General features: G+C 47.8%; 2 protein-coding genes and 1 pseudogene across 5 annotated transcripts; 2 read left to right on the forward strand and 1 right to left on the reverse strand.

Annotated features, from left to right (window-relative positions):
• Window positions 1-28217: 28217 nt before the first annotated feature.
• On the reverse strand, window positions 28218-34799 carry LOC138930762 (heat shock transcription factor, X-linked member 3-like; annotated as a pseudogene).
• Window positions 34800-37492: 2693 nt separating this feature from the next.
• Window positions 37493-39801, forward strand: LOC138929965 (melanoma-associated antigen 10-like). Of its 3 annotated transcripts, XM_070289614.1 has the most exons (4): window positions 37493-37540; window positions 38314-38406; window positions 38496-38627; window positions 38760-39801. In XM_070289614.1, the coding sequence occupies exon 4, from the start codon at window positions 38780-38782 to the stop codon at window positions 39572-39574; it is 795 nt and encodes a 264-aa protein (XP_070145715.1). In that variant the 5' UTR covers window positions 37493-37540; window positions 38314-38406; window positions 38496-38627; window positions 38760-38779; the 3' UTR covers window positions 39575-39801. The 3 variants fall into 3 exon arrangements, 2 of the variants coding, with proteins under 2 accessions (XP_070145715.1, XP_070145714.1); XR_011446074.1 differs by lacking the exon at window positions 38760-39801 and having other exon boundaries at window positions 38496-38730; XM_070289613.1 differs by lacking the exon at window positions 38496-38627 and having other exon boundaries at window positions 37499-37540.
• A 25321-nt stretch (window positions 39802-65122) lies between these two features.
• LOC138929966 (melanoma-associated antigen 10-like) lies at window positions 65123-68659 on the forward strand. Of its 2 annotated transcripts, XM_070289616.1 has the most exons (4): window positions 65149-65178; window positions 65940-66032; window positions 66122-66253; window positions 66386-67315. In XM_070289616.1, exon 4 carries the CDS (start codon window positions 66406-66408, stop codon window positions 67198-67200), a length of 795 nt encoding a protein of 264 aa, XP_070145717.1. In that variant the 5' UTR covers window positions 65149-65178; window positions 65940-66032; window positions 66122-66253; window positions 66386-66405; the 3' UTR covers window positions 67201-67315. The 2 variants fall into 2 exon arrangements, with proteins under 2 accessions (XP_070145716.1, XP_070145717.1); XM_070289615.1 differs by lacking the exon at window positions 66122-66253 and having other exon boundaries at window positions 65123-65178; window positions 66386-68659.
• The last annotated feature ends 3430 nt before the right edge of the window (window positions 68660-72089 follow it).

A 72089-nucleotide genomic window follows, 5' to 3' on the forward strand; every position in this document is an offset into this window, starting at 1 on the left:
TCCGACATAAATCACAGGAGGATCCTCTATGACCCACCTCCCAGAATATAGGAAATAAAAGCAAAAACTAACAAATGGGACCTAATTAAACTTAAAACCTTCTGCACAACAAAGGAAACTATAAGCAAGGTGAAAAGACAGCCTTCAGAATGGGAGAAAATAATAGCAAATGAAGCAACTGACAAAGAATTAATCTCAAAACTATACAAGCAACTCCTGCAACTCAAAATAACCCAATCAAAAAATGGGCCAAAGATCTAAACAGAAATTTCTCCAAACAAGACAGACAGATGGCTAACAAACACATGAAAAGATGCTTAACATCACTCATTATCAGAGAAATGCAAATCAAAACCACAATGAGTTACCATTTCATGCCAGTCAGAATGGCTGTGATCCAAAAGTCTGCAAGCAATAAATGCTGGAGAGGGTGTAGAGAAAAGGGAACCCTCTTAGACTGTTGGTGGGAATGCAAACTAGTACAGCCACTATGGAGAACAGTGTGGAGATTTCTTAAAAATCTGTAAATAGATCTGCCTTATGACCCAGCAATCCCACTGCTGGGCATACACACTGAGGAAATCAGAATTGAAAGAGACACATGTACCCCAATGTTCACTGCAGCACTGTTTATAATAGCCAGGACATGGAAGCAACCTAGATGTCCTTCAGCAGATGAATGGATAAGAAAGCTGTGGGATATATACATAATGGAGTATTACTCAACCATTAAAAAGAATACATTTGAATCAGTTCTAATGAGGTGGATGAAACTGGAGCCGATAATACAGAGTGAAGTAAGCCAGAAAGAAAAACACCAATACAGTATATCAACACATATATATGGAATTTAGAAAGATGGTAATGATAACCTTGTATGAGAGCAAAAGAAACACAGACGTATAGAAGTCTTTTGGACTCTGTGGGAGAGAGCGAAGTTGGGATGATTTGGGAGAATGGCATTGAAACATATGTAATATATGTAAAATGAATCGCCAGTCCAGGTTCGATGCATGATACAGGATGCTCGAGGCTCGTGCACTGGGATGACCCAGAGGGATGGTATGTGAAGGGAGGTGGGAGGGGGGTTCAGGATGGGGAACACGTGTACACCAGTGGTGGATTCATATGGGTGTATGGCAAAACCAATACAATATTGTAAAGTAATTAGACTCCAATTAAAATAAATAAATTTATATTAAAAAAATAAATAAAAACCCAAGGTTGAATTACATCATAGGTCCTTGGGCACACATTTGAAAAAATTAAGGAAAATAAATAAGAGGGGGTATATGTATACATATACCTGATTCATTTTGCTGTACAGTAGAAACTAATACAACATCCTAAAGCAACTATATGTCAATAATTTTTTTAATAAAAGTACCTGCCTTTAAAAAATAAAATAAAAACTGACCATGCACTTATGATGTGTTTAGATGTTGCAAGGAGCACTAACACAGTATTAGAACCAAAGAAGGGCTAATAAAGTATATCTTATTTGAAGTAACTACATTTGGAATACTTAATTAGAGTAAATATGTATTTTGGCATGGTACACCACATCATCCCAGGCAAGGGGAAACACAAGTCTCTATGCAGATGAACACTCCAGATCTCTTTACACAGAAACCCTGGGCAATCCTACTCACAGACTGCCTCACGGTATCAGTATTCTGTGCACTGAAAAAGTAACTGCCAAGCATAACAGGAACACAATTTGACCTACTTTCCCCTCGACTCCTGGAAAGTCTCTAACTCTGATTTTTTTTTTTAGCTATCATAACTCTGTTTATTTAGCTGTCATCACATTTTGTGGATACATTTCCTCACTTTCTTTGCAGGCAAGCCTGTACTCCACATGGTAAGGTCATTTGCAGGTAATTCCTAAACTCCCCTGGTCATCTGACCTAAAGATGTCCTATTACTGCTCAGCTACACGACTGAGCGACTGGACTGAACTGAACTGAATCCTCAAAAATCCTTCTGAGGTCGATCATGTACAGTCATCTCTATGTGGGAAGAATTCTCAGGGAAGGAGGAACACAGTCTAGAAAGGCCAAAGACTCAATGTCAGTTCAGACCCTTTCCTGCCCAAAGGAAGCCATACCAAACCCAGTGTTTCTCCCTAACTCTCGTTTCACAAACCTATCTTTCAAGAGCTGAGAGTCCCCCAGCAAGATCTTTTAAGGCAGACAACTAAGACTTCTTTTTTTAAATTACAGACCAAAATATCTACCTGGTGGTACCTTCTCAGTAAAGTCTCGTTAATGATGCAAGATTTTTAAAAACCAAATAAAACTCCCCAAAGGTGCACAAGGCCCTGGTGAGCAGGGACACCCAAAAAGTCAGCAGGGCCTGTTGAGTAACTTATGAGACATCCCAGGCCATCCCGCTTTTCTTCACCACAACACATGTCTGACCGCTTGGGCCATCAGAAGTACTTAGAACCCAATGAGGGACACTCCTCCACCAGGAAATCCCAAAAAACACACCAGCAGGAAGTCAAAATTTAAGATTCTGGGGGCGTCACCAAGAACTAAGTGCTGGAGGCCAGGAGGTAGAGGTGGTCCAGACCTTCTGACTCCAGCGTCTGCTCCTTGGCCATGGTGGTGGCCAGAGCCAGTGTTGCTGCCAAAGCTTAGTTCTCAGCAGCGCCCCCAGAATCTTAAATATTGACTTCTTACTGGTGTTTTACATAGGATTTCCTGGTGAAGGAGTGTCCCTAGTTGGGTTCTAAGCTAGTGTTGGTGCAGCATTGCACACGTCTCCTGCCTCCTGCAAACTGAAGTCCCGCGCCTGGGGCCTTGGGCTTGCTGTCCGGACAGGGACAGCCTTTAGGCACCGGACACCTGCATATCTCCCTCTCCGAACGGGCAAACGGCCCTTCTTTGGGCGATGGTCAGGGTCCTCAGGCATGCCTAGGCTAAGTCAGGTGCTCTAGTTCAGTTCAGTCACTCAGTTGTGTCCGAATCTTTGCGACCCCATGAATTGCAGCATGCCAGGCCTCCCTGTCCATCACTAACTCCCGGAGTTCACTCAAACTCACGTCCATTGAGTTGGTGATACCATCCAGCCATCTCATCCTCTGTCGTCCCCTTCTCCTCCTGCCCCCAATCCCTCCCAGCATCAGAATCACAGGTGCTCTAGGGGAGAGGAAAACCGACGCTCCCCGGGGGGCACCCCACGACCCCGCCTTCCCAGGCCCCTCTTGTGCCTAGGCCTACACAAAAGCTCCACTCCTGGCACCTCCCCAACTTTCAGATTCCCCCCTTGGCCGCCCTGGAGGGTGGACGCGGGCTCCACGTGCGCCTCCCACGCCCACTCGGGCCGCGCAGGATCCGGCCACTCACCTGGCCCTAGTGGCTCCGCCGTTCCTCCGTAGGGTGAGACCGCTCCGCAGCAGCGCCAGCAAGTTCCACAGCTGCAGCCGCGGAGGCACCGGCAGCTGCTCGCAAGCCGGCTCACGCGCGCTTGGGCTGCAGCGCAGGAAGCCCTCCGCCGCCGCGGCTGTACCTTGACGGAGCCCACGGCCGTCCTCAAACCCTGACGGCGACTGTGGTGCTGGCGGCTCTTCCTGCACTCGCCTCCGCGTCCGTCCGCGCCTTAGCCACGCAGCAAGAGGCGCAACAACGGATCAGGAGCGGGGCGCGCTCCCACCTACTGCCCATTGGCGCGCGCCTTTCCCCCGCCCCGCCCCAGTGCGCCCGGCCCCGCCCCCGCCACGCACCGGCCCCCTGGCCCCACACCATCTGGCCCCGCCACACCCAGGCTGGCTCCCCCTACTGGCCCCGCCCTCGCAGAGGCACACCTCTGCCTGTGAACTGAGCCCATCCACCTACTCCCTTTAGGCTAAAAAGTCCCAATCCACCCCTTTTTCCTGTATGCCAGGCTTAACTGGAACTTTGACTAAGTGAGATAGGAAGTGGGGAACATCACCCCGCCAGGGAGCACAGGGTGGGTAGTTTTGTTTTGTTTTCTTCCCTTCACAGCCTGGCCCCAAATCATAATCACTATTCCCAGAAGTGGTTTTCGCTGAAGAACTTCAAAATAGGCTCTATATTCTGCTACAAGTCAAACATCACTGAACTAGAATTCCCCCCATGCTGCCCTCTCTTTAGCACATTCATTATTAAAGTCTAAAACTTTTGTTCCTTATAATAGGTGCTGGGCACATAGATGCAAATCTGGTGACCTGGAGGTGATTCTCTGTAAAGTTGAAATCTGATCTTCCCTGAAAGCCTGATGCATGTGATGAATGTGGTTGGTAAAGTGTAAAGGCCTACCGTGGTCATTGTTCACACCATTCCGGGAGGCAGGAATGGTGGAGCCCTGGCAACAAGATTCTTCCAACAGGGCCTTAACATGCAGATGGCTGTGACCCTTCACCTCCCAGATCGATCTGTCTTCAGCAAGGGGCAGCCAGTGATTTTACTCCTTATCAATAGGACGCAGGCCCCCTATCTTTGCCTAAGACCTGCAAAAACTGAATAAGCTTATTCACAATAGGAAAAATAAAGTAGATAACCAAGGATTACAGTGGATCAGGGACCTTTGTTGGTTTACCACTGTACCCTCAGCTCTCATATGGCAGATGCTTGGCAAATATATGTGGAAATATGGCCATGCAAGGAAAAAAGAAGAATGACCTGTGACCTCTGCCTTCAAGGATCTTAAGACCTGTGGTGGTTGTTCAGTCGCTAAGTCATACCTGACTCTGTGACCCCATGGATGGCATCACACCAGGCTTCCCTGTCCTTCACTATCTCCCAGAGTTTGTTCAAACTTAAGATTTGACCCAGGATTAGATACACATAGAAAAAAGCGAAGATATTGTGTTGCAATCTTGATAATTGCCAAGTGAGTGTGAATAATGAGCACTATAGCTCGCAGGAACAGGGATATGCTTCTGGCCTGAGACAGGCAAAGAAAAGTCAATGAAGGGAGTTTGAGCTGCGTCCTTGAGCTGAGTGCAGAAGAGTCAATCAGGCAGAAATAAGGATATGGGTCCTTCAAGTAAGAAGGAAAAACATGAGAAAACCACCAGGGTGGTAGGACACAGGACCTACTGGGCCCTGAATGTGTCCTATTGGTGGGAGAGGGGGATCACGTGATGGAGGAGGAGAAGAAAAGAACAGAATAGATGCTGGTGACATATTGGACGCCTTACATCATGTCACCAAAAGTTGTGCGTGTTTACTGGAAAGAGCCCTGCATTAAACTCTATCAGACATTACAGTTTCCAAATATCTATTACATATATTTATTCAAGGCAGAAATTCCACTTGTACAGAACATATAAGAGTATATCAGCTTATATAATGTTCAAATGCTTCTTCTCCCACTGGTAATTAGGCATTGTCTTGAGCCCCAGTGTCATGGTAATCTCTTCTAGCTCAGTCGGTAAAGAATCTGCCTACAGCGCAGGAGATCTGGGTTCAAATCCTGGGTCAAGAAGATCCTCTGGAGAAGAAAATGGAAACCCACTCCAGTATTCTTGCCTGGAGAATCCCATGGACAAAGGAGCCTGGCAGATTACAGTCTATGGGGTCGCAAGAGTCAGACACGACGTAGTGACTAAAAAAAACAAAAGTCATACTCCATACTCCAGATTTCCTCCTGAAATACCAACTAAATGTCCACTAGACGTTTGGTCCTGGTCCAGTAAAGGCACTCCAGGACACTTGTGACCAACAGTTTCTCTGATAAGTGGATGTTTGTGCCATGTCACCCCTGAGAACACCCTATGAATCACACTATGAACCTACTCTGCTATAAAACAGAACACACATGTTCTGACTCCTGGTACACATCCTTGGACTTAATGCTCTTTCACAGAGTTTCTCAATGCAAGTCCAGGGAGTTTGGGACTTGACCCCATAGATTCTATGTCATTGATCAAAGTTCTAAAGCTTAATATCAACAAAGGCCTTTGTAAAGTTGGCTTGGGGTAAGGTGCTAAATGCCAACTGCCTATAGCTATGGTATGAGACAGACAGTAGGGCATAGCAGGTATGTGTGAGCAGAAGAGCAGTACCACTGTCTAGTTCATATCAAGAAATGTCCCACCCACCCCAGGACCTTTGCACTTGCTGTCCCCCCTTCATGAAATACCCCACCTCAGAAATGCTGTCTAGTAGAACTCTCTGTAATGGTGGAAGTGTTCTATATCTGCTTTGTAGCCACTAGTCATAGGTGACTCATGAGCACTGAAAATGTGGCTACTGTGCTTGAAAAACTGAATTTTAAATTTTATTTACTTTTAATTAATACAAATTCAGATAGCCACATATGGTTGTGGGCTACTATACTAGAAAGCAAAGTTCTAGAATTCCATGTTACCCTTCCTCTACTCCTTAAGTTTTTTTTTTTAACTGAAATGTCTCCATTTCAGTGAGGTCATCTATGACCATGTGATTTGAAATTGTAGCCCTTCCCATCTGCCCCCTGCCCTGTCTGCTTTCTAGCCCTCCAGTGTTGCAATCCATCAGTCTATCTATGTTACTTATCCATTTTCCCTATTGTTCATTAAATCCCACAAGAGCCTAAATGCCTTTTTCCTTTTGTTCAGTATCTAAAACATATTAGTCAAAGAATCCAATTCTGGATCTCCTGATTTTGCAATGTTGAAAGTTCTTTTTTTTTTAACATCACTGAATGTTTATTAGATGCAAGGCACTTTGTCAATATATGTATTAATTCAGTCATCACAGTAGTTATTTTTCCCAGTCCTATTGAGATATAATCAACATACAACATTGTATAAATTTAAGGTATACAAGGGAAAGATTCAACATATGCATATATTACAAAAGGATTACCACAATAAATTAGTTAGCACATCCATCATCTCACAGAGTTATCTTGTTTGTATGTGTGTTGGAAACTTTCAGGATCTATTCTGTTAGCAACTTTCAAGTATACAATACAGTCCTGTTAACTACAGTCACCATGCTGTGTATTAGACCCCCCAGAACTTAGTCCTCTTGTAATTGGAAGTTTTTACTCTTTGACCACAGGCTTCCCAGGTATCTCAGTGGCAAAGGATCCATCTGAGAATGCAGAAGATGCAAGAGACACGTGTTTGATCCCTGAGTCATGAAGAGTCCCTGTAGGAGGAAATGACAACCCACTCCAGCACCCTTGCCTGGAGAATTCCTTAGGCCGAGGAACCCGGCAGTCTATAGTCCATGGGGTCGCAAGGAGCTGGGCACGACCAAGCACATATGCCATGTCTATGCCATAATTGATATCATGTGTCTTTTTTGGATTTATTTCAGTTAGCATAATGTTCTTAAGTTTCATCCATGTTGTTGCAAATGGTAGGATTTCTTTCTTTTTATGGCTAAATAATGTTGTATTGTGTTCCCTTTTCTCCACATCCTTGCCAGCACTTGTTATTTCTTGTCTTTTTAATAATATACATTCTGATAGATATCAGGTGATCTCATTGATGTTTTGATTTGCATTTCCCTGATGATTAAAGTCATCGCAATAATTATGAGCATGCTAAGTCACTTCAGTCGTGTCTGACTCTCCACAACCCCATGGACTGTAGTCCACCAGGCCTCTCTGTCCATGGGATTCTCCAGGCAATAACAGCAGATTAGGTCGCCATACCCTCCCCCAGGGGATCTTCCCGACCCAGATGTAGAACCCAGGTCTCTTATGTTTCCTGCATTGGAAACATAAGGTCTCTTATGCTCCCCACCACTAGCACCACCTGGGAAAAGGGTTGTGCACTAATTCCAGTTTACAGATCAGGAAGCTGAGATTTAGAGAGCTTAGTAACCTGTCCAAGTGTATGTAACAAGCATGTGGCAGAGAAAGAACCTAAACAGATCTGGTTATAAAGTCCAAGATATAGTCCATTACTTAATGGCTTCACCATTGTTCGGGGCCCAGGAGGAGGGATGAAGTCTGTCTTTGAGGATATAAATTATCAAAGGCTTCAAGGAAAAGGAGGAAACAATTAGAACCAAACAAGCAAAGCAAACTGTTACCAGTTTCCTTGCTTCCTACTGAAACTATGGAATCCTGGGTTTGAAAGGCATAGCAATCATCTCATGTCATGTGCTCAGTTGCTCAGTGGTGTCTGACTCTTTGTGGCCCCGTGGACTGGAGCCTGCTGGGATCCGCTATCTATGGAAGTATCCAGGCAAGACTACTTGAGTGGGTTACCATCACCCACACAAGGGGATCTTCCTGACCCAGGGATGGAACCTGAGTCTCTTATATCTCTGGCATTGGCAAGCGGGTTCTTTAGCACTAACGGCACCTAGGCATTCATCTAGTCTAGTCCAACCCTTTATTTATTTATTTATTTTCTGAAGGACATAAAGCTCAGAGTGGCAGTGACATTCATTTAATGCTAGCAAAAAATAAAGGCAAATTGGAAATAGCTGACCTTAACCAGAGAGATTCAATAACCCTCCACAGACCACCCCCCCCCCCGCCAGAAGTGAGTGGTAGAGCCAGTATCTGAATCAAGACAGGGTGACCGCAGAACCTGTTCTCTTAACCACTGTGCTATATGGGGTTCTGATTCCTAGCCCTGTTCCCCACCTACTGCCTCAGCCTGCCTCCCCACAATATACTGAAAAGTCAGCACATTCAGAGAGATTAGAGTGGTCACTGTCAGCTGGAGGTGGAGAGGTAGAGAGGGAGAGTGGCATGCTTGCCATTTCCAATAAGCCCAGATCCAAATGCAGACAAGTTGGGCAGATGACTGAGAATCGCTGATTAAAGTCGACTTTGAGCAGAAATAAAGCAACATTGGGAAACCACCTAACTTAAACCAACAAATGGGACTTATCACGAACTTGGTGGCTTAAAACAACAGAAATTCATCACCTCTTAGTTATGGAGACCATAATTCCATACTGTAAGTTTAAAACTTCCATCTTACAAAGACCCACTTGGATTATCCTGATAATCTCCTTATTATGAGATACTTAATTTAGTCACATGTGTTTAGTCGTGTCTGACCCTGCAACTCCATGGACTGTCGCCCACCAGGCTCCTCTCCCATGGAATTTCCCAGGCAAGAATACTAAAGTGGGTTGTCATTCCTTCTTCAGGGGATCTTCCTGACCCAGAGATTGAACCTACATCTCCTGTGTCTCTGGAATTTCAGGCAGATTCTTAAGCCACTGAGCTCCTGGAGAAGCCCAATTTAGTCATCTTACTATATAAAATAGTATTCACTACTTTTCCAAATAAAGTAATACTTACAAGTTCCAGAGATTCGAGTTTGATCTCTTTGGGTGGGCATTGTTCGGTCTACTCATTTTCAAGCCCTAGAACTAGAGAAACCTATATACAGGTCAGGAAGCAACAGTTAAAACTGGACATGGAAAAACAGACTGTTTCCAAATAGGAAAAGGAGTACATCAAGGCTGTATACTGTCACCCTGCTTATTTAACTTATATGCAGAGTACATCATGAGAAACGCTGGGCTGGAAGAAGCACAAGCTGGAACCAAAATTGCCGGAAGAAATATCAATAACCTCAGATATGCAGATGACACCACCCTTATGGCAGAAAGTGAAGAGGAACTAAAAGGCCTCTTGATGAAAGTGAAAGAGGAGAGTGAAAAAGTTGGCTTAAAGCTCAACATTCAGAAAACGGAGATCATGGCATCTGGTCCCATCATTTCATGGCAGATAGATGGGGAAAAAGTGGCAACAGTGTCAGAGTTTATTTTTGGGGGCTCCAAAATCACTGCAGATGGTGATTGCAGCCATGAAATTAAAAGATGCTTACTCCTTGGAAGGAAAGTTATGACCAACCTAGATAGCATATTGAAAAGCAGAGTTATTACTTTGCCAACAAAGGTCTGTCTAGTCAAGGCTATGGTTTTTCCAGTAGTCATATATGGATGTGAGAGTTGGATGGTGAAGAAAGCTGAGCGCAGAAGAATTGATGCTTTTGCACTGGGGTGTTGGAGAAGACTCTTGAGAGTCCCTTGGACTGCAAGGAGATCCAACCAGTTCATCCTAAAGGAGATCAGTCCTGGGTGTTCATTGGAAGGACTGATGCTGAAGCTGAAACTCCAATACACTGGCCACCTCATGCGAAAAGTTGACTCATTGGAAAAGACCCTGATGCTGGGAGGGATTGGGGGCAGGAGGAAAAGGGGACGACAGAGGATGAGATGGCTGGATGACATCACTGACTAGATGAATGTGAATTTGAGCGAACTCCGGGAGTTGGTGATGGACAGGGAGGCCTGGCGTGCTGTGATTCATTGGGTCACAAGGAGTCAGACATGACTGTGTGACTGAACTGACTGACTGAACAGAGAACTAGAGAAAGATAGATTTAAAAATAAAAAACCCTCTATAATGACTCACTAAAAATATCACCACTATCAAGAAGAATTCCTCTCTTAAACTCTGTTCAATCTGGCTTTTTTCCTCACCATCCTCTGAAAATACCCTTATTTAGGCTACCAGATCCAGCAATGATGTCTCAGTTCTTTATGTTATTGCAGTAGCACTTGACACAGTCGAACAATTCCTCCTGGAAACTATACTCCTTCATTTCCTCCTGCTCTACTGGCTACTTCTTTTCAGTCTTCTCTCCTGTATCATCAGCTTCATACACCTCCTGAGCATCAGAGTGCCCGAGGCTCAATCCTTGAACCTCTCTCTGTCTGTATCTATTCTTATTCCCTGAATGATATAATCCAGTCCTCCAGCTTTAAAGCCTCTGATGCACTGATAATTCCCAAGCTTAAATCTCCAGTGTAGTCTCCCCTCTAAACATCCAACGTTAGAATAGAATAGCTACTTAAATGTCTAACAGGGATCTCAGTCCTATCACACCCCAAACTGAACTCTATTCTGCTCCCCTCCCCAAACCAGCAGTTCCCCCAAATTTTCCAAATCCCAGTAGAATATACTACCCATTCACTCAGTCTGAAAAACTCAGGGTCATCCTTGACCTCTCTTTTCTCATATCCTACAGCCAATCTACCAGCAAATGTTCCTGTTTCTACAGTTTAAAATATTCTGACTCTTATTCTGTCCACCTTGACCACCATTCATCTCATCTAAGCCACCATTACTTCTTGCCTGGACTGTTACAATTGGTCTCCCTGCTTCTCTCTTCCTCTACTCCTTAAGTTTTTTAACTGAAATGTCTCCATTTCAGTGAGGTCATCTATGACCATGTGATTTAAAATTGTACCCCTTCCCATCTGCCCCCTGTCCTGTCTGCTTTCTGGCCCTCCAGTGTTGCAATCCATCAGTCTATCTATGTTATTTACCCATATTCCCTATTATTCAATAAATCCCACAAGAGCCTGAGTGCCTTTTCCCTTTTGTTCAGTATCTAGAACCTATTAGTCAAAGAATCCAATTTTTCTACATTTGAGGACCTAGTTTTTCAAAAGGAGCTTAATCTGGATCTCTTGATTTTGCAATGTTGAAAGTTAAAAAAAAAAAAGCAAATCCTATATATGCTAAGTTTGCACAGGTCACGTAAAACCACTGGGGATATTGGATCTGATTTTTACTTAGAACGACATCATTCAAACTAAAGTTTATGTAAACTCCAATGTTAAGAAAGTTTCATTGGCTATTAGAAGTGAAGGAAAGTGGGATACCAGGAAGGTAACTCTGGCATTTACCCAACTACAAAAGGATGCGAGTTTGAATGAGTGGGGTCGGTGGAAACAGGGAGGTGTCAGATGTTAAACATTATAAAAGAAAGCTCCTTAGGCCTTGGACATGTGTTAGGAGGAGTAGAAACATACTTCACATGGTGATGCAGGTTGTATTTTACCAAGATGACCAACACAGTATCTCCTAACCTCAATATCTTCTACAATACAATCTTGCTACTCTCCCATGAAGAGAACAGGGTTTCTTTCTCCATCTCCTTGAACTTGGGCTAGCCCTGGGGCCACTTTGGCCAACAGAATCCAGCAGACCCAACAATGCCAGTTCTGTAAGTTGCCCTTCATTGACCTGGTAACTTTCACTTCCTACTCTCTTCCTACTCTTCCCACTCAGAGACCAGCTTCTTGTGAGAAGTCCAGTCTATACAGAGGTGCTCTGGCAACTGAGCTCCCATCCAACAACCAGCATATCTCCAGCCGTTTGGAAGTCGTTTGGAAACTCTCATCCAGTCAAGCCTTCCCATGACCCCTGCACTTGCCCATGTCAGACCGTAACCACAGTGAGAATCCAAAGCAAGAACTACACAGCTGAGCCCAATCAACCCACCAAACTATGAGAGTTAGCAACAAATTGTTTTAAGTGACTCAGTTTAGAGATATTTGTTGCATACAGATTCAGGTTCAATCCCTGGGGCAAGAAGATCCCCTGGAGGAGGGCATGAAAACCCATTCCAGTATTCTTGCCTGGAAAATCCCAAGAACAGAGAAACCTGACAGGCTACAGTCAATAGGACTGCAAAGAGTTGGACACAAGTGATTTAGCATACATGCACATTACATATTAATAAATGGCCAAAACACATGGTTCAGAAAACTGAAAATTATACTCCTTTATGAATTAAAAAGGAAAAAAAATGTATAATTCTATTTGCATGTGTGTGAAGAAACGTGAAGTTTCCTGCAAGTGGTTAGAATTGGCTACATGAGGAAAGGAAACAAGGGGGATTTTTGTTCAAGCAAAACTTTTGTTTAACATGAAAACATACTACCTATTAAAAAAGTTGTTTTTAAAAATGGCTCTGGTTCTAGAAAAGTTAGGAGGTGGGGGGAGCTAATTTGAGAGTTTTGTTTACACAGCAGCTAAACTCACTAAACTAGAAACTCCCCCCACACCCCACCCAGTGAAAATCTGACCAGCAAGACCAAAGGATGGGGGAGCCCAAGAGAAAGGACAGGAGTGATTATGATGCTTGTGTCCAAATATCTGATTGTAAAGGATGGAACTAGGCTGGAGTGCTCAGAGGACAGAGAGGAGCAGAGACAGTCCACCCCTTGCTACACTGGGCCCTTGGAGCACACACAGGGTGTGACTTTCCAGTCCTTGTTTATGGAATTTAAAGCAATGATTCACTTTGCTTTTCCTCCTTTAATTTTTGTTGTCCATATAATTATCCAGAATGCCAAGGAAGGCACAGCTAGGCTTTCCCTTGTATTTTCCCCCTCCCTGTGTAACTACTTATCTCCCCATAAATGTATACCATGTGTATTATAGAGTCTCCTAACCCCACAACTACCAGGACTTTGATGAATCCTCCTTGGTGCCCATTCCTTCCCAACATCCCTTGTTTTAATTTTTCCATTTAAGATGTGTTGCATTTTTATCAGCTATTCTAAATAGAAAATCTAAATACAGTTTTGTTTCTCTATTCAAGCCTGCTAATGCTTTACTATATAATGAGCAAGATGCATTGAATGGTACCTTCCCAAGGACTGTGGCTGAAGTGGGAGATCAGAGGCAGAGCTTGCACTTGAAACACAGTACTGCCCACTCTGCCTCTGCTAAGAATGCCACACAAAAGTGTTTGCTTGATATTAATTCTATTTTTATGTTTGCTTATCGAATGAATACACAATTGAGATCAAAATCACAAAATAATGAAATGTTTAACCTTAAAAATGTTAAGCCTTACTCGTTTTATTTTAGTTTTCAAGAATCACATATAGGACTATCTGCCATCAGAGGGTTCATGACACACCTGTGTGATGCAGTGCTGTTATTTGTGTAGTATATCACACGCTATGCATCATGCAAATATTCCCCTCATGGATGACACATTTTTTCCTTACACTATTTGCATTGGTGACTCCAACCAGAGACTGGCTGAAAAGGATGGGTGCCCTTCCTTGTAAGTTTGTCTTCTATTCTTTACACTCATAATCTTGGAACAAAATCTGTCTGTTCATGACTTTTCATATGGCATTGACTGTTATCATGCTGGAAATTTCGTTTTTGGTTTTTTGTTGTTGTTTTTTTTTTTTTTTTAAAGTCAGGTGTGCATGTTTACAAGGCCCCTAAGTATTTAGGACACTGGTTAAAAAAATTCTTTATGGTCAAGTGCCCAAGAAGACGCCAGGAGAAGGGAATAGGAGACATAAATTGACAAACAGACAGCAAGGAAGCCGAGCCAGTCTTGTCCCATCTCCCCTCTCTGCTTATGTAAATCTACTTGTCCTTGCAGATTCAAGTGGGCACCCTTGTCTTGTTCCTGATTTTAGGGGAAATGCTTTCAATTTTTCACCATTGAGGATAATGTTTGCTGTGGGTTTGTCATATATAGCTTTATTATGTTGAGGTATGTTCCTTCTATTCTTGCTTTCTGGAGAGTTTTTATCATAAATGGATGTTGAATTTTGTCAAAGACTTTCTCTGCATCTATTGAGATAAACATATGGCTTTTATTTTTCAATTTGTTAATGTGGTGTATTACATTGACTGATTTGCGGATATTGAAGAATCCTTGCATCCCTGGGATAAAGCCCACTTGGTCATGGTGTATGATCTTTTTAATGTGTTGTTGGATTCTGATTGCTAGAATTTTGTTAAGGATTTTTGCATCTATGTTCATCAGTGATATTGGCTTGTAGTTTTCTTTTTTTGTGGCATCTTTGTCAGGTTTTGGTATTAAAGTGATGGTGGCCTCATAGAACAAGTTTGGAAGTTTACCTTCCTCTGCAATTTTCTGGAAGAGTTTGAGTAGGATAGATGTTAGCTCTTCTCTAAAGTTTTGGTAGAATTCAGCTGTGAAGCCATCTGGACCTGGGCTTTTGTTTGCTGGAAGATTTCTGATTACAGTTTCAATGTCCATGCTTGTGATGGGTCTGTTAAGATTTCCTATTTCTTCCTGGTTCAGTTTTGGAAAGTTGTACTTTTCTAAGAATTGGTCCATTTCTTCCACGTTGTCCATTTTATTGGCATACAACTGCTGATAGTAGTCTCTTATGATCCTTTGTATTTCTGTGTTGTCTGTTGTGATCTCTCCATGTTCATTTCTAATTTTATTGATTAGATTTTCTCCCTTTGTTTCTTGATGAATCTGGCTAATGGTTTGCCAGTTTTATTTATCCTTTCAAAGAACTAGCTTTTGGCTTTGTTGATTTTTCCTATGGTCCCTTTTGTTTCTTTTGCATTTATTTCTGCCCTGATTTTTAAGATTTCTTTCCTTCTACTAACCCCGGGGTTCTCCATTTCTTCCTTTTCTAGTTGCTTTAGGTGTAGAGTTAGGCTATTTATTTGACTTTTTTCTTGTGTCTTGAGGTATGGCTGTATTGCTATGAACCTTCCTCTTAGCACTGCTTTTACAGTGTCCCACAGATTTTGGGTTGTTGTGTTTTCATTTTCATTTGTTTCTATGCATATTTTGATTTCTTTTTTGATTTCCTCTGTGATTTGTTGGTTATTCAGCAGCGTGTTGTTCAGCCTCCATATGTTGGAATTTTTAATAGTTTTTCTCTTTTAATTGAGATCTAATCTTACTGCATTGTGGTCAGAAAAGATGCTTAGAATGATTCCAATTTTTTTTTGAAATTACCAAGGCTAGATTTATGGCCCAGGATGTGATCTATCCTGGAGAAGGTTCAGTGTGCACTTGAGAAAAAGGTGAAATTCATTGTTTTGGGGTGAAATGTCCTATAGACATCAATTAGGTCTAACTGGTCTATTGTATCATTTAAAGTTTTTGTTTCTTTGTAAATTTTCTGTTTAGTTGATCTATCCATAGGTGTGGGTGGGGTATTAAAGTCTCCCACTATTATTGTGTTATTGTTAATTTCCCCTTTCATACTTATTAGCATTTGTCTTACATATTGCAGTGGTCCTATGTTGGGTGCATATATATTTATAATTGTTATATCTTCTTGGATTGATCCTTTGATCATTATGTAGTGTCCTTCTTTGTCTCTTTTCACAGCCTTTGTTTTAAAGTCTATTTTAGCTGATATGAGTATTGCTACTCCTGCTTTCTTTTAGTCTCTATTTGCGTGGAATAACTTTTCCCATCCCTTCACTTTCAGTCTGTATGTGTCCCTTTTTTCGAGGTGGGTCTCTTGTAGACAACATATATAGGGGTCTTGTTTTTGTAGCCATTCAGCCAGTCTTTGTCTTTTGGTTGGGGCATTCAACCCATTTACATTTAAGGTAATTATTGATAAGTATGATCCCGTTGCCATTTGCTTTATTGTTTTGGGTTCGAGTTTATGCACCCTTTCTGTGTTCCCTGTCTAGAGAAGATCCTTTACCATTTGTTGGAGAGCTGGTTTGGTAGCACTGAATTCTCTCAGGTTTTGCTTGCCTGTAAAGTTTTTGATTTCTCCTTCATATTTGAATGAGATCCTTGCTGGGTACCGTAATCTGGGCTGTAAGTTATTTTCTTTCATCACTTTAAGTATGTCCTACCATTCCCTCCTGCCCTGAAGAGTTTCTGTTGAAAGATCAGCTGTTATCCTTATGGGAATCCCCTGTGTGTTATTTGTTGTTTTTCCCTTGCTGCTTTTATTTTTATTTTTTTTTTAGTTTTTTTATTTTTTAAATTTTAAAATCTTTAATTCTCACATGCATTCCCAAACATGAACCCCCCCTCCCACCTCCCTCCCCAGAACATCTTTCTGGGTCATCCCCATGCACCAGCCCCAAGCATGCTGCATCCTGCGTCAGACATAGACTGGCGATTCAATTCACATGATAGTATACATGTTAGAATGTCATTCTCCCAAATCATCCCACCCTCTCCCTCTCCCTCTGAGTCCAAAAGTCCGTTATACACATCTGTGTCTCTTTCCCTGTCTTGCATACAGGGTCGTCATTGCCATCTTCCTAAATTCCATATATATGTGTTAGTATACTGTATTGGTGTTTTTCTTTCTGGCTTACTTCACTCTGTATAATCGGCTCCAGTTTCATCCATCTCATCAGAACTGATTCAAATGAATTCTTTTTAACGGCTGAGTAATACTCCATTGTGTATATGTACCACAGCTTTCTTATCCATTCATCTGCTGATGGACATCTAGGTTGTTTCCATGTCCTGGCTATTATAAACAGTGCTGCGATGAACATTGGGGTACATGTGTCTCTTTCAATTCTGGTTTCCTCGGTGTGTATGTCCAGAAGTGGGATTGCTGGGTCATAAGGTAGTTCTATTTGCAATTTTTTAAGGACTCTCCACACTGTTCTCCATAGTGGCTGTACTAGTTTGCATTCCCACCAACAGTGTAGGAGGGTTCCCTTTTCTCCACACCCTCTCCAGCATTTATTGCTTGCAGATTTTTGGATCGCAGCCATTCTGACTGGTGTGAAGTGGTACCTCATTGTGGTTTTGATTTGCATTTCTCTAATAATGAGTGATGTTGAGCATCTTTTCATGTGTTTGTTAGCCATCCGTATGTCTTCTTTGGAGAAATGTCTATTTAGTTCTTTGGCCCATTTTTTGATTGGGTCGTTTATTTTTCTGGAGTTGAGCTGCATAAGTTGCTTGTATATTTTTGAGATTAGTTGTTTGTCAGTTGCTTCATTTGCTATTATTTTCTCCCATTCAGAAGGCTGTCTTTTCACCTTGCTTATATTTTCCTTTGTTGTGCAGAAGCTTTTAATTTTAATTAGATCCCATTTGTTTATTTTTGCTTTTATTTCCAGAATTCTGGGAGGTGGATCATAAAGGATCCTGCTGTGATTTATGTCTGAGAGTGTTTTGCCTATGTTCTCCTCTAGGAGTTTTATAGTTTCTGATCTTACATTTAGATCTTTAATCCATTTTGAGTTTATTTTTGTGTGCGGTGTTAGAAAGTGATCTAGTTTCATTCTTTTACAAGTGGTTGACCAGTTTTCCCAGCACCACTTGTTAAAGAGATTGTCTTTACTCCATTGTATATTCTTGCCTCCTTTGTCAAAGATAAGGTGTCCATATGTGTGTGGATTTATCTCTGGGCTTTCTATTTTGTTCCATTGATCTATATGTCTGTCTTTGTGCCAGTACCATACTGTCTTGATGACTGTGGCTTTGTAGTAGAGCCTGAAGTCAGGCAAGTTGATTCCTCCAGTTCCATTCTTCTTTCTCAAGATTGCTTTGGCTATTCGAGGTTTTCTGTATTTCCATACAAATCTTGAAATTATTTGTTCTAGTTCTGTGAAAAATGTGGCTGGTAGCTTGACAGGGATTGCATTGAATTTGTAAATTGCTTTGGGTAGTATACTCATTTTCACTATATTGATTCTTCCAATCCATGAACATGGTATATTTCTCCATCTATTAGTGTCCTCTTTGATTTCTTTCATCAGTGTTTTATAGTTTTCTATATATAGGTCTTTAGTTTCTTTAGGTAGATATATTCCTAAGTATTTTATTCTTTTCGTTGCAATGGTGAATGGAATTGTTTCCTTAACTTCTTTTTCTTCTTTCTCATTATTCGTGTATAGGAATGCAAGGGATTTCTGTGTGTTGATTTTATATTCTGCAACTTTACTATATTCATTGATTAGCTCTAGTAATTTTCTGGTGGAGTCTTTAGGGTTTTCCATGTAGAGGATCATGTCATCTGCAAACAGTGAGAGTTTTACTTCTTCTTTTCCAATTTGGATTCCTTTTATTTCTTTTTCTGCTCTGATTGCTGTGGCCAAAACTTCCAGAACTATGTTGAATAGTAGCGGTGAAAGTGGACACCCTTGTCTTGTTCCTGACTTTAGGGGAAATGCTTTCAATTTTTCACCATTGAGGATAATGTTTGCTGTGGGTTTGTCATAGATAGCTTTTATTATGTTGAGGTATGTTCCTTCTATTCCTGCTTTCTGGAGAGTTTTTATCATAAATGGATGTTGAATTTTGTCAAAGGCCTTCTCTGCATCTATTGAGATAATCATATGGTTTTTATTTTTCAATTTGTTAATGTGGTGAATTACATTGATTGATTTGCAGATATTGAAGAATCCTTGCATCCCTGGGATAAAGCCCACTTGGTCATGGTGTATGATCTTTTTAATGTGTTGTTGGATTCTGATTGCTAGAATTTTGTTGAGGATTTTTGCATCTATGTTCATCAGAGATATTGGCCTGTAGTTTTCTTTTTTTGTGACATCTTTGTCAGGTTTTGGTATTAGGGTGATGGTGGCCTCATAGAATGAGTTTGGAAGTTTACCTTCCTCTGCAATTTTCTGGAAGAGTTTGAGGAGGATAGGTGTTAGCTCTTCTCGAAATTTTTGGTAGAATTCAGCTGTGAAGCCATCTGGACCTGGGCTTTTGTTTGCTGGAAGATTTCTGATTACAGTATCAATTTCCGTGCTTGTGATGGGTCTGTTAAGATTTTCTATTTCTTCCTGGTTCAGTTTTGGAAAATTGTACTTTTCTAAGAATTTGTCCATTTCTTCCACGTTGTCCATTTTATTGGCATACAACTGCTGATAGTAGTCTCTTATGATCCTTTGTATTTCTGTGTTGTCTGTTGTGATCTCTCCATTTTCATTTCTAATTTTATTGATTTGATTTTTCTCTCTTTGCTTCTTGATGAGTCTGGCTAATGGTTTGTCAATTTTATTTATCCTTTCAAAGAACCAGCTTTTGGCTTTGTTGATTTTTGCTATGGTCTCTTTTGTTTCTTTTGCATTTATTTCTGCCCTAATTTTTAAGATTTCTTTCCTTCTACTCACTCTGGGGTTCTCCAACTCTTCCTTCTCTAGTTGCTTTAGTTGTAGAGTTAGGTTATTTGTTTGACTTTTTTCTTGTTTCTTGAGGTATGCCTGTATTGCTATGAACTTTCCTCTTAGCACTGCTTTTATAGTGTCCCACAGGTTTTGGGTTGTTGTGTTTTCATTTTCATTAGTTTCTATGCATATTTTGATTTCTTTTTTGATTTCTTCTGTGATTTGTTGGTTATTCAGAAGTGTGTTGTTCAACCTCCATATGTTGGAATTTTTAATAGTTTTTCTCCTGTAATTGAGATCTAATCTTAATGCATTATGGTCAGAAAAGATGCTTGGAATGATTTCGATTTTTTTGAATTTATCAAGTTTAGATTTATGGCCCAGGATGTGATCTATCCTGGAGAAGGTTCCATGAGCACTTGAAAAAAAGGTGAAATTCGTTGTTTTGGGGTGAAATGTCCTATAGATATCAATTAGGTCTAACTGATCTAATGTATCATTTAAAGTGTGCGTTTCTTTGTTAATTTTCTGTTTAGTTGATCTGTCCATAGGTGTGAGTGGGGTATTGAAGTCTCCCACTATTATTGTGTTATTGTTGATTTCCCCTTTCATACTTGTTAGCATTTGTCTTACATATTGTGGTGCTCCTATATTGGGTGCATATATATTTACAATTGTTATATCTTCTTCTTGGATTGTTCCTTTGATCATTATGTAGTGGCCTTCTTTGTCTCTTTTCACAGCCTTTATTTTAAAGTCTATTTTATCGGATATGAGTATTGCCACTCCTGCTTTCTTTTGGTCTCTATTCGCGTGGTATATCTTTTTCCAGCCCTTCACTTTCAGTCTGTATGTGTCCCTTGTTTTGAGGTGGGTCTCTTGTAAGCAGCATATAGAGGGGTCTTGTTTTTGTATCCATTCGGCCAGTTTGTCTTTTGGTTGGGGCGTTCAATCCATTTACGTTTAAGGTAATTATTGATAAGTATGATCCCGTTGCCATTTACTTTATTGTTTTGGGTTCGGGTTTATACACCCTTTTCGTGTTTCCTGTCTAGAGGATATCCTTTAGAATTTGTTGGAGAGCTGGTTTGGTGGTGCTGAATTCTCTCAGCTTTTGCTTGTCTGTAAAGCTTTTGATTTCTCCTTCGTATTTGAATGAGATCCTTGCTGGGTACAGTAATCTGGGCTGTAGGTTATTGTCTTTCATCACTTTAAGTATGTCTTGCCATTCCCTCCTGGCCTGAAGAGTTTCTATTGACAGATCAGCTGTTATCCTTATGGGAATCCCCTTGTGTGTTATTTGTTGTTTTTCCCTTGCTGCTTTTAATGTTTGTTCTTTGTGTTTGATCTTTGTTAATTTGATTAATATGTGTCTTGGGGTGTTTCTCTGTGGCTTTATCCTATTTGGGATTCTCTGGGTTTCTTGGACTTGGGTGATTATTTCCCTCCCCATTTTAGGGAAGTTCTCAACTATTATCTCCTCAAGTATTTTCTCATGGTCTTTCTTTTTGTCTTCTTCTGGGACTCCTATAATTTGAAAGTTGGAGCGTTTCATATTGTCCTAGAGGTCTCTGAGATTGTCCTCATTTCTTTTAATTCTTTTTTTTCTTTTTTCCTCTCTGATTCATATATTTCTACCATTCTATCTTCTATTTCACTAATCCTATCTTCTGCCTCCGTTATTCTACTATTTGTTCCCTCCAGAGTGTTTCTGATCTCATTTATTGCATTATTCATTATATATTGACTCTTTTTTATTTTTTCTATGTCCTTGTTAAACCTTTCTTGCATCTTCTCAATCCTTGTCTCCAGGCTATTTATCTGTGATTCCATTTTGATTTCAAGATTTTGGGTCATTTTCACTGTCAATATTCGGAATTCTTTCTCAGGTAGATTCCCTATCTCTTCCTCTTTTGTTTGGTTTGGTGGGCATTTCTCCTGTTCCTTTACTTGCTGAGTATTCCTCTGTCTCTTCATCTTGGTTATATTGCTGCGTTTGGGGTGGCCTTTCTATATTCTGGGAATTTGTGGAGTTCTCTTTATTATGGAGCTTCCTCACTGTGGGTGGGGTTGTATCAGTGGCTTGTCAAGGTTTCTTGGTTAGGGAGGCTTGTGCTGGAGTTCTGGTGGGTAGAGCTGGATTTCTTCTCTCTGCAGTGCAATGGAGTGACCAGTAATGGGTTATGAGACATCAACGGTTTGGAGTAACTTTGAGCTGCCTGTATATTGAAGCTCAGGGGTGTGTTCCTGTGTCGCTGGAGAATTTGCCTGGTGTGTCTTGCTCTGGAACTTGTTGGCCCTTGGGTGGTGCTTGGTTTCAGTGTAGGTATGGAAGCATTTGATGAGCTCCTATTGATTAATGTTCCCTGGATTCAGGAGTTCTCTGATGTTCTCAGGATTTGGACTTAAGCCTCCTGCTTCTGGTTTTCAGTTTTATTTTTACAGTAGCCTCAAGACTTCTCCATCTATACAGCACTGATGATAAAACATCTAGGTTAAAGATGAAAAGTTTCTTCACATTGAGGGACACCCAGAGAGGTTCACTGAGTTACATGGAGAAGAGAAGAGGGAGGGGGTAGTTAGAGGTGACTGGAATTAGATGAGGTGGGATCAAAAGAGGAGAGAGCAAGCTAGCCAGTAATCACTTCCTTATGTGCACTCCACAGTCTGGACTGCTCAGAGGTATTCACGGAGTTATACAGGGAAGAGGAGAGGGAGGAAGTAGACAGAGGTGGCCAGGAGGATAAAAGAGGTAAATGAACAGGAGAGAGACAGATCCAGCCAGTAACCAGTTCCTTAGGTGTTCTCCATCGTCTGGAACACACAGAGATTCCCAGAGTTGGGTAGAGAAGAGTAGGGGGAGGGAAGAGACAGAGGCCACCTGGTGGAGAAAAGGGAGAGTCCAAAGGAGGAGAGAGTGGTCAAGGTAGCAGTCTCGCTCTCAGGTAAAATTGGGTAGTGAAGTTTGGGTTTTTTAATGTACAAAATTGACAACAAAAACCAAAAAGCAAAGATTAGAAATCTAGCTTAGAGGTTGGATTTTCAAAAATACAATAGTAAAGAAAAGAAGAAGAAGAAGGAAAAAAAAAGCCACAAGAATTATAAAAAAAAAAAAAAACCACCACCACACATAGCCTATATATAGTGTTTGCTTTAAAAAATAGGGTCCTTTTTTTTGAAAGCAATAATAGGTTATAGAAGTAAAAATTAAGGGAGAAATAGAGGACTTAACAATTTTAAAAAGTTAGAAAAAAAGAAGAAGAAGAAAAAACAACCACACAACATCAATTAAAAAAAAAAAAAAGAAAAAAAATGATCTTAAAAATAGTAAAGATATATCTGGCCCTTTCTCTGGTGTTGTGGGCAGTGTGGGGTCACTTCCAAGGCGGTTCCCTCTGTTTAACTTCTTCTGTTTGCTGGTCTCTTCAGTGTCTGATTTCCGTCCTGATAAGGGGCGGGGGGGGGGGGCGGTGGTAGACACTCTTTGTTTTTTTTTGTTTTTTAGGCTCACTTGTTCAGTCTCGCTGTGGGGAGGGAGGGAGGGATGCTGCAAACAAATAACACTGTCGTGTGTACACAGTGTCTCAGCCCCGCTGGGCCTGCCCCTGCTCGCGGTGCACAAACCACTCAGGCTCTATGTTGCTCCGCTGGGAACCGTCTGAGGCCAGCCCTAGGCTGCATGCACCTCCCCGGTCTAAGCCGCTCAGGTTCGGCACTCAGGTAGCCCTCAGAGGCGCAGATTCGGTTGGGACTGCGTTTTGTGCCCTTCCCAGGTCCGAATAGCTCAGGTGTTTGGCTAGCGCGGTCGCTGCGACTTAAGCCTTTCCTGTCTCTGTTGCTCAGTTTTCTGGGTGTACCACTGGCCCCCTTGTGAGGTAGATGGTGACTGTCCAGAATCCCCAGAAGTCTTAGCAAAGAAGCCTATTGCAGTTTGGTAGGTAAAGTCTCTCCGGGGCTGCGATTGCCCCCTTCCAGCCCTTATGGCTCTGGCTGCCTGTCCCCAGCGGGGGATGATCTGCAGCCGGCTATTTCCGTTCCATCCTTTGTTCTGTGCGCGGTCCTGGCGGTGTCTTATGTTCAAGCTTTTCACGTGGTAGCTATTCCACGGTCTGGTTTGCTAGCCCAAGTTAGTTCATTCTCTTTACGCGCGGGGAGTTTCTGCCAGATTCTTAAAAAGCACTGCAGCCCATGCCTCCTACGCCTCCCTGCCCGGCCCTGACTTGCTAGTGGTGGATGCAGGCGTCTGCACTGCTTTTCCACTGGGGGATTTAATGTTGGGCTTGTAATCTGTTGGTTTTAATTATTTATTTATTTTTCCTTCCTGTTATGTTGCGCTCTGTGCTTCCAAGGCTCGCCACCGACACAGCAGGGAGAGTGTTTCCTGGTGTTTGGAAACCTCTCTTCTTAAGATTCCCTTTCCAGGACGGGATTCCCTTCCCAGGACGGGATTCCCTTCCCAGGACAGAGCTCCCTCCCCACCTCCTTTGTCTCTTTTTTCGTCTTTTCTATTTTTTCCTACCTGTTTTTGAAGACAATGATCTGCTTTTCTGGGTGCCTGATGTCCTCTGCCAGCATTCAAAAGTTGTTTCGTGGAGTTTGCTCAGCGATGAGATGCTCTTTTGAGGAATTTGTGAGGGAGAAAGTTGTCTCCCCTTCCTATTCCTCCACCATCTTAGGACTGCCCCCGCCCCTTTCCAGCATTTATTCTTCACAGGTTTTATTGATGATGGCCATTCTGACCAGTATAAGGCGATACTTCATTGGAGTGTTGATTTGTATTAGTCTAATAATTAGGACCATATGTTGAGCTTCTTTTCATGTGCCTGTCGGACATCTGTGTCATCTTTGAAGAAAGAGTCTTCTTTGGAGAAGGGATTTTGTGTCAGGGTCACACAGGCTGGGTGGCTCAAACTACAAACCGCATTGGTGCAGGAGGCCAGCAACTGAGGTCAAGGTGTCGACTGACGTTGGTTCTCATGACGGATGTGGAGAGTCTGTCCCATATCTCCCCCCTCACTTCTGGGGCTTTGCTGGCCATGGTGGGTGTGTCTGGGTTTGGAGAGCTCCACCTTCCTCTTCACCCAGAGTTCTCCTCTGTGTTTATCTGTCTCTAAATGTGTCCTTTGTATGGAGACAGCCATCCTGTTAGAGGAGGTTCCATCCTAATGAGCTCACTTGGCCACCGTCAGCTCTGAGAAGACCTTTCCTTTGTCTGTAAGGTCCGGCGAGGTACAGGGGATTGAGACTCCAGCACCTGACTCTGAAGGGACGTGATGTGACTCCTCACACCTTACAAAGGCTCTGAGGTAGGAACACACTGGAATGCTCTAAAGGATGGAAGGATGGCCTTCTTAGCTACCAGGGGTGAATCCAGCACTGAAGAGAGCAGGCCACTAGGGTAGGAGCCAGATCAGGTGGGGCCTTGTGGGCCTGTGAGAACTGTGGCTTTGCTGTGTTTGGGGAAGGAAAGGCCCGGAAGGCCCTGATCTGGGTGCCTCTGGGACTTTGTCCCCATCCTCACAGACACATGGAAACGGAGGCTCCCTGCAAGGTGCTGAGATGCCACTGAGGTTCAGGACTGTAGCTCTGCTCCTCTGCCTCCACCCTCTTCCAGTAAACAAGGAACCCCAACCAGGTACAAGGAAAGAAGTGAGAATGGAGGTGCATGTGGTCATGTCCCCTACAGTCATGGGCTATCTCTCTATCCCCCGGCTCCTCCTCAGCAGTTGAACGAGGTGACAGTAACCTAGTGGGTTTTTTGAGGTTTGAATTCTGTGATCCTTGCATGGTGCCATCCCAGGCCTGGCAAGGACATGTCCATCCCAGTTGTTTCTGCTCTCTGTCCTTCCTTTAGGCTCTGGGCAGGGGCCGGTGCATCTGCTCACAGTGGAGGGCATGGTGTGGGAAGGGCTGGGAGGAAGGTGACTCCCAAAGGTGAAGACACCTGGGGAAGACACCTGGCAGGGTGTCTGAAGTCCAGGGCAGCCCCGGGGTCAAGGCCAGATTGGTTAGCACAGATGTGTGCTCAGCATCCCTGGGCTAAGATGGAGGATCTGCAGAGCATGGGCAGTGATGGGGCCAGGGAGCTGAGGGTTGGGGTGGGGCCCAGGGCTGGGGGAAACCAAGCCCAGGACTGTGCCTGTCTGTGCTGGGAGAGGACCAGAGCCCAGCCCCTGGGCTGTGAAGCCAGAGGAGCCGCCCTCCCTCCTGACTGCTCCCAGGGTTTTGACTCCCTCTGTCTTCAGACTCACCTCATGCCTCTCTCCTGCTGTCCCGCCTTCCTTCCTGACCTCCCCACAGACTACATGTGATGGGCGGGTCCTCTGGCTCGCCAACCCCTGTCTACAGACAGTGTGGAGATGGATGGAAGGAGCCAGCCCTCTGCGACCCTCCCCTCTGTGTCAGGAGGCTTGGAGGATGCTCAGACACATGGGGTGATGTCCGGCCCAGGGCTGTGAGCTTGGAGGCCGCTGTGTCAGGCTCCTGGCCTTTGTGGATCTGTGTTTCCACAGCCACATGAGACCCTGGGAGCCCTTGGAGATGAAGTTCGGCTGTCTGTCCTTCTGAAAGCCTTATCCAAGTTTCTTCTTAAACGACGTCAAGAACCTGGAAACACAGTAGCAGCCCATGCTATGCGGACCTGGCACTGTACCCTGGCCATCCACATCGGGCACCGGACTGGGAGGATGTGGCCTGATGGGAGGTGCCGGAGCAGAGAGCTCCAGTGGATGAGCCCCACCCAGATCCAGGTCTGCATGTGGCACTTGTCTCTGTGCATGTTCCTACGTGCATGTGTGTGCCCGGCAGAGAACATGAGAGGCACTACAGCACCCAGCCTGGGTTCCCCATCCCCACTGCCTGCAGCAGAGCCAGAGCAAATCCCCTGACTCCCCACGGGTGAGGCCCCACAGCAATACCTGTCTGCTGGTGAATCACTTGGGGACCTGATGTCTGCAGGCTCCCCACCAGGGCCCTCCTGCTCTGACCCTGTGGCCTGCAGTGGTCAGACTGAGAGCTGCTCCTGTCCTGGTGAGTTCCTGGAGCACCAGGCCTCTCCCTTTCACTTTGCTCCCTCCCTCACTTGGCCTCGCCCTGAATTAGCTTTGCCGAGGTGAGCATGCTGAAATGCTCAGACAGAGGATCCAGTTCACCCAGGTTCCCTTCCGTAATGCGGTCTTAGTCTCTAGCAGGTGTGACCTTGTTCTCCTTCTGTGTCCTGTCTTTGCACGCAGGTCTCGTGGACATTGGGGTCACTTTGCTGTGCCCAGAAAACCTAGGTCCAGACGAGGTGGAGGAGCTGGAGAATCAAGCCCTGCTGCCTGACCTGCAACAGACGTACTGACTGCACTCGCCAACCCCCACTGGCTGCTGCAGCCTGCCCCGGGGACGGCCAGGAAGGCCATCTTCCAGGTGGACATCTTCAAGCACCTGATCCCCTTTGGGCAGAAGGCCTGTCCAGACTAGGCTCTCAAGTGGAAGGTGACTGAGAGACCAGTCTCTCATGGTGACACTGTCCCGTCGCTGCCGTGCCCTGGACATGCTCTCCTAGTTCAGTCTGAATTGGCCCCGCCTAGCGGTGGGCTGCCCACTTGGTGCAGGGCCGGGCCCAAGACTCCCACTGTGTGTTGCTGCTCTGGACTCAGTGAGAGTCTCTGGGACTTTGACCTTTATGAAAAAGTGGCATCTCCACTCATTTCGGCCCTGCTCAGTGTAGGTGGTTGTGAATGTGTTGTTAAGAAACCGGTTAGTGCTTTTCCCTCTATGTTCTGGTCCAAATTCCCCAATGTTGGAACAGTGTCCAGCGGGTGATGGGGGAGGGCCAGGGGCTGGGCTGAGCATCAGTAGCCGGCAAGGCCTCCAGCACCTGGACAGGCCCGCAGGCCCAGAAACAGGCTGTGGTTTGTCCTTGCAGGTGACCCTTGCCCTGCTGGAAAGTGTCCCTTGGCTCACAAAGTGTGTGTGTTGGACGCAGTGCCTGGCTATTCCACGTCCAAAGACAGGCTCTTAAATACAGCTGTGAGCTCAGAACAACAAGGGCTAGTGTTCACCTTGTGGAAACCTCGTACTTGTCTTTGGGTTTGGGGTCATGTGTTTGCAAGGCCTTTAGCCGGTGGGGTCACCCCCACCTCTTGAGGAGGCCCCTGGATTGGGAGCTGGAGACTCTCAGCTACTGATCAGAAACCTATGGCATCATCGGGGGACCCAGGAGCAGCCCCTTCTGCTTCAGGGTGCGTGACTCATGGAAGGTGACACCCCCAAGGTCAGGAGCCTGGCTGGGCTGTCTGCTGAGTGGCAGGCAAGGCACAGGGACCAGTCCGTCCTGGGTTCGCCTCAGCGCTCAGCTTGTGGGTCAGACCCTTGGCCGAGCGTGTGAAATGCTGCTGCTTCAGATGAAAATGGACCATGAGGACTGGACTGAAGCTTTCCTGGGGTGTGGGCTTCCAGCCTCATGTGGCCCCTCCAGTGCCATGTCTGAATAGCATGGACAGATAAAGAACACAGACTCAAAGTTCTTGTTCAATTCTTTATTTACTCCAGTGAAGTTTTGCTTTACTTTATTGGAGCCAGAATTAGATTTTTGATTACAAGAGAGTGCTTTTGAGTGTCCCTGGGGACCTGGCAGCTCAGGGACTGGGGTTGTTCTCGAACTGCTCACAGAGGGCACACTTGTAATCTGAGGACTCCTGCTCTTCCACCTCAGGGGCCTCGATTGGGGTCACAACTGAAATGGCCGCCTTCACGATGGAATAATAGATGCTGCACATAATCATCACTGAACCATAACCTGGGTACTCTGGGAGGCTCTCGGACAGTTCCCCTGTGGTGTCCTATCCAGCAGTAGCCGGGGGTACAGATGTGGCATTGCTGGACGTACCCTCTCCACTGGGGCTGCCCTGTTCTCTGGGAAGATGGTTTGCCCCGGCCTGCACGGCTACACTGCCCATAAACCAGAGGCCACAGAACACAAAAGAGTGCCGGCCGTGGGTTCTGTGAGCAGCTGGGGCTCCCTTCTGGGCCTTCTTGTCAGCCTCTTGGGTGGACTCGTTGTGATGGAATCAAGGAGAGTGTCTGGTCATCAACGCTCACTTCTTTCTCTTTGGAGTCATTGTTGTGCCAGTGGCGGGCTGAGCAGTTGTTATGGGGTTGCCTTTTGTCTGGATGTTCTGCAGGAAGAGAGGCTTGTCTCTCTGAAAGTTGGAGCTGTGATAGATCTGAAAGGACATGGATTACTTTAGCCATTGTGGAGGAGAATAGCCATTCCTCGCTGCCCTCCTCCCCACCACAGTCCTGGCCTTCCCTAAGGAGGGAGATAAGGTCTTTTCATTCCTGGCAGGTTGAGGCCCTAGCAAGTGTTCTCCCTAGAGCTCCCCTGGGGTTGGCCTCGCTTGAGGTGTTGCTGGCGGTCCCTGACATCAAGTGGCCTCTCAGGATCTGGAGTCACCCATGTGGATCCTGTCTAAGGGGATTTGTGGAACACGAAAGGCCCTGCTTTCTTCTCTTTCCTTAACCACCCTCTCATGAGAAAACAGTTCTCCTGGGAAACGAAAGCCGTCCCGCACTCGGGTCATCTAGTCTAGTCTCCCTGGAAGGGCTTTCTTCCTTACCATCATCCTCTTTTTCCCCACAGAGCTACCCGAAGGATGGATTTTACTGAACTCATACAGGTTCAGTTCACAGATAAAACTCTGGATGCTGTCTGTCTCAAAGATCCTGTCCACACCTCTGCCCTGGAGGCCCTCTGTCTGGAAGAGATCTGCCTTGATGACCACTGTGTCTGCCTTGTTGTTCCAGTGCACAGAGGTAAAGGCCGCATCCTCCACGATCATCCAGAGCTTCCTGGGAAAGGACAGCCTGAGGACGGTGTTGTTCTCTTCCTTGTTGGCTGTTTCTGGGTTTGGGCCCTGTGGGGGGGCAGGTTGTCTTGGGAGCCCAGATCTAGGCTCTCGGGTTGGTCACCCTGCTTTGCCAAAACCTCCCCTGAATACACATTTGCATTGGGAAAGAATGGGGGGGTGTCTCCTGCTGTGGGCTTCCCATCAGTTGATGGGGCCAGCGGGGCTGTGTGCCTCGTTGGAACTCCGACTAGCCATGGAGCCACTCTAGCTCAGGAGCATTCTCTATCCAAGCAGTGAACGCTCAAGGCAGAAGGGCCTCAGGGTTGGGGGGAGCCCAAAAATACTCTCTGGAGGTTCTAGAATCTGGCAGCCAATTAAGTGGTCAGCTCCCTTAATTGTTTCATGATGTCACAGAGCTGATGTGGTGAGGCAGCCCTGCACCCAGTGTGGGGGAGGGGGGATGTAGACAGGGATGGGATCCCCAGCTTGTTTCTTGTCTGAAAGTACAGAAAAACAGGCTTCAGGTTGCCTGCAAAAGCTCTCATCTGCTGCCAGGCACCTTGTTTCAGGGGGCCAGGTCCTGGATAGGTTGACAAACGTGCCCCTGGCCCCACCTCCCTCCTTAGCAATGGGCAGGCCTGTGGCTGGCTTCTGCTAAAGGGCCAGGCCCTGGTGAGTCCTGGCTCAGCTTCCACCAAGAGAGACCCCAGGGGTCAGATGGGCTCCTGGCAACTGTTCCTCCCAGAAGACCGGGTCTGTAGAGGGCTGGATGGCCTAGCTGAGTTGTTGGTCCCACCCCAACCCCCAACCCCCATCCCGGTCTCCTTGCCCCTCTTCTGGCTTTGGTCTCTTCCAGCTGGTGCTGCTGGTAGGTAGGTCCTGCTCAGATGGCCCCAAAGTCAGAGTCCTGTTGTCCTGTCCCCAGCACGCCCCAGGTCAAGCCTTCCCCAGAATAGGGCTGTGCTTGAGCACAGTGGGAGCGACCTCACGTTCCACTTGACTGTGGAGAATAAGGAGACATGGACACGGACTCCACACGAGACACAGACTCCACACGATGCCGTGTAAGAGGGCACAGCCAGGTGCTCTGCTGAACTCGCAGCCTCCTGAGTTCTGCCCACCCGCAGACGTCATCCCACTGAACATTACAGGTTGTTGCCTTCAGTTTCCATTTCTTCCTATAAAGACTGCTCTCATGGCTCACCTTGGGAACACCTGGGTGTGTGCTTTCCCTGCCCCCTTCCCAGAGTCTCAGACTTGGATTTAGACTCCCTGGAGGCTGACTCGAAATCCTGTTTCCTTTCGTAACTGGGGTGGTTTGACTTCTGCTATCCCTAGTCCTGGCCTCCCATGTCCAACTTGCATGTCCCATGGGTACTTGCCCTTTGAAGGACTTGACTAGGGGCTCAAGGTACAGATTGTTCTGTTGAAAACAAGCATTTCAGTGGTCCTCTCCGAGGCCAGCTCTGATCTCCTCCACCCCTGCCCCTGCCCCTGCCCCTGCCCCCACCACCACTGTGGACCTGTTCTCCCTTACCCAGATGGCTGGTACATTGAATGATTTTGTTGGCTCACAGGTTAGGTACTTTTCAAGGAGTCTCCTTTATACACACTCACCCCCAGGGAGAGTTCTCAGTTGTTGAACTAGATGTGACCAAAGGATGCCCCCGCCTACCTGTATTTGAAAATGGATGAGAGTCTGGGTGTGGGACTGGATGAAACCCAAGTGAGAGTCACCTGTCTGCACGGCACATGGACGATAGGGCAGTGGGTTTGGAGATGTGTGTTCTCTGACCTTTGCGGGCCACTGTTCTTCAAAATCCCATGTAGGGGACAGACCAGCACCTTGGAAAGGCCCACGTGTGAGGACCCTAGGGCACTGTCCCCCTAGAGATGGTGTCCCCCTAGTTCTGCCACTCAGCAGGGTCATTTGCCCTGTGTGAGGGGCACAGCCTGCTGTGTGCAAGGGGAGAGCTAAGAGGCTGTGGAAGAGGCTCTCCCAGGGAATCTTGGCCTGAGGACTGATGGCCAGAATGGAGCTTGCAGGCCTCGACTTGGGCTTGCTCCCTTGCCTTTGCACTCCTAAACAGGCTGACAAGGCATTCCTTCAGGTCGGTTCATCTGACTGGAACATGACCCTGGTGGCTCCTCTGAAGGGGACGGGAGACTGGTATCTGTGGGCAGCTTGGCTGGGTGGCCTTTCCTGCCTCCACCCAACCCCACTCGGGGCCCCGCCTCACCCCCTGGATCCTGAGGGAGCTGCGTTTTCTGGTCCCCATCCTCCAGGCACCACCTGGGGCCTGGCAGTGGGTTCACGTGGCACTGAGGAGTCTTCGTCAGCTGGTGCTCGGGACACATGTATTGTGCACACACCAAGCTCTCATGATGTCAAAGGCCTGCCCTTCTCAGCCTAGCTCTCCTGCCCCTGCACTTGGCATCCCCACCCTGGTGTCCCCAGAGCAGAGGCCCTGCAGCTGCTCCCCTCCCTCACTGCAGCTGGAGAGACCTGGAGCCTCGGGGGTCTGCCTGTGTTACCTTCCCTCCCATATCAGAGGAGGCTCCTATAGGAGCCTTATCCCAGTGGGTACTGGGACCATACAGTCAGGCCCTCCTCCCTCCTGCTCAGTGAGAAGCTGGTCAGCCTGGCACATTCACTTGGGCAGGAGGCCCCATGGCAGCAGCAAGGACAGGGCGCTGCCCTCACTCGGGAGGTGCTGGGACTGCACAGAGACACCGGCCCCAGACAGAGTCAGTTCTCAGCAAAGCACAGAGCAGCCCACAGTGCTTCTGATTCGCCTTGTCCCCTTCCTTCTGCCAGCCTGCTTTTTGTCGCCTTAGAGACATCGTGTAGCACTAAGAGGAAGGTGTGAGGTGTCAGAAGGATGGGGCACAGCCTGGGCTGGGCGGGGAGGGCAGGGGCTCCAGAGGAATTGAGACCAGGGCTCTAAGCCCACCCTGGCCCTCACTAGCAGGTGGTCTTGGGAAGAAGCCCAAGCCCCGTGGCCTGAGTTCTTCATCTGGGATGTGAGCAGGTGTGAGGAGCCCCTTATGCTGGGTTGCAGGATGGGCCTGAGGGACAGTACAGAGCTCGCAGGGCCTGGCGGCCGTTGGCACTGTGATGACACGACAGGAATCTCGCACATTGTTGCCCCCAGACACTCCTCCACTCTCCACTGTGGGATGGGGTTGGCTGCTTTGTGGTCCAGGCATGTCAGAGAATATGACCCTCAAGAGGATGTGGAATAGCTAATCAGCCAAACTGGACGTTTCATAAATAAAACTAAGAAACTTTCCTACTTAGACCATAGTGGACTATAGTGTTTGTCACTCAGTCATGTCTGACTCTTTGCAATTCCGTGGACTGTAGCCTGCCAGTCTCCTCTGTCCATGGAATTCTCCAGGCAGGAATACTGGAGTGGGTTGCCATGCCCTTCTCTAGGCAATCTTCCTGACCCAGCAATCGAACCCAGGTCTCCCACAGTGCAAGCAGATTCTTCATCATTTTAGCTACCTGTTAAGCCCCACTTCCAGTTAGAGGACCTGTTAAACTTGGGTGTGAAGGATTGTTCCAGCAGGACCCAAGCTGCTATAGGAAATAGAAGCAAGAACCAGTCTTTGCCTCTGCCTCAGCCGGTCTTCCATCCAAACCGTTATTTTCCTTCATTGCAGCCCCAACAGAGGTCGATTCATTGATTATGATGGCCAAATACAATCAAGATAATTCAAAGCTAATTAACACTTTATGATCTGGATCCCCTGGTCCAGGAAAAAGAGAGTAGTTTCATGGATTTCTTGGGCACCACTTCAAGGGAGTGTGACCAAGTTCTGCAGAATTCCTAGCAGATATGGGGTATGATGGAAAAGGCAATGGCACCCCACTCCAGTACTCTTGCCTGGAAAATCCCATGGATGGAGGAGCCTGGCAGGCTGCAGTCCATGGGGTCACTAAGAGTCGGATACGACTGAGCGACTTCACTTTCACTTTTCACTTTCACCCACTGGAGAAGGAAATGGCAACCCACTCCAGTGTTCTTGCCTGGAGAATCCCAGGGACGGGGGAGCCTGGTGGGCTGCTGTCTATGGGGTTGCACAGAGTCAGACACGACTGAAGCTACTTAGCAGCAGTAGCAGCAGCATGGGGTGTGAAAACACCTCATTTGCCCCTGTGATCAAGAGCAATGTGACGAGAGCCAGGGCCCCTTCCTTCCTGCCCAAGAAAGAGATCTCTCTGGGCTTTATCCAAGATGCAAAAGGACACCTCACAGCAACGATCCACTTCAGAATTTCCCGTCACCCTCAAGACACACTGTCTGCAAGTCTGAGGGCTGCCACCACCCAGCCTCAACACAGTCACCTCCCAGAGAAAGAACCCAGCTTTCCCAAGCCCCAAACCACCCTGGCTCAGGCACTGACACTCCAACACTCCTCCTGTAACCCCACCACCCTGCCCTGTGTTGCACTGTTCATTGCGACTATGGGATGTCTTTCCACCTTCCTCATGTGACTGCAGCTCCTAGACCGTCGCTCTAGGTGTGGGGGTGTCCTGCTTCTCCTAGTGTCCCCACTGCTAACACAGCATTTCACAGAGCAGAGGCTCCAAAAAGGTCTTCGGAATACACGAGCCAGTGAGCAGGGGGCTCAATTCATTATCTGCTACTTCTTAAAATGACCCAGGCAAATCCAAATAAACAGAGATAATTTAGTTTTTGAAAATGACACACAAGAAGGACAGAACCATGAATTCACTACAATTACTTTTATCATCTAATTCTTCCCCCATCAATATTACTGCTAAGTAAGCTCACTTTTCCAAAACAGTTCTAATTCCAATTCCATTGCATCCTGTTCGGGACCACAAAACACAATGGAAGAGTCTCCAATCTCTTTTACAAAACAGCGAAGCTCTTGTTCTTGAACTGGGTAAGTTCAAACACACTGTGATCAACATCATTCACTAAGGTAAGACACTGAAGTTTATTTAGCCTTCTATGAAAACAATCATGAAAAAAAAAAAGAAAACAATCAAAGTTTGAACGTTCTCTAAGGAAAACAGATGAATCTCCATGTCATCATAGAGAACAAGAACCCAAAGATGCTATACACCAGTTTCCCCAACAGGCCCTGCCCACTGTTCAGCATCGTATCATAGGTGAGGCCCACGGTGGGGACCATGATGTATATGTGTTCCCTGGGTTCCATCTCCTTCACCTCCACACCACAGACCAGCTGCAGGCACTGTGAGGCTTGGCTGAAGACCACCAGAAAGTGTTCCTGGTAATCCCTGAGGACCTTCTTTAGCATTTCCACCTGGGAGGTCAGCTCCTTGGCCGGATGCATGAGCAGCAGGAACTTAATCAGGTTAGCCAGCATCTCATTCAGAGCTACCGGGGGCAAGGCCAGAGACTGGGGGCGGGGGGGGTGGCAATTGCAGTCTCCCCTGCCTCAGGCCCCAAGAGCTGCGCCTCCAATGGGCCCTGGGCCTGGGTCCTAAGTTCTTCCTCGAGCTTGCTCAGCTCACTCATGTCGACCATGAGCGCGATGCCTGGGATCAAACCACAGCCTGAGGCAGGAGGGAGGCGGCGGAGGCGGGCGGGGGGCAGATGGGGACATGTGGGGACCACAGGCCTGGATGGTGGAGAGAGGGGCTGTGAACAGCCTCAGCTGAAAACCACACCCTGGGCGGCCACAGGCCACTTATGCATCTCCTCTTGAAAGGTGTTCTCAGACTTCACAAGCGCAAGCCTCCGGGGCATCCAGTCCCCTGGCTACCTGAAGAAGGAAGTGAGGTGTCTCCCCAGGGTGCAGTCAGCACAGTCCAAGACTTCCGAGGCTGACAAGGTGGTGGGCCTAGGCCCATGTGGGGTCCCCTCTGTTCTGGGATGGGGAGCCCCTGGTGTACACTCAGGGCACCCTCCTCACCTTGACTCCGGGTACTGCCTGGACCACCTCTGCTCTCTGACCTCAGGACATGGGCCTCAGACCTCTGCTTTCGCCTCCTGGTTCCTGCAGCTCCTGTGAGAGAAAGGGAGGACGCAGCTCGGGGGTATCCTGTGGCACAGCCCTCAGCCTTCTGTGACAGTACGAGGGGTGGACTCTGTGAGGTCCCTCAGTTTTGTGTGGCGGGAGGTCCCCTCAGGGCTCCCTTGCAGTGCTCACCTTTCCCCTGGTACAACCTGATCCCTACCCTCTGGGGACCTGCAAGGAAACTCAGAACAAGACCCTAGCCTGAACAAAAAGTGCTGAGGGGCCCCACAAGAGGCCACACCTGCCCAGGGAATCCCACGGGTCCTAGGCTGGGGAGATTCTCGGTCCTCAACTCCTCTTCACGTCCTGCCTGGCCTCCCAGCACTGACCACAGAGGCAGGGGTCTGCTTAGTCCTCCATCGGGATTGGTGTGTCCAGCCTCTACTAACCTGAAAACATCCGCACTCCACCTGAAAAACCTCACCTCACGAGGTCCCTAGGCCAGATGTCAAGAAGCTCCTCACCCTGCTCACCACCCTGCTCTGGGCCCTCCAAGACCCTCCTGCAAGGGCCAAGTCCCTCCCTGTTGGGGTCTAACTGTCTCGTGGTCCCTCCTCGCATGGAGCCTGTACTCCAGGCAAGATCTACAAGTGTCCTGTCTGTAATCGGGAGGCTCTGCTGCTTTCACCCGTCTCTCTGACAGGGATGTCAGGCAATGCGGCATGAAGTTGTCCTGCCTGGGGACTACCAAGGTTCCCTCTGGTCTGAGATCTGACTACCCTCAGTCCTCACTCAGGGTGTTCACCTTGACTTCCGGTAGGACCTAGGCTCTGGCGTCTCCCCACTAGGAAAGGTGGGAAGAGGTCCCTGCTCCTCACATCTGGTCCCCACACTCACAGACCCGGAACTCAGGAAGAGAGGACAGACCTAGTGTGCTCTTCTCACCCCAAGGGCTCCCAGGGCCGATAACAGGGGCTGAGATCTGTGGGGTTCCATCAGTCTTACCTTGGGGTCCCTAGAGTCTTCACTTGGGGTCCCTTCAGTCATCCCTCAGGGACCTCAACTTGTCTCTGTGTAAGGGCTTTCGATTCTCTCCTCTCCCCACTCGTGCCCCATCCATTATGTCAGGTCCCCAGTCTCTCTGACACCCGGATGTCAGGAAATGCACCATGGTTCATCTGCCCTATGTCCTCCCAGACCCCACTCTGCTCTGGGGTCCAGCGTCCTCTCAGTCCTCCCTTAGTGTCTTCACCTTGACCCTCAAAAGAACTAAGATCTCCCCCTCTTCCCATCTGAGGCCCTGCCCCTTCTAACAGTTGCCTAATGTCTCTGAGATGCAGATGCGGAAGTCAGAACAGGCTGCCAAGTGCTCATCCTACCACCAGGGTGGCCCAGGGCTGACAGCAGGGGCAGGGATCAGTGGGGTTACCTTTTATCATCCCTCAGGGACCTCATCTTGAGCCCTGGCAGGTCCAGGGATACCCCTAGTGTTGACCCGAGGCGGGACCCTCACATCAAGGCTCAGGGAACACAGAGGGTGGATGAGCACATGCTGCATTTCCTGACATCCAGGTCTCAGAGAAACTGGGGACCTGGGAAAGGGGGCGTGGCCTCGGGTGAGCAGAGGGAAGAAGCCCAGCTCGTCCAGAGTTTCAAGTTGAGGACCCTGAGGGAGGACTGAGCGGACTCTGGACCCCAATCAGAGGAGACCTCAGAGAAGCCTGTAGCTGCTGTTGGTCCTTGGCGGCCCTGGGGTAGGATGAGCCCAACGTGGGTGGCTTCACTTCCTCATATCCAGATCTCAGACTGGAGACATGGTAGGGGGGCTGACTTCCTGAGTCGGTCGGGATCTCAGACTGGGGACCTTGCATATGGGGCGGGGCCTTAGGTGGTCCAATTCCCAGGTCCGGTGGGATGTCAAGTTGAGGACCCTGAGGAGGAACTAGAGGACCCTGAACCCTAATCAGAGGGTACCTCAGAGAAGCTCATCTCAGCCGTCAATCCAGGGCAACTGTGGGGGTCGGATGAGCGCAGCAGGCATGGTCTGACTTCCTGACATCCGGGTCTTGGAGAGACTGGGGCCCTGGTATAAGGGGCGGGGCTTCAGCTGGGGCGAGGCGAGAATCCCAGGTCCCGGCCGGAGGCAGGTGAGGTGCCTGAAGGAGGACTGAGGGGACCCTGCATGAGGAGCGACGGAACCCCACAGATCCCCGCCCCTGTAGTCGGCCCTGGGAGCACATTCTGTCTGTCTGCTTTTCTTACATGCTGGTCTGAGAGAGACTGGGGATCTTGTGAAAGTGGCAGGGTCTCAAAATGGCGGACGGGACAATCTCCGGTCCTGCCTGAGGGCCAGGCTGCATGCGAGGGTGGACTGAAGCGGAAAGACCCCAACAGGGAGGCAGGGATCCTAGCCCTTGTGGGGACTCTTGGAGGCCCTAGAGTGGGGTGAGCAGTTTCTTGACTTCTGGCTTAGGGACCCCGGGAGGTGAGGTTTATTTGGGCGGAGGCCAGAGGCTTCAGGTCGGCAGAGGCTGAACTCCCCAAACCCGAGGGAGGACTAAGCAGACCCCCGCCCCTGTGGTCAGTGCTGGGAGGCCAGGCAGGACGTGAGGAGGAGCTGAGGACCGAGCATGTCCCCAGCCTAGGAATCACAGGAAGCCCTGGGCAGGTTGGGCAGCATGTGGAGCCCCTCAGGGCTTTCTGTTGAGGCTGGGATCTGGTTCTGAATTTCCATGCAGGCCCCCAGAGGGGAGGGAACAGGTGGTGCCAGGGGCAAGGTGAGCACTACAAGGGAGCCCTGAGGGGACCTCCCACCACACAACTGGGGGGACCTCACAGAGTCCTCCCCTCGTACTGTCACAGAAGGCTCAGGGCTGTGCCACAGGATACCCCCGAGCTGCCCCCTCCCTTTTTCTCACAGGAGCTGCAGGAACCAGGAGGGGAAGGCAGAGGACTGAGGCTCGTGCCCTGAGGTCAGAGGGCAGAGAAGGTGCAGGCAGTACCCAGAGTCAAGGTAAGGAGGGTACCCTGAATGTGCACCGGGGGCTCCCCAAGCCCAGAACAGAAGGGACCACCCAAGGGCCTAATCCCCCACCTTGTCAGCCTCGGAAATCTTGGACTGTGCTGACTGTACCCTGCGGAGCCACCTCACTTCCTCCTTCCGGTAGCCAGGGGACTGGCTGCCCCGGAGGCTTGCCCCTGTGAGGTGTGAGAGCACCCCTCAAGAGGAGACCTGTAAGTTGCCTGTGTCAGTCCGCCCAGGGTGTGGTGCTCAGCTGAGGCCATTCACAGCCCCTCTCTCCCCCAGCCTGGCCCGTGGTCCCCATCTGTCACCCTGGCTGACTCCTGTCTGTGGTTTGATCCCAGGCATCACGCTCGTGGTCGAGATGAGTGAGCTGAGCAAGCCCGAGGAAGATTTTCAGGACCCTGGCGAGGCCCAGGGCCCGGTGAATGCGCAGCTCTTGGGGGCTGAGGCAGGGGTGGCTGCATCTGCCTCGGCCTCCTCCCCCACAGTGTCCTCCTTAGGCGGTGGGGAGTCCTTGCCCCACCAAGCGCTGAATGAGATGATAGCTAGCCTAATGAAGTTCCTGCTCCTCAAGTATCGAGCCAAGGAGCCAACCTCCCAGGCGGAAATGCTGAATAAGGTCCTCAGGGATAACCAGGAGTACTTCCCAGTGGTCTTCAGCCAAGCCTCGCAGTGCCTGCAGCTGGTCTTTGGCGTGGAAGTGAAGGAGGTGGACCCCAGGGAGCACATCTACATCATGGTCTCCATCCTGGGCCTCAGCTGCAACGCAATGCTGAGCAGTGGGCAGAGCATCCCCAAGGCCGGCCTCCTGGTGCTGGTCCTCAACCTGATCATGCGCAATGGAGACCGAGCCCCTGAGGAGAAGGTCTGGGGAGCACTCAGCAGATTGCGTGTGTATGCTGGGAGTGTGCACTGCATCTTTGGGGAGCCCAGGACGCTTCTGACCCACGTGTGGGTGCAGGAGGGGTACCTGGAGTACCGGCAGGTGCCTTACAGCCACCCTGCTCGCTATGAGTTCCTGTGGGGTCCCCGGGCTTATGCGGAGACCAGCAAGTGGGAAATCATGGCATTTCTGCTCAGGGTCAAACAAAGGGCTTTGAGGGCCTTCCCACTGCAGTCTGCAGAGGCTGCAAGGGAGGACGATGAGGCAGACTGAGCCAGAGCAGCATCCAGGTGACCCTTCGCTCTGAGATTGAAGAGGGAGCGGTCAGCCTTCTCAGAAGTGAGGGCCTGGGGCAGTTTGGGGAACCAGTGTATAGCTTCATTGCATTTGTTTTCTGTATGATGACATGGAGGTTCACCAGTTCTCCTTAGAAAATTTTCAAACTTTGATTGTTTTCATAGAATGCTAAATAAACTTCAGTGTCTTAGCTTTGTGAATGATGCTGATCACAGTGCATTTGCGCTTACCCAGTTTGTGAGCAAGAGTTTTGCTGTTTTGTAAAAGAGATTGGAGAGTCTTCCATGCTATATTGTGGTCCTGAACAGGATGCAATGGAATTGGAATTAGAACTGTTTTGGAAAAGTGAGCTTACTTGCCAGTAATATTGATGATGGAAGAGATGATAAAAGCAATTGTAGTGAATTCATGGTTCTGTCCTTCTCGTGTGTCATTTTCAAAAACTAAATAATGTCTTGTTCATTTGGATTTGCCTGGGTTATTTAAGGAATTAGCGGATAATGAATTGAGCCCCCTGCTCACCGGCTCGTGTATTCCAAAGACCTTTATGGAGCCACTGCTCCATGAAAGGCTGGGTTAGCAGTGGGGACACTGGGAGAAGCCGGACACCCCCCCACACACACACCTTGAGCGATGATCTAGGAGCCATAGTCACACGAAGAAGGTGGAGATAAGTCCCCTAGTCACACTAAACCAGGCAACACAGGGCGAGGCTCTCGGGCTCCTAGAGGAACGCTGCAATGTCAATGTCTGAGCCAGGGCGTTCTGGGGCTTTGGGAAGCTGGGTTCCTTCTGTGGGAGGTGATTGTGAAGAGGCTGCATGGTGGCATCCTTTAGACTTGCAGACAGTGTGTCTTGGGGGTGACAGGAAAGTCTGAAACAGATCATTGCTGTGAGGTATCCTTTTGCATCTTGGATAAAACACAGAGAGATCTCTTTCTTGGGCAGGAAGGAAGGGGTCCTGACTGTTGTTGCATTGCTGTTGACCACAGGGGCAAAGGAGGTGTTTTCTACCACTGCCCCACCATCTGCTCAGAATCCTGGAGAAGAGCAAATGTTGCTTTGAAGTATGGCCCAGTATTCCCTGGGCTGGCCCTCTACTCTCTGTCCTGGGAAAGCAGATTACCAAGTATATTGAAATGACCATTTATTTGGTCATCTGGAGTTAATTTTGGTCACTTGTGCCCATGCTCTGGCTATCAGAGGGATGAAATGAGTGAAGAGAAGCTGCTAAGTGGAGAAATCCTGCCGGGTGACTGGATCCTGGGAACTTTGATTCCCAGCTGGGAAAGACACTGCTCCACACCCCTCAAGCACACACATACACCCAGGTTGAATAACATAACCTCTAAGAGGAAAACACACAGAGCAGCGATTTTGACTGCTTTTTTTATTTATCTGAGACTCAGAGTCTGAGATCCAAATGACAAAAGAAATAAGTACTAGCCAGAAAAGATGCAGCATCCATACATCTGTGTCTCTTTTGCTGTGATATTAAAAAAAAAAAAAAGATGCAACATCCACCAGCGTCCCTGGCTTCAGGCGGGTTCAGAAGTGTGGAGGCAGCAGAGACTCAACAGGTTAAGGCTGTGCCTGGCATCAAATGACAGGAGCGAGTTCCGGCCTCAGGAGGTGGTGAGGTCACTGCAGTCCGGTGTGTGGGCGGGTGCAGGGGGCTGAAGGGGCAGCTCTCCCTGCTGAGTGCCAGAGAACAACAGGAACAGAAGATGTGATTCTGGCTACATACATGGCACCTGCCACATAGTCAGTGGACACTTGGAAATGGTTGAGAATTTCAAGACCCATGTGACCTGCTCAGACTCTCTTCCCCAAAACAGAGGAGATTTTGTCATTATAAGTTCTAACTGCTGCTATTTGTTGAGCATCTGGTAGGCAGTGTGGGATTGGAGAGATGTCAGGTGTTCAGTCAGAGAAGGCAATGGCACCCCACTCCAGTACTCTTGCCTAGGGAATCCCATGGACGGAGGAGCCTGGTAGGCTGCAGTCCGTGGGGTCTCTAGGAGTTGGACATGACTGAGCGACTTCACTTTCACTTTTCACTTTCATGCATTGGAGAAGGAAATGGCAACCCACTCCAGTGTTCTTGCCTGGAGGATCCCAAGGATGGAGGAGCCTGGTGGGCTGCCGTCTGTGGGGTCGCACAGAGTCAGACAGGACTGAAGCGACTTAGCAGCAGCAGCAGCAGCAGATGTTCAGTTACTTCTTGTCTTTCTCTCTCCCTGCACACATGGGGACACGGCCCTGCCAGGCCTCTTCACTTTGGAAGGGTCATGTGATGACCCGTGACCAGTGAATTTGGAAAAGAAGCATTTTTTGTCACGACCATTTGTTTTGAAGGGACACAGGTGCCTGGGAGTTAATCATCAAGTCAGGACAACACACAGACATAGACAACTCTGAGTGAGGCTTCTCTCCTAGGGACTAAAGTCCTGCACTTCTGACCCTTGAGAGAGGCTGGCCCACAGGGAGCTGGCTGCAGGAATTCCACCCACCCCCACCCACAGCCTGCCACCACCCCCGGTGAGAGGCATGCTCAGTCTCCATCAGGAGGACAGGAGCCAGCTGCCAAAATTCCCTGTTGGGGTTGAGAGCATACTCCTCATGGGCCCCAGTCATGAGGCCTCCCACCCCTGCTGCCCACGGTGCCCCCTCTCCCTCAGAACCTGGCCTTGGGTTTTGTCCTGCCTGGCCCCCTCTCCGGATCCCCACTGAGAACAGCTTAGGCCCTGGTCCTGATGACCTCACGTGTGTATCTTTATCTGAAAGTCCCAGAGCAGCATCCCCTTCCATGGTGCTTCAGCTCGAGCCCGCAGGACTTGACGCAGCCCCTGTGCGAGTCTCCTCGTGGTGGGTCAGTAGTAATGATTGCCGTGGATGTGCGGGGCACATCTATATAATCCTGAGGTGTATCAGACCATTCCCTGTGGAAACCCACCTGTTGGAGTAAACGCAGGGTCTTTGAATGTGACTGTTAGGTCATGGCTTTTGAGCCTGAATAAGGGAGGCAGAGGGGTGTCTGGTCAGCCATCCACAGAGCCAGCTAGGAGCCAGTCGGGCTGTTTGAGCAGAGGACAGGCTCTAGCAGATGGCAGGGATCATACCCAGGATGCTCTCCTAGGTGCCAGAGGCCACAGACTCCAGTGGGGATTCGGAAAGGAACCAGGGAGGAGAGGAATCTGGCATCCCAGGGGTGCAGGCTGCACAGAGGGTTGGCTGCCCCAGTGAGGTGGAAGCAGCAAGCCCCTGGAGATCCCATCTGACTTTCCCGGGACTGGCCAGGAGAGGGAGGGGGGAGCAGATGCTGCTGCAGGTGAGCTGCCACCCCGGCCTCCATGAGGACATCCGTGCTCTGGGGCAAGGCCAGGACCACAGCCCCAGGTTTCCCTCCAGGATGGATACATGACAGCTCTCATAACGGGTATTCCTCATGCCCCTTATTGGATATGACTGTTAGGTGTGGTTGTGTTCTTGCTCTGGGTACATAAGAACCTCAGGCCTTTGGCTGCTAGGAGACCCAAACTGCCCCCTGCCCCCACCGACTTATCTGGAGGTCATTTCCAGGATCCAGCATCTTCTGCAGCAGCCTCTGTGTGGAAACACACCACCCTGTTCCCAAGCTGATCTTGCCCAGGGCATCAGCGATTGGACAGGGGCCTCCCCTGGCTTAAGGAGTCTCAGTGAATGTTCTGCTCTTCTGAGAAGGCCCTGTGTTTCCTCATGGCTTCCCTGGAGACTCAGTGTTAAAGAATCCGCCTACAATGTGGGAGACGCGAGTTTGATCCCTGGGTGGGAAGGTACTCTGGAGGAGGAAATGGCAGTCCACTCAAGTATTCTTGCCTGGGAAATCCCACGGACAGAGGAGCCCGGGGGACTACAGTCTATGGGGTCTCAAAGAGTCAGATATGACAGAGCGACTGAGCACGGCTCACATGTATGCACAGCTGAACGTTTGCTCTGGACTCTTTTATCTTTGGCAAGACACTGACCCCTGCTGGAACTTGCCAGACTTCTTCTGTGGCAAATAACACTGGCAGATGTCTTAAAGTGGATTTGGGGCAAAACAGGGTTCCAGGTCTACCCCTGGCCTCAGGTGGTGGCTCTTGCCATATCCAGGCAAAATATCCATGAGATTGGATCAGGGCAGTGTTTGTGGGACTTGAGAAAAAAGTGGATCCAGTGATGTTTCTGTGGTGGAAGAGGCCCCGTTAGTATATTATATGGGGTTGGATGTTAAGGGAGAAGAACAGCTAAAGATAATTTAGGAAGGGTTGTTTCACACTTATAGGTTCTGTGTGCTTGCGTTTGGTTTCCTTTCTATTTCCTTTTTAAACATACTCAGCATCTTTTCCCCAAAGATTCCTTGTCTTTTTTTATTATTATTATTTTGAAACTGTCAATAGACTTTAATTGGAGCTTTTCTGTTGTAACCCTTTAATATTTGAGTAATATTTGTGAAAATCGTGGACTTCTCATATGCCCTCACCCAGTTTCCCCTATTACTAATATCTTACATTAATATGATACATTTATTACTGAGGAATCATTGAAGAAGTATTGATGAGGAAGTATTGATGCATTATTTATTATCAACTAAAGCCCATACTTTACTCAGATTTCTATAGGTTTTACCCACTCCAGGATCTTGGCCAGGAAACCAGCCTAACATTTAGTTGTAATGTCTCCTTGGGTTCCCCTTCGCTTTAACATTTCTTTGTTTTGGATGATATTGACAGTTTTGAGGAGTACTCAGTAGATGTTTTGTACAATGTCCCTGTCCCTTGATTGGGATTTGTCTGATATTGTACTCATGCCTCGTCTTGGATTACGAGTTTGCCAGAGGAATATTACTGATAAAAATCCCATTCTCATCACATCAAATCAAGTGTATATTCTATCAGCACAATTGATCACTGATGATGCTCTCATTGATCATCTGGCTGAGGTAGTGCTTGTCAGGTGTCTGTGCGATAAAGTGATTGTTTTATGCCCCATTTCCATCCTGTCCTCCTAGGAGGAAAGTCACGATGGATGCTCCATGCTTCAGGGGTAGGGAGTTATGCTCCACTTTCTAGAAGTGGGAGTGTCTGCATAAACTGGAATTTTTCTCTGTGGGAGATTTGCCTATCTTTGTTTGTGTAATTAAGAAATCATTAATTTTTTCTCAGTATGGACTCATGGTATTTATATTACACTTTGGGTTAAACTCCAATACAAATTTATATATTTTCATTTTCAAATTGTTCTCAGATTGGCCATTGGGAGCTCTTCCTGTCAGTTTCCTTTGTGAATAACTTTGTCATACCCCTGGAAATGTTGCTTCGTTTTTGTTTTTTTTTTTTTTGATCACCACAATAAATTTATTTATCACATTATCATATGTTGTTAAAAGTTATTTTTCTTTCAGTTCAGTTCAGTTGTTCAGTCGTGTCTGACTTTCCACGACCCCAAGAATCACAGCACATCAGGCCTCCCTGTCCATCACCATCTCCCAGAGTTCACTCAGACTCACGTCCATCAAGTCCATGTTGCCATCCAGCCATCTCATCCTCGGTCGTCCCCTTCTCCTCCTGCCCCAAAATTCCTCCCAGCATCAGACTTTTCCAATGAATCAACTCTTTGCATGAGGTGGCCAAAGTATTGGAGTTTCAGCTTTAGTATCAGTCCTTCCAATGAACACCCAGGACTGATCTCCTTTAGAATGGACTTATTGGATCTCCTTGCAGTCCAAGGGACTCTCAAGAGTCTTCTCCAACACCACAGTTCAAAAGCATCAATTCTTGTGCACTTAGCTTTCCTCACAGTGCAGCTCTCACATCCATACAGGACCACTGGAACAACCATACACTTGACTAGACGGACCTTTGTTGGCAAAGTAACGTCTCTGGTTTTCAATATGCTGTCTAGGTTGGTCATACCTTTCCTTCCAAGGAGAAAGCATCTTTTAATTGTATAAGAACTTAGCAGCTTTCAAATATGCAATACAGTATTTTTATCACAACTTTGGTTGTACATTACATCCCCAAAACTAAATTATAGGTGGAAGTTTGTACCTTTTGATCTTCACTTTATTTGCCCACACCCTATTCCCCAACCTCTAATATCTGGGTATATGAGCTTGGATTTTTTTCTTTCTTTTTTTTTTGTTGTTGTTTATCTTCTATGGTGAAATATTTGTTGAGATCTAAGAGACACACACTCCTGAGAGCAAGACACACACACACACTGAGGGAGAGAAACTTAACCACAGAGAGCGAGATACACATTCACACACTGAGAGAGATACAGACACACACTGAGAGGGAGACACACACATTGAGAAACACACACAGACACTACCAAAGAGATCCACGGCACTGAGGCAGACACACAATGAGACAGAAACACACACATGGAGAGAGAGACACATTGGAAGACACACAGAGACACACACACAGAGACAGACACACTGAAAGGGACACACACACACTGAGAGTTAGCCATGCACACTGAGAGAAAGACAAACACACACACACTGAAAAAGACACACAAGGGAGAGACACTCACTTTGAAAGTGTGAACACACAACATACAGAGACACACACACTGAGAGAGAGAGACATCCACACTGAGAAGGAGAAACACACTGTGAGAAACACACACACTGAGAGAAATATACACACTGAGACAGAGACACAAACATTGTGAGCCACACATAGTGACACATAGAGTAACACACACAAACACACACACAAATACACACACACTTAGAGACATACAGATACAGAGAAAGACACACATACACACTGAGAGAGAGACATCCACAATGAGAAAGAGAAACACACACTGAGAGACGCACATACTGAGAGACACACAGAGAGAGACCTAAATAATTATAGAGTCACAAACACTGAGAGACACACACAGAGACACATAGTGACAGAAAATAGACAGACAAACACACTGAGAGTCAAGCAGATACAGAGAGAGACACACGCACACTGACACACACACACTGAGAATCAGACACACTCACACTGAGAGAGACACACACAGAGACACACACCCAGAGAGAGAGATGCACAAACACTGAGAGAGACACACACACTATATGAGAGTAGACACACACACTGTGTAAGATTGAACACAAAATATGCAGAAACACACACTCATTGAGAAAGACACACACACACACCATGAAAGACAGACATCCACAATGAAAGAGAGAAACACACAGTGAGAGACACACACAGACACTGAGAGAGACATACAAACTCAGTCACACTCCATGAGAGACCCACACAGAGAGACATAGAGACACACATACTGAGAGTCATACCCATACAGAGAGAGACACACACGCACACTGAAAGAGACCTACACAGTGAGACAGAGTAACACACACTGAGACACACCCAGAGACACATAGAGACACACACTGAGACATATACAAACTGAGAGACATACCCTTAGAGAGAGAGAGAAAACAAAAACACGGACACACACACACACACTGAGAGAAACACACACACTGAGAGAGAGACAAAAACACACTGAGACACACACACACAGACACAAAGAGTCATGCAGTCTTAGAGGGACACACACACTGAGAGACATACACATAAGGAGAGGCACACACACACACTAACAACCTGACACACTCACAATGAGAGAGACACACTGAGAGACACACACTGAGAGAGAGAGAAAAACACACTGAGAGACACACATACTGAGAGACACACACAGAGACAGGCAAACTAACAGGGACACATGCACTGAGAGACACCCTCATCCAGGAAGAGACACACACTCATGAGCGCAAGAGACAAGACACACACAGAGGGAGAGAAACTTAAACACAGAGAGTGAGACACACATTCACACACTGAGAGAGAGAGACACAGTGAGAAAGAAACAAAGACACTACCAAGGAGACCCACAACACTGAGGCAGACACACAATGAGACAGAAACACACACATAGAGAGAAAGACACACTGGGAGACACACAGAGACATTGGGAGAGTCACACAGAGACACACACACACACTGAAAGGGACACACACACTGAGAGTTAAGACATGCACAATGAGAGACAGACAAACACACACACTGAAAAAACCACACACAAGAGAGAGATGCTCACACTCACACTGAGAGAGACACACATACTGAGAGACACACACAGAGACACACAGAGACATGCAAACTGAGAGGGACACACACATTGAGAGACATACACACACACAGAGAGGCAGACACACACACGCTAAGAACCAGACACACTCACAATGAGAGAGACACACACTGTGGGAGAGAGAAAAACACACTGAGAGACACACATACTGATAGAAACACACAGAGACAGGGAAACTAACAGGGACACACACACTGAGAGACACCCTCATCCAGGAAGAGACACACACTCCTGAGAGAAAGACACACACACACACACACAGACTGAGGGAAAGAAACTTAAACACAGAGAGTGAGACACACATTCACACGTTGAGAGAAAGAGACACACACAACTTACAGGGGGAGATACACACATTGATAAACACACACAGACACTATGAAAGAGACCCACAACACTGAGGCAGATACACAAGGAGACAGAAACACACATGGAGAGAGAGACACAGTGGGAGACACACAAATAGAGACATTGTGAGAGTCACACAGAGACTCACACAGAGAGACACACACACTGAAAGGGACACACACACACTGAGAGTTAGCCAGGCACACTGAGAGAGACAGATACACAAACACACACACTGAAAAAGACACACACAAGAGACAGACCCTCACTGTGAAAGTGTGAACACAAAACATACAGAGACACACACTGAGAGAGAGAGAGACAACCACACTGAGAAGGAGAAACACACAGTGAGAGACACAGACAGACATTGAGAGAGACATACACACTCAGAGTCACAAATCATGAGAGACCCACAGAGAGAGACACAGAGACACACACACAGAGAGACATACACATACAGGGAGACACACACACACTGAGAGACACACCACACTGAAAGATACATACACAGTGAGAGAGCATCACAAACACTGAGAAACACACACAGAGACACATGCAGACACACAACTGAGAGATACACATACTGCGAGATATAACCTCATATATAGAGAAACCCAAAAACACGGACTCACACTGAGAGAGACACACACGCTGAGAGAGAGACACACAGGGAGAGAGACATACACACTGAGAGAAAGTCACAAACACTGAGAAACACACACACAGACACATATAGACACACAATTGAGAGATGCACACACTGACAGACATACCCTTAGAGAGAGAGAAAAACAAAAACATGGACACACACATACCCTTAGAACAAGACAGATTCACATTGAGAGTGACACACACACTGAGAGAGACACACACATGGAGAGAGACATACATACTGAGAGTCACAAACACTGAGAAACACACACACAGACACACAACTGAGAGATACACACTGAGAGACATACCCTTACAGAGAGAGAAAAACTAAAAAGAGGACACACACACACTGAGAACATGAGACTTACACTGAGAGAGACTCACACACTGGGAGATACACACATGGAGAGAGACATACACACTGAGAGACAGTCACAAACACTGAGAAATACACACAGAGACACATTCAGACACAATTGAGAGATACACACACTGTGAGATATACCCTTAGAGAGAGAGAAAAACAAAAACACAGAAACATACACAACGGAGAACAAGACAGACTCATACTGAAAGACACACAAATACTGACAGAGACACACACACTGAGAGACATACACATACAGAGAGAGACATCCACAAACATGCTAAGAACCAGACATACTCACAATGAGAGAGAGACACACTGAGAGAGAGAGAAAAACACAGACCCACATACTGAGAGACCCACATACTGAGACACACACAGAGACACACAGAGACACACAGAGACAGGCAAACTGAAAGCGACACACACACTGAGAGACACCCTCTTCCAGGAAGAGACACACAATCCTGAGAGTAAGACACACACACACACACACTGAGGGAGAGAAATGCAAACACAGAGAGCGAGACACACATTCACACTCTGAGAGAGACACACACACGTAGAGAGAGACATGAACAACTTAGAGGGAGAGAAACACACATTGAGAAACACACAGATAGCACCAAAGCAACCCACAACACGGAGGCAGATACACAATGAGACAGAAACACACATATGGAGAGAGAGACACACACACAGAGACACACACACTGAAAGGGGCATACACACACAGAGTTAGCCATGCACACAGAGAGACAGACAAGCACGCGCACACACACACACACACACACACACACACACTGGGAAAGACACACACAAGAGAGAGACACCAACTGTGAAATAATGAACACACAACATACAGAGACACACACACTGAGAGACAGAGAGACATCCACACTGAGAAGTAGAAGCACACTGTGAGAAACACACACACTGAGAGGAACATACACACTGAGAGAGAGACACAAACATTGTGAGCCACACATAGTGACACATAGAGACACAAACACAGAAACACACACACAAACACACACACTTAGAGACATACACATACAGGGAGAGACACACACACACACTGAGAGAGACATCCACACTGAGAGACACACACACTGAGAGAGACTTAAATAATTCCAGAGAGTCACAAACACTGAGAGACGCAGAGACCCATAGAGACAGACGACGAACAGACACACATACTGAGAATCATACACATACAGAGATAGACACACACACACTGACACACACACACACTGAGAATCAGACACACTCACACTGAGAGAGACACACACAGAGACACACAGAGACACACACTCAGAGAGAGAGGCACACACACTGAGAGAGACACACACACTGACAGACACCCTGATCCAGGAAGAGACACACACTCCTGAAAGCAAGTCTCACACACACACACTTAGGGAGAGAAACTGAACCACAGAGTGCGAGATGCACATTCACACACTGAGAGACACACACACACACACTGAGAGAGAGACACACACAACTTAGAGGGAAAGACACACACATTGAGAAACACACACAGACACTAACAAAGAGACTCACAACACTGAGGCAGACACACAATGAGACAGAAACACACATGGAGAGGGAGACACACTGTGAGACACACAAACAGAGACATTGTGAGAGTCACACAGAGACACACACTGAGAGACACACACAATGAAAGGGACACACATGCTGAGAGTTGGCCATGCACACTGAGAGAGACAGACACACAAACACACACACTGAAAAAGATACAAGAGAGAGACACTCACTGTGAAAGTGTGAACACACAACTTACAGAGACACACACACTGAGAGACACATACACTGAGAGAGAGAGACAACCACACTGAGAAGGAGAAACACACAGTGAGAGACACACACAGACACTGAGAGAGACAAACACTCAGAGTCACAAACCATGAGAGACCCACACAGAGAGATAGAGAGATACACATATTGAGAGACACACACTGAGGGACATACACATACAGGGGGGGCATACACACACTGAAAGAGACATACACACTGAGAGAGAGTCACAAACACTGAAAAACACACAGACACATACAGATACAAAACTGAGAGACACACACTAACAGACATACCCTTACAGAGAGAGAGAGAAAAAAAAAACACAGAGACACACACACACACTGAGAACCAGACACATTCACACTGAGAGAGACACACACACTGAGAGAAAGACAAAAACACACTGAGAGAAACACACAGAGACACACAGAAACATACAAACTGAGAGAGACACACACACTGAGAGACATACACATACAGAGAGAGGCACACATACACATGCTAAGAACTAGACACACTCACAATGAGAGAGACACACACACTGAGAGACATACACATAGAGAGGCACACACACATATGCTAAGAACTAGACACACTCACAATGAGAGAGACACACTAGAGAGACACACCGAGAGGGAGGGAGAAAAACACACTGAGAGAAACACATAATGAGAGATACACACAGAGGCATACAGAGACAGTCAACTAACAGGGACACACACACTGAGAGACACCCTCATTCAGGAAGAGACACACACTCCTGAGAGCAAGACACACACACATACACACACACACTGAGGGAGAGAAACTTAAAGACAGAGAGCGAGACACACATTCACACTCTGAGAGAGACACAGACACACTGAGAGAGAGACATGCACAACTTAGAGGGAGAGACACACACATTGAAGACACACACAGACAGCACCAAAGAGACCCACAACACTGAGGCAGACACACAATGAGACAGAATCACACATATGGAGAGACAATACACTGGAGAGACAAACAGAGACACACACAGAGACACACACTGAAAGGGACACACACACTGAGTGTTAGCCATGCACACTGAGAGAGATAGACAAACACACACACACTGAAAAAGACACACACAAGAGAGAGACATTTACTGTTAAAGTGTGAACACACAACATACAAAGACACACACACACTGAGAGACAAACACACTGAGAGAGAGAGAGACATCGACACTGAGAAGGAGAAACACACTGTGAGAAACATACACTTAGAGAAACATACACACTGAGATAGAGACACAAACATCATGAGCCACACATAGTGACACATAGAGACACACACACAGATACACACACACACACACACACACACACACACACTTAGAGACAGACACATACAGAGAGTGATACACACACACACACACTGAGAGAGAGAGACATCCACACTGAGAGAGTGAAACACACACTGAGAGAGACTTAAATAATTCGAGAGAGTCACAAACTCTGAGAGACAAACACAGAGACACATAGAGACAGACAACAGACAGACACACACACTGAGAGTCATACACATACAGAGAGAGACACACACACACTGAAATACAAACACACACTTAGAATCAGACACATTCATGCTGAGAGAGACACACAGAGAAACACAGAGACACACATTCTCAGAGAGCGAAGCACAAACACTGAGAGAGAAACACACTGAGAGGCACACTCAAACTAAGAGTGACACACAACACACACACACTGAGGGAGAGAAACTTAACCACAGAGAGTGAGACACACATTCACACACTGAGAGAGACACACACCCACTGAGAGAGAGAGAGAGATGCACACCTTACAGGGAGAGACACACACATTGAGCAACACACAGACACTATGGAAGAGACATACAACACTGAGGCAGACACACAGTGAGACAGAAACACACATGGAGAGAGACACACACTAGGAGACACACAAACAGAGACATTGTGAGAGTCACACAGAGACACACACACTGAAATGGAAACACACACACACTGAGAGTTATCTATGCACACTGAGAGAGACAGACAAACACAAACACACATTGGGAAAGACACACACAAGAGAGAGACACCAACTGTGAAATAATGAACACACAACATACAGATATCCACACACACTGAGAGACACATACACTGAGAGAGAGAAGACATCCACACTGAGAAGAAGAAACACACTCTGAGAGACACAGAACTGAGAGAAACATACACTGTGAGCCACACTCAGTGACACATAGAGACACACACACACACACACACACACACACTTAGAACATACAAATACACAGACAGAAACATAAACACACTGAGAGAAACACACTGAGAGACATACACACTGACAGATTTATGCAATTCGAGAGAGTCACAAACACTCAGAGACTCACAGAGAGACACATAGAGACACACAATGAACAGACACACACACTGTGAGTCATACACATAGAGAGACACACACTCACACTGACACACACACAAGGAGAACCAAACTCATTCACACTGAGAGAGACACACAAAGAGGCACACAGAGACACACACACTCCAAGAGAGAGGAACACACTCTGACAGAGAGACACAAACACTGAGAAAGACACACACAGACACATACAGAACACAACTGAGAGATACACACACTGAGAGACATACCCTTAGAGAGAGAGAAAAACAAAAACATGGACACACATACACACTGAGAACCAGACACACTCACACTGAGACAGACACACATAATGAGAGAGAGAGAAAAACACACTGAGACACACACACAGGGACACACAGAGACATGCAAACTGAGAGGGACACACACACTGAGAGACATACACATACAGAGGGAGGAACACAAACACACACTAAGAACCAGACACACTCACGAGAGAGACACACTGAGAGAGAGACAAAAACACACTGAGAGACACACATACTGAGAGACACACACAGAGTCACACAGAGACAGGCAAACTAACAGGGACACACACACTGAGAGACACCCTCATCCAGGAAGAGACACATACTCCTGAACACAAGACACACACACAAACACAATGAGGGAGAGAAACTTAGTCACAGAGAGCGAGACACACATTCACACACTGAGAGAGACACACACACACTGAGAGAGACACAGTTCAGTTCAGTTCAGTTGCTCAGTCATGTCCGACTCTTGGCGACCCCATGAATTGCAGCACGCCAAGCCTCCCTGTCCATCACCATCTCCCGGAGTTCACTCAGACTCACGTCCATCGAGTGCGTGATGCCATCCAGCCATCTCATCCTCTGTCGTCCACTTCTCCTCCTGCCGCCGATCCCTCCCAGCATCAGAGTCTTTTCCAATGAGTCAACTCTTCGCATGAGGTGGCCAAACTACTGGAACTTCAGCTTTGGCATCATTCCTTCCAAAGAAACCCCAGGGTTGATCTCCTTCAGAATGGACTGGTTGGATCTCCTTGCAGTCCAAGGGACTCTCAAGAGTCTTCTCCAACACCACAGTTCAAAAGCATCAATTCTTTGGCGCTCAGCCTTCTTCACAGTCCAACTCTCACATCCATACATGACCACAGGAAAAACCATAGCCTTGACTAGATGGACCTTAGTCGGCAAAGTAATGTCTCTGCTTTTGAATATACTATCTAGGTTGGTCATAACTTTGCTTCCAAGGACTAAGCGTCTTTTAATTTCATGGCTGCAGTCACCATCTGCAGTGATTTTGGAGCCCCCAAAAATAAAGTCTGACACTGTTTCCACTGTTTCCCCATCTATTTGCTATGAAGTGATGGGACCGGATGCCATGATCTTCGTTTTCTGAGTGTTGAGCTTTAAGCCAACTTTTTTCACTCTCCTCTTTCACTTTCATCTAGAGGCTTTTTAGCTCCTCTTCACTTTCTGCCATAAGGGTGGTGTCATCTGCATATCTGAGGTTATTGATATTTCTCCTGGCAATCTTGATTCCAGCTTGTGTTTCTTCCAGTCCAGCGTTTCTCATGATGTACTCTGCATATAAGTTAAATAAGCAGGGTGACAATATACAGCCTTGACGTACTCCTTTTCCTATTTGGAACCAGTCTGTTGTTCCACGTCCAGTTCTAACTGTTGCTTCCTGATCTGCGTACAGATTTCTCAAGAGGCAGGTCAGATGGTCTGGTATTCCTGTCTCTTTCAGAATTTTCCACAGTTTATTGTGATCCACACAGTCTAAGGCTTTGGCATAGTCAATGAAGCAGAAATAGATGTTTTCCTGGAACTCTCTTGCTTTTTCCATGATCCAGCAGATGTTGGCAATTTGATCTCTGGTTCCTCTGCCTTTTCTAAAACCAGCTTGAACATCAGGGAGTTCACAGTTCATGTAGTGGTGAAGCCTGGCTTGGAGAATTTTGAGCATTACTTTACTAGCATGTGAGATGAGTGCAATTGTGCGGTAGTTTGAGCATTCTTTGGCATTGCCTTTCTTTGGAATTGGAATGAAAACTGACCTTTTCCAGTCCTGTGGCCACTGCTGAGTTTTCCGAATTTGCTGGCATATTGAGTGTAGCACTTTCACAGCTTCATCTTTCTGGATTTGAAACAGCTCACCTGGAACTCCATCACCTCCACTAGCTTTATTCATATTGATGCTTTCTAAGGCCCACTTGACTTCACATTCCACGATGTCTGGCTTGAGATTAGTGATCACATCATCATGATTATCTGGGTCGTGAAGATCTTTTTTGTACAGTTTGTCTGTGTATTCTTGCCACCTCTTCTTAATATCTTCTGCTTCTGTTAGGTCCCTACCATTTCTGTTCTTTATCGAGCCCATCTTTGCATGAAATGTTCCCTTGGTATCTCTAATTTTCTTGAAGTGATCTCTAGTTTTTCCCATTCTGTTGTTTTCCTCTATTTCTTCACATTGGTCACTGAAGAAGGCTTTCTTATCCCTTCTTGCTATTCTTTGGAACTCTGCATTCAGATGCTTATACCTTTCCTTTTATCCTTTGCTTTTCGCCTCTCTTCTTTTCACAGCTATTTGTAAGGCCTCCCTAGACAGCCATTTTGCTTTTTGGCATTTCTTTTCCTTGGGGATGGTGTTGATCCCTGTCTTCTGTACAATGTCACGAACCTCATCCCATAGTTCTTCAGGCACTCTGTCTATCAGATCTAGGCCCTTAAATCTATTTCTCACTTCCACTGTATAATCATAAGGGATTTGATTTAGGTCATACCTGAATGGTCTAGCAGTTTTCCCTACTTTCTTCAATTTGAGTCTGAATTTTGTAGTAAGGAGTTCATGATCTGAGCCACAGTCAGCTCCTGGTCTTGTTTTTGTTGACTGTATAGAGCGTCTCCATCTTTGGAGACACTTGCACAACTTAGAGGGAGAGACACACACATTTAGCAAAACACAGACACTACGAAAGAGACCCACAACACTGAGGCAGACACACTATGAGAGAAAAACACACACATGGCTAGAAAGACACACTGGGAGACACACAAACAGAGACATTGTGAGAGTCACACAGAGACACACACATTGAAAGGGACACACACACACTGAGAGTTAGCCATGCACACTGAGAGAGACTGACAAACACACACACACTGGGAAAGATACACACAAGATAGAAAGACCACCTGTGAACTAATGAACACACAACATACAGAGACAGACACACACTGAGAGACACACACACTGAGAGAGAGAAGACATCCACATTGAGAAGCAGAAACACATTGTGAGAGACACAAACACTGAGAGAAACATACACACTGAGAGAGAGACACAAACATTGTGAGCCACACATAATGACACATAGAGTCACACACAGAGACACACACACACACACACACTTAGAGACATACACATACAGGGAGAGAGACACACACACTGAGAGAGAGATATCCACACTGAGAGAAACACACACTAAGAGACACACACACTAGAAATACTTAAATAATTCGAGAGAGTCAGAAACACTGAGAGACACACAAAGAGACACATAGAGACAGACTACGGACAGACACACACACTGAGAATCATACACATACAGAGAGACACACACACACACTGACACAATGACTCACACTGAGAGAGACACACAAACACACTGACAGACACACTCACATTGAGAGAGACACACAGTATCTGAGAGTAAACACACACACTGTGCATGATTGAACACAAAACATAGAGAAACACGCCCTCATTGAGAAAGACACACACACACAATGTGAAAGAGAGACATCCAAAAACAGAGAGAGAAACACACAGTGAGAGACACAGACAGACACTGAGAGAGACATACACTCAGAGTCACACCCCTTGAGAGACACACACACACAGAGACATAGAGACACACACATTGAGAGACACACACAGAGACATACAGACAGGCAAACTCACAGGGACACACATACTGAGGGACTTACACATACAGTGGGAGAAACACACATTCCTGGGAGCAAACAAACAAACACTGAGAATCAGACACACTCACACTGAGACAGACACACACACTGAGACGGACACACACATTCAGAGACTCAAAACCCACTGAGAGACACATGCAGAGACACGCGGACAGGCAAACAGAGAGACACACACTGAGAGACATACACATACAGAGGGAGAAACACAAACACACACACTGAGAACCAGGCAAACTAACAATGAGAGAAACAACTGAGAGAGAAACACTGAGAGAGATAAAAAACATAATGAGAGAGACACACTGAGAAAGACACACACTGAGAGAGACAGAAAATCACACTGAGAGACACACATGCTGAGAGACACACACAGAGACACACAAAGACAGGATAAACTGACTGGGACACACATACTGAGAGACACTCTCATCCAGGAAGAGTCACACACTCCTGAGCGCAAGACACACAAAAACCCTGAGAATCAGACACACACACACATTCAGAGTCAAAACACACTGAGACAGACACACAGAGATATGCAACCTGAGAGGGACACACACACTGAGAGACACACACATACAGTGGGAGAAATACTGACACACACTAAGAACCAGGCACACTCATAATGAGAGAGACACACTGACAGAGACACACACTGAAAGAGACAATAACACACTGAGAGACACACATCCTGAGAGGGACACACACTGAGAGAGTATTAAAAACACACTGGGAGAAACACACAGATACACACAGACAGGTAAACTCACTGGAACACACACACTGAGAGACATACACATACAGCTGGAGAAACATACATTCCTGAGAGCAAACAAACACAAACACTGAGAATCAGACACACTCACACTGAGAGAGACACACACACTGAACAGACACACACATTCAGAGACTCAAAACACACTGAGAGACACACACAGAGACACACAGAAACATAAAATCTGAGACAGACACACACACTGGGAGACATACACGTACAGAGGGAGAAACACACACACACACTAACAACTGGCATGCTCACAACTAGAGAGAATCCCTGAGAGAGACACACACTGAGAGACAGTGGAAAACACACTGAGAGAAGCACACAAACTGAGACACACACACACAGACACACAGACAGGCAAACTCACAGGGACACACACACTAAGAGATATTCACATACAGTGGGAGAAACACACACTCCTGAGAGCAAAAAAGCACAAACACTGAGAATCAGACACACTCACACTGAGAGAGACACACACACTGAGACAGACACACACATTCAGAGACTCAGAACCCACTGAGAGACACATGCAGAGACACGCAGAGACATGCAAACCCAGACAGACACACACTGAGAGACATACACATACAGAAGGAGAAACACAGACACACACACCAAGAACCAGGCACACTCACAATGAGAGAAACACACTGACAGAGAGACACAGAGAGAGATACAAAAACACAATGAGAGACACACTGAGAAAGACACACCCTGAGAGAGACAGTAAAACACACTGAGAGACACACATTCTGAGAGACACACACAGAGACACAGAGACAGGCAAATTGACAGGGACACACAAATTTAGAGTCACCCTCATCCAGGAAGAGAAACACTCCTGAGAGCAAGACACCCTCAAATACTGCGAATCAGACACACTCACACTGAGAGGGAGACCCTCAAATACTGCGAATCAGACACACTCACACTGAGAGGGACACAAGCACTGAGAGAGAGTCAAAACACAGTGACAGACACACAGAGACACACAGAGACATGCCATCTGAGAGAGACACACACACTGAGAGACATACAGATACAGTGGTGGAAACACACACTCCTGAGAGCAAACAAACACAAACACTGAGAATCAGATACACTCACCTTGAGAGAAACACACACACTGAGAGAGACACACTTCTTGAGAGAGACAAACACAGAGTGTGTCAAAACACACTGAGAGACACACACATACAGAGAGACACACACAGAGACACACAGAGAGGCAAACTCACTGGGACACACACACTCAGAGACATACACATACAGTGGGAGAAACACACAGTCCTGAGAGCAAACAAATACAAACACTGAGTATCAGACACACTCACACTGAGACAGACACACACACTGAGAGAGACAACACACTGAGACAGACACACACAGAGAGTCAAAACACACTGAGAGACACAAACATACAGACAGACACACACAGAGACACACAGAGAGGCAAACTCACTGGGACACACACATTCAGAGACATACACATACAGTGGGAGAAACACACAGTCCTGAGAGCAAACAAATACAAACACTGAGTATCAGACACACTCACACTGAGAAACACACACACACACACAGACACACACATTCAGAGACTCAAAACACACTGAGAGACTCATACAGAGACAGCAGACGCATGCCAACTCAGAGAGACATACACACAGAGAGACATACACATACATTGGGAGAAGCACACACACACACTAAGAACCAGGCACACTCACAATGAGAGAGACACACTGACAGAGACATACACCGAGAGACAGAGAAAAACAAAATGAGAGAGACACACTGACAGAGACACTCACTGAGAGAGACACACACTGAGAGAGACAGAAACACACACTAAGACACACACATGCTCAGAGACACACATACAGAGAGACAAGCCCAGAGACACACAGACACAGCAAACTGACAAGGACACATACTGAGAGACACCCTCATCCAGGAAGAGTCACACACTCCCGAGCGCAAGAGACACACAAACCCTGAGAATCACACACACTCACACTGAGAGAGACAACAAACTGAGGCAGATACACATATTCAGAGAGTCAAAACACACTAAGAGAAACACACACAGACACACAGAGTCATGCAACCTGAGAGGGACACACACACTGAGAGATACACACATACAGTGGGAGAAATACTGACACACACTAAGAACCAGGCCAACTCACAATGAGAGAGACACACTGGCAGAGACACACACTGAAAGAGACAAAAACACACTGAGAGACACACATCCTGAGAGAGACACACACTGAAAGAGTGTTAAAAACACACTGGGAGAAATACACAGAGACACACAGACAGGCAAACTCACTGGGACACACACACTGAGAGACATACACATACAGCTGGAGAAACACACATTCCTGAGAGCAAACAAACACAAACACTGAGAATCAGACATACTCACACTGAGACAGACACACACACTGAGAGAGACACACGTACTGAGAGAGACACACACACACAGAGTCAAAACACACAGAGAGACACACACATACAGAGAGACACACACATAGACACACAGAGAGGCAAACTCACTGGGACACACACACTCAGAGACATACACATACACTGGGAGATATACACACTCCTGAGAGCAAACAAACACAAACACTGAGAATCAGACACACTCACACTGAGACAGACACACACACAGAAACACACACATTCAGAGACACAAAACACACTCAGAGTCTCATACAGAGACAACAGACCCATGCAAACTCAGAGAGACATACACACCGAGAGACATACACATACACTCGGAGAAACACACACACACACACACACTAAGAACCAGGCACACTCAAAATGAGAGAGACACACTGACAGAGATGCACACTGAGAGAGAGAAAAACACACTGAGAGACACACATCCTGAGAGAGACACACACTGAGAGAATGTTAAAAACACACTGAGAAATACACACAGAGACATAGAGCCATGCAATCTGACAGGTACACACACACTGAGACACATGCACATAAAGTGGGGGAAACACACACACACAAAGAACCAGTACCACTCACAACGAGAGAAACACCCTGACAGAGTCACAGAGAGAGAGAGAAACAAAATTAGAAAGATATACTCAGAGAGAGGCACATTCAGAGAAGAAAAACACACTGAGAGATACACATGCTGGGAGACACACATACAGAGAGACAAGCCCAGAGACTCACAAACAAAGCAAACTGACAAGGACACACACACTGAACGACACCCTCTTTCAGGAAGAGTCACACACTCCTGAGCGCAAGACACACACAAACCCTGAGAATCAGACACACACTGAGACAACATACTGAGACAGACACACACATTCAGAGAGTCAAAACACACTGAGAGACACACATAGAGACACACAGAGACATGCAACCTAAGAGGGACACACACACTGAGAGACACAAACATACAGTGGGAGAGATATAGACACACACTAAGAACCAGGCACACTCAAAGAGAGAGAGATACACTAACAGAGACACACAGTGAACGAGAAAAAAACACAGAGACTCACATGCTGAGAGAGACACACACTGAGAGAGTGCTAAAAACACACTGAGAGAAACACACAGAGACACACAGGCAAACTCATTCGGACAAACACACTGAGAGACATACACATACAGCTGGAGAAACACACATTCCTGAGACCAAACAATCACAAACACTGAGTATCAGACACACTCACACTGAGAGAGACACACCCATTCAGAGACTCAAAACACACCAAGAGACACACACAGAGACACACAGAAACATGTAAACTGAGACAGACACACACACTGGGAGACATACACGTACAGTGGGAGAAACACACACTCCTGGAGCAAACAAACACAAACACTGAGAATCAGACACACTCACACTGAGAGAGACACACACACTGAGAGAGACACACTTATTGAGAGCGACACACAGAGAGTCAAAACACACTGAGAGAAACAAACATACAGACAGACACACACAGAGACACACAGAGAGGCAAACTCTCTGGGACACACACACTCAGAGACATACATATAAAGTGGGAGAAACACACAGTCCTGAGAGCAAACAAATACAAACACTGAGAATCAGACACACTCATACTGAGAGAGACAACACACTGAGACAGACACACAGATTCAGAGAATCAAAAAACACTGAGAGAAACGCACAAAGACATGCAACCTAAGAGGGACACACACACTGAGAGACACACAGATACAGTGGGAGAATTACAGACACACACTAAGGGGGTTGGGCAATTGCAGTCAGCCCTGCCTCAGGCCCCAAGAGCTGAGCCTCCAATGGGCCCTGGGCCTGGGTCCTAAGTTCTTCCTCGAGCTTGCTCAGCTCACTCATGTCGACCATGAGTGCGATGCCTGGGATCAAACCACAGCCTGAGGCAGGAGGGAGGAGGCGGAGGTGGGCGGGGGGCAGATGGGGACCACAGGCCTGGATGGTGGAGAGAGGGGCTATGAACAGCCTCAGCTGAAAACCACACCCTGGGCGGCCACAGGCCACTTATGCATCTCCTCTTGAAAGGTGTTCTCAGACTTCACAGGCGCAAGCCTCCGGGGCATCCAGTCCCCTGGCTACCTGAAGAAGGAAGTGAGGTGTCTCCCCAGGGTGCAGTCAGCACAGTCCAAGTCTTCCGAGGCTGACAAGGTGGTGGGATTAGGCCCATGTGGGGTCCCCTCTGTTCTGGGATGGGGAGCCCCTGGTGTACACTCAGGGCACCCTCCTCACCTTGACTCCGGGTACTGCCTGGACCACCTCTGCTCTCTGACCTCAGGACACGGGCCTCAGACCTCTGCTTTTGCATCCTGGTTCCTGCAGCTCCTATGAGAGAAAGGGAGGATGCAGCTCGGGGGTATCCTGTGGCACAGCCCTCAGCCTTCTGTGACAGTACGAGGGGTGGACTCTGTGAGGTCCCTCAGTTTTGTGTGGCGGGAGGTCCCCTCAGGGCTCCCTTGCAGTGCTCACCTTTCCCCTGGTACAACCTGATCCCTACCCTCTGGGGACCTGCAAGGAAACTCAGAACAAGACCCTAGCCTGAACAAAAAGTGCTGAGGGGCCCCACAAGAGGCCACACCTGCCCAGGGAATCCCACGGGTCCTAGGCTGGGGAGATGCTCGGTCCTCTACTCCTCCTCACGTCCTGCCTGGCCTCCCAGCACTGACCACAGAGGCAGGGGTCTGCTTAGTCCTCCATCGGGATTGGTGTGTCCAGCCTCTGCTAACCTGAAGACATCCGCACTCCACCCGAAAAACCTCACCTCACGAGGTCCCTAGGCCAGATGTCAAGAAGCTCCTTACCCTGCTCACTACCCTGCTCTGGGCCCTCCAAGACCCTCCTGCAAGGGCCAAGTCCCTCCCTGTTGGGGTCTAACTGTCTCGCGGTCCCTCCTCCCATGGAGCCTGTACTCCAGGCAAGATCTGCAAGTGTGCTGTTTGCAATCGGGAGGCTCTGCTTCTTTCACCCGTCTCTCTGACAGGGATGTCAGGCAATGCGGCATGAAGTTGTCCTGCCTGGGGACTACCAAGGTTCCCTCTGGTCTGAGATCTGACTACCCTCAGTCCTCACTCAGGGTGTTCACCTTGACTTCCGGTAGGACCTAGGCTCTGTCATCTCCCCACTAGGAAAGGTGGGAAGAGGTCCCTGCTCCTCACACCTGGTCCCCACACTCACAGACCCGGAACTCAGGAAGAGAGGACAGACCTAGTGTGCTCTTCTCACCCCAAGGGCTCCCAGTGCGATAACAGGGGCTGAGATCTGTGGGGTTCCATCAGTCTTACCTTGGGGTCCCTAGAGTCTTCACTTGGGGTCCCTTCAGTCATCCCTCAGGGACCTCAACTTGTCTCTGTGTAAGGGCTTTCGATTCTCTCCTCTCCCCACTCATGCCCCATCCGTTATGTCAGGTCCCCAGTCTCTCTGACACCCGGATGTCAGGAAATGCACCATGGTTCATCTGCCCTATGTCCTCCCAGACCCCACTCTGCTCTGGGGTCCAGCGTCCTCTCAGTCCTCCCTTAGTGTCTTCACCTTGACCCTCAAAAGAACTAAGATCTCCCCCTCTTCCCATCTGAGGCCCTGCCCCTTCTAACAGTTGCCTAATGTCTCTGAGATGCAGATGCAGAAGTCAGAACAGGCTGCCAAGTGCTCATCCCACCACCAGGGTGGCCCAGGGCTGACAGCAGGGGCAGGGATCAGTGGGGTTACCTTTTATCATCCCTCAGGGACCTCATCTTGAGCCCTGGCAGGTCCAGGGATGCCCCTAGTGTTGACCCGAGGCGGGACCCTCACATCAAGGCTCAGGGAACACAGAGGGTGGATGAGCACATGCTGCATTTCCTGACATCCAGGTCTCAGAGAAACTGGGGACCTGGGAAAGGGGGCGTGGCCTCGGGTGAGCAGAGGGAAGAAGCCCAGCTCGTCCAGAGTTTCAAGTTGAGGACCCTGAGGGAGGACTGAGTGGACTCTGGACCCCAATCAGAGGAGACCTCAGAGAAGCCTGTAGCTGCTGTTGGTCCTTGGCGGCCCTGGGGTAGGATGAGCCCAACGTGCGTGGTTTCACTTCCTCATATCCGGATCTCAGACTGGAGACCTGGTAGGGGGGCTGACTTCCTGAGTCGGTCGGTCGGGATCTCAGACTGGAGACCTTGCATATGGGGCGGGGCCTTAGGTGGTCCGATTCCCAGGTCCGGTGGGGTGTCAAGTTGAGGACCCTGAGGAGGAACTAGAGGACCCTGAACCCCAATCAGAGGGTACCTCAGAGAGGCTCATCTATGCCGTCAGTCCAGGGCAACTGTGGGGGTCGGATGAGCGCAGCAGGCATGGTCTGACTTCCTGACATCCGGGTCTTGGAGAGACTGGGGCCCTGGTATAAGGGGCGGGGCTTCAGCGGGAAGCAAGAATTCTCGCCTGGGAGGCGAGAATCCCAGGTCCCGGCCGGAGGCAGGTGAGGTGCCTGAAGGAGGACTGAGGGGACCCTGCATGAGGAGTGACGGAACCCCACAGATCCTCGGCCCTGGGAGCACATTCTGACTGTCTGCCTTTCTTACATGCTGGTCTGAGAGAGACTGGGGATCTTGTGAAAGCGGCAGAGTCTCAAAATGGCGGACGGGACAATCTCCGGTCCTGCCTGAGGGCCAGGCTGCATGCGAGGGTGGACTGAAGCGGAAAGACCCCAACAGGGAGGCAGGGATCCTAGCCCTTGTGGGGACTCTTGGAGGCCCTAGAGCGGGGTGAGCAGTTTCTTGACTTCTGGCTTAGGGACCCCGGGAGGTGAGGTTTATTTGGGCGGAGGGCAGAGGCTTCAGGTCGGCAGAGGCTGAACTCCCCAAACCCGAGGGAGGACTAAGCAGACCCCCGCCCCTGTGGTCAGTGCTGGGAGGCCAGGCAGGACGTGAGGAGGAGCTGAGGACCGAGCATGTCCCCAGCCTAGGAATCACAGGAAGCCCTGGGCAGGTTCGGCAGCATGTGGAGCCCCTCAGGGCTTTCTGTTGAGGCTGGGATCTGGTTCTGAATTTCCATGCAGGCCCCCAGAGGGGAGGGAACAGGTGGTGCCAGGGGCAAGGTGAGCACTACAAGGGAGCCCTGAGGGGACCTCCCACCACACAACTGGGGGGTCCTCACAGAGTCCTCCCCTCGTACTGTCACAGAAGGCTCAGGGCTGTGCCACAGGATACCCCTGAGCTGCCCCCTCCCTTTTTCTCACAGGAGCTGCAGGAACCAGGAGGGGAAGGCAGAGGACTGAGGCTCGTGCCCTGAGGTCAGAGGGCAGAGAAGGTGCAGGCAGTACCCAGAGTCAAGGTAAGGAGGGTACCCTGAATGTGCACCGGGGGCTCCCCAAGCCCAGAACAGAAGGGACCACCCAAGGGCCTAATCCCCCACCTTGTCAGCCTCGGAAATCTTGGACTGTGCTGACTGTACCCTGCGGAGCCACCTCACTTCCTCCTTCCGGTAGCCAGGGGACTGGCTGCCCCGGAGGCTTGCCCCTGTGAGGTGTGAGAGCACCCCTCAAGAGGAGACCTGTAAGTTGCCTGTGTCAGTCCGCCCAGGGTGTGGTGCTCAGCTGAGGCCATTCACAGCCCCTCTCTCCCCCAGCCTGGCCCGTGGTCCCCATCTGTCACCCTGGCTGACTCCTGTCTGTGGTTTGATCCCAGGCATCACGCTCGTGGTCGAGATGAGTGAGCTGAGCAAGCCCGAGGAAGATTTTCAGGACCCTGGCGAGGCCCAGGGCCCGGTGAATGCGCAGCTCTTGGGGGCTGAGGCAGGGGTGGCTGCATCTGCCTCGGCCTCCTCCCCCACAGTGTCCTCCTTAGGCAGTGGGAAGTCCTTGCCCCACCAAGCGCTGAATGAGATGATAGCTAGCCTAATGAAGTTCCTGCTCCTCAAGTATCGAGCCAAGGAGCCGACCTCCCAGGCGGAAATGCTGAATAAGGTCCTCAGGGATAACCAGGAGTACTTCCCGGTGGTCTTCAGCCAAGCCTCGCAGTGCCTGCAGCTGGTCTTTGGCGTGGAAGTGAAGGAGGTGGACCCCAGGGAGCACATCTACATCATGGTCTCCATCCTGGGCCTCAGCTGCAACGCAATGCTGAGCAGTGGGCAGAGCATCCCCAAGGCCGGCCTCCTGGTGCTGGTCCTCAACCTGATCATGCGCAATGGAGACCGAGCCCCTGAGGAGAAGGTCTGGGGAGCACTCAGCAGATTGCGTGTGTATGCTGGGAGTGTGCACTGCATCTTTGGGGAGCCCAGGACGCTTCTGACCCACGTGTGGGTGCAGGAGGGGTACCTGGAGTACCGGCAGGTGCCTTACAGCCACCCTGCTCGCTATGAGTTCCTGTGGGGTCCCCGGGCTTATGCGGAGACCAGCAAGTGGGAAATCATGGCATTTCTGCTCAGGGTCAAACAAAGGGCTTTGAGGGCCTTCCCACTGCAGTCTGCAGAGGCTGCAAGGGAGGATGATGAGGCGGACTGAGCCAGAGCAGCATCCAGGTGACCCTTCGCTCTGAGATTGAAGAGGGAGCGGTCAGCCTTCTCAGAAGTGAGGGCCTGGGGCAGTTTGGGGAACCAGTGTATAGCTTCATTGCATTTGTTTTCTGTATGATGACGTGGAGGTTCACCAGTTCTCCTTAGAAAATTTTCAAACTTTGATTGTTTTCATAGAATGCTAAATAAACTTCAGTGTCTTAGCTTTGTGAATGATGCTGATCACAGTGCATTTGCGCTTACCCAGTTTGTGAGCAAGAGTTTTGCTGTTTTGTAAAAGAGATTGGAGAGTCTTCCATGGTATTTTGTGGTCCTGAACAGGATGCAATGGAATTGGAATTAGAACTGTTTTGGAAAAGTGAGCTTACTTGCCAGTAATATTGATGATGGAAGAGATGATAAAAGCAATTGTAGTGAATTCATGGTTCTGTCCTTCTTGTGTGTCATTTTCAAAAACTAAATAATGTCTTGTTCATTTGGATTTGCCTGGGTTATTTAAGGAATTAGCGGATAATGAATTGAGCCCCCTGCTCACCGGCTCGTGTATTCCAAAGACCTTTATGGAGCCACTGCTCCATGAAAGGCTGGGTTAGCAGTGGGGACACTGGGAGAAGCCGGACACCCCCCCCACACACACCTTGAGCGATGATCTAGGAGCCATAGTCACACGAAGAAGGTGGAGATAAGTCCCCTAGTCACACTAAACCAGGCAACACAGGGCGGGGCGCTCAGGCTCCTAGAGGAACGCTGCAATGTCAATGTCTGAGCCAGGGCGTTCTGGGGCTTTGGGAAGCTGGGTTCCTTCTGTGGGAGGTGATTGTGAAGAGGCTGCGTGGTGGCATCCTTCTGACTTGCAGACAGTGTGTCTAGGGGGTGACGGGAAAGTCTGAAACAAATCATTGCTGTGAGGTATCCTTTTGCATCTTGGATAAAACAGAGAGAGATCTCTTTCTCGGGCAGGAAGGAAGGGGTCCTGACTGTTGTTGCATTGCTGTTGACCACAGGGGCAAAGGAGGTGTTTTCTACCACTGCCCCACCATCTGCTCAGAATCCTGGAGAAGAGCAAATGTTGCTTTGAAGTATGGCCCAGTATTCCCTGGGCTGGCCCTCTACTCTCTGTCCTGGGAAAGCAGATTACCAAGTATATTGAAATGACCATTTATTTGGTCATCTGGAGTTAATTTTGGTCACTTGTGCCCATGCTCTGGCTATCAGAGGGATGAAATGAGTGAAGAGAAGCTGCTAAGTGGAGAAATCCTGCCGGGTGACTGGATCCTGGGAACTTTGATTCCCAGCTGGGAAAGACACTGCTCCACACCCCTCAAGCACACACATACACCCAGGTTGAATAACATAACCTCTAAGAGGACAACGCACAGAGCAGCGATTTTGACTGCTTTTTTTATTTATCTGAGACTCAGAGTCTGAGATCCAAATGACAAAAGAAATAAGTACTAGCCAGAAAAGATGCAGCATCCATACATCTGTGTCTCTTTTGCTGTTATATTAAAAAAAAAAAAAAAGATGCAACATCCACCAGCGTCCCTGGCTTCAGGCGGGTTCAGAAGTGTGGAGGCAGCAGAGACTCAACAGGTTAAGGCTGTGCCTGGCATCAAATGACAGGAGCGAGTTCCGGCCTCAGGAGGTGGTGAGGTCACTGCAGTCCGGTGTGTGGGCGGGTGCAGGGGGCTGAAGGGGCAGCTCTCCCTGCTGAGTGCCAGAGAACAACAGGAACAGAAGATGTGATTCTGGCTACATACATGCACCTGCCACATAGTGGACACTTGGAAATGGTTGAGAATTTCCAGACCCATGTGACCTGCTCAGACTCTCTTCCCCAAAACAGAGGAGATTTTGTCATTATAAGTTCTAACTGCTGCTGTTTGTTGAGCATCTGGTAGGCAGTGTGGAATTGGAGAAATGTCAGGTGTTCAGTCAGAGAAGGCAATGGCACCCCACTCCAGTACTCTTGCCTAGGGAATCCCATGGACGGAGGAGCCTGGTAGGCTGCAGTCCGTGGGGTCTCTAGGAGTCGGACATGACTGAGCGACTTCACTTTCACTTTTCACTTTCATGCATTGGAGAAGGAAATGGCAACCCACTCCTGTGTTCTTGCCTGGAGGATCCCAAGGATGGAGGAGCCTGGTGGGCTGCCGTCTGTGGGGTCGCACAGAGTTGGACAGGACTGAAGTGACTTAGAAGCAGCAGGTGTTCAGTTACTTCTTGTCTTCCTCTCTCCGTGCACACATGGGGACACGGCCCTGCCAGGCCTCTTCACTTTGGAAGGGTCATGTGATGACCCGTGACCAGTGAATTTGGAAAAGAAGCATTTTTTGTCACGACCATTTGTTTTGAAGGGACACAGGTGCCTGGGAGTTAATCATCAAGTCAGGACAACACACAGACATAGACAGCTCTGAGTGAGGCTTCTCTCCTAGGGACTAAAGTCCTGCACTTCTGACCCTTGAGAGAGGCTGGCCCACAGGGAGCTGGCTGCAGGAATTCCACCCACCCCCACCCACAGCCTGCACCACCCCCGGTGAGAGGCACTGTCAGCCCCTTCGGGGCTCTGCTCAGTCTCCATCAGGAGGACAGGAGCCAGCTGCCAAAATTCCCTGTTGGGGTTGGGAGCATACTCCTCATGGGCCCCAGTCATGAGGCCTCCCACCCCTGCTGCCCACAGTGCCCCCTCTCCCTCAGAACCTGGCCTTGGGTTTTGTCCTGCCTGGCCCCCTCTCCGGATCCCCACTGAGAACAGCTTAGGCCCTGGTCCTGATGACCTCACATGTGTATCTTTATCTGGAAGTCCCAGAGCAGCATCCCCTTCCATGGTGCTTCAGCTCGAGCCCGCAGGACTTGACACAGCCCCTGGGCGAGTCTCCTCGTGGTGGGTCAGTAGTAATGATTGCCGTGGATGTGCGGGGCACATCTATATAATCCTGAGGTGTATCCGACCATTCTGTGTGGAATCTCACTTGTTGGAGTAAACGCAGGGTCTTTGAATGTGACTGTTAGGTCATGGCTTTTGAGCCTGAATAAGAGAGGCAGAGGGGTGTCTGGTCAGCCACCCGCAGAGCCAGCTAGGAGCCAGTCAGGCTGTTTGAGCAGAGGACAGGCTCTAGCAGATGGCAGGGATCATACCCAGGACGCTCTCCTAGGTGCCAGAGGCCACAGACTCCAATGGGGATTCGGAAAGGAACCAGGGAGGAGAGGAATCTGGTGTCCCAGGGGTGCAGGCTGCACAGAGGGTCGGCTGCCGCAGAGAGGTGGAAGCAGCAAGCCCCTGGAGATCCCATCTGACTTTTCCGGGACTGGCCAGGAGAGGGAGAGGGGAGCAGATGCTGCTGCAGGTGAGCTGCCACCCCGGCCTCCATGAGGACATCCGTGCTCTGGGGCAAGGCCAGGACCACAGCCCTGGGTTTCACTCCAGGATGGATACGTGACAGCTCTCATAACAGGTACTCCTCATGCCCCTTATTGGATATGACTGTTAGGTGTGGTTGTGTTCTTGCTCTGGGTACATAAGAACCTCAGGCCTTTGGCTGCTAGGAGACCCAAACTGCCCCCTGCCCCCACCGACTTATCTGGAGGTCATTTCCAGGATCCAGCATCTTCTGCAGCAGCCTCTGTGTGGAAACACACCACCCTGTTCCCAAGCTGATCTTGCCCAGGGCATCAGCGATTGGACAGGGGCCTCCCCTGGCTTAAGGAGTCTCAGTGAATGTTCTGCTCTTCTGAGAAGGCCCTGTGTTTCGTCATGGCTTCCCTGGAGGCTCAGTGCTAAAGAATCCACCTGCAATGTGGGAGACACGAGTTTGATCCCTGGGTGGGAAGGTACTCTGGAGGAGGAAATGGCAGTCCACTCAAGTATTCTTGCCTGGGAAATCCCACGGACAGAGGAGCCCGGGGGACTACAGTCTGTGGGGTCGCAGAGTCAGATATGACAGAGCGACTGAGCACGTTCACATGTATGCACATCTGAAGGTTTGCTCTCGACTCTTATATTAGGCAATACACTGACCCCTGCTGGAACTTGCCAGACTTCTTCTGTGGCAAATAACACTGGCAGACATCTTAAAGTGGATTTGGGGCAATACAGGGTTCCAGGTCTACCCCTGGCCTCAGGTGGTGGCTCTTGCCACCTCCAGGCAAAACATCTATGAGATTGGATCAGGGCAGTGTTTGTGGGACTTGAGAAAAAAGTGGATCCAGAGATGTTTCTGTGGTGGAAGAGGCCCAGTTAGTATATTATATGGGGTTGGAGGTTAAGGGAGAAGAACAGCTAAAGATAATTTAGGAAGGGTTGTTTCACACTTATAGGTTCTGTGTGCTTGCGTTTGGTTTCCTTTCTATTTCCTTTTTAAACATACTCAGCATCTTTTCCCCAAAGATTCCTTGTCTTTTTTTATTATTATTATTTTGAAACTGTCAATAGACTTTAATTGGAGCTTTTCCGTTGTAACCCTTTAATATTTGAGTAATATTTGTGAAAATCGTGGACTTCTCATATGCCCTCACCCAGTTTTCCCTATTACTAATATCTTACATTAATATGATACATTTATTACTGAGGAATTATTGAGGAAGTATTGATGCATTATTTATTATCAACTAAAGCCCATACTTTACTCAGATTTCTATAGGTTTTACCCACTCCAGGATCTTGGCCAGGAAACCAGCCTAACATTTAGTTGTAATGTCTCCTTGGGTTCCCCTTCGCTTTAACATTTCTTTGTTTTGGATGATATTGACAGTTTTGAGGAGTACTCAGTAGATGTTTTGTACAATGTCCCTGTCCCTTGATTAGGATTTGTCTGATATTGTACTCATGCCTCGTCTTGGATTACGAGTTTGCCGGAGGAATATTACTGATAAAAA

The sequence above is a fragment of the Ovis canadensis genome, chromosome X, assembly GCF_042477335.2.
Source record: "Ovis canadensis isolate MfBH-ARS-UI-01 breed Bighorn chromosome X, ARS-UI_OviCan_v2, whole genome shotgun sequence".
In the NCBI taxonomy this organism is placed as follows: domain Eukaryota; kingdom Metazoa; phylum Chordata; class Mammalia; order Artiodactyla; family Bovidae; genus Ovis; species Ovis canadensis.

Excerpts from the sequence above, each read along its gene's own strand:
- LOC138929965 (XM_070289614.1), top strand. The coding sequence starts at position 38,780 with ATGAGTGAGCTGAGCAAGCCCGAGGAAGATTTTCAGGACCCTGGCGAG.
- LOC138929966 (XM_070289615.1), top strand. The coding sequence starts at position 66,406 with ATGAGTGAGCTGAGCAAGCCCGAGGAAGATTTTCAGGACCCTGGCGAG.